Here is a 72,089-nt window from a genome sequence, read left to right as displayed (position 1 = left end):
TGGAAAAGAAGTGTGCTGACTATCAGTGGCGGATCTAAGGGGGGGCTTGAGCCCCGCCCCCCCAAAATTTTTTTTTTTTTTTTTAGTATAGTTATATTTAGCCCAATGTTTTAAAAAAGAAAAAATTAGTAGTAATATTAGTCCCCCTAATTTTAACCCATCCAAACAATCACTAAGCCAAAGCACAGAGAACTCCTAAATTCCTAATATTGCACAAATCAGAGAGCTCACTCCTTCTCTCTCTCTAAAGTCTAACTCTATTTCTTTTAAAATTTTCCAACTCTTTAATCTTTCGATCCCCAATTCCCCCTTGTTTAATATTAGCCCCCCCCCCCCCCCCCCCCCCCCCCCTCCATTAACAATTCCTGGATTCAGCCTTGCTGACTATGATGAAAAATATGAAGCTTTGAATGCAAAAATGGCTATGATTTTGCGTCATATGGAACATTAAAATTCTATTGTACTGGTAAATTTTTTTGCTATTGTACCTTTGTAAGCATTTAACTATATTAATATTATAAGTCCTAGTTTAATTATAATAATTATATTCTATTACAAATGTGCATATTAAAATTTTATTTTATTGTGAAGGTACCTGGTTCCTCGAGTACAGTTGAGGATTAAATTTATTTTTGGTCATGAAACTTCATCCATGGTAAGCACAATAGATTTTTATTTATCACGTTATTTTAACCATACATGTTAATTGTCTCAATTATTTTTCCTTTACTTAATGGCTTTTATTTAAAATGTATGTAGAGCAATTTGAAGCAAGACGAGAGATGAAGTTGAAGCATTAATTCTCAAGACACTCACATAGCCTTACTCCATTTTTTTATTATTATTATGAAATATTGGTGTTTTACTTTGAATGATTTCCTTTTGAAGCTTTATTAGATTTGGTGTTCCTTTTGAAACTTTATTAGCACTTGACATTTTGAAACAAAACTTATATGTTATGGAATGTTATTGAATTTTAATGCAACTTTGTTCTATGTTACATCTCAAATTTAAGTTGTTGGATGTGTTGTGATTGGTAAATTATCTTTGATTTCATTGAACAGGGAACAAAATAAAATATTTGCTAACATGTAAACTAAGGAATTAATATATATATATATATTTTTTTTAAAAATAATAAATTACTGGTGGTTTAAACCATTGCTAAAAGTAAATAAATTCTACATTACTGGAGGTTTAAACTGCCGCTAAAGGTAAAAAATTCTGCATTACCTGCGGTTTAAACTGCCGCTAAAGGTAAAAAAATTCTACATTACTGGCAGTTTGAATTGTCGGAGTATACTGTTAAAAGACAGTTTACTTAGAATACACCGGCGGTTACATTTGCCGCGTAATCATTATTCACCAACGGTTTTATATGTTCGTTGGTAATTAAGTCAAACCCGACATTTACTTAAAAAGCGCCGGTGAAACCTAGCGACGGTGGCTATACCAGCAGTTAGCGCTAAACGCCAATAAAAGAATTACTGGCGTTTTAGGTGCCTTATAGTGATGGTCAGAACCGCCCCTGAAACCATTGTTTGTTATAGTGAAACCCAGTTTGAAGTTCCCATTGGATGACACAAGGACTTTGTTTTTAGCAACGGAGATGGTGGTGTCGCTAGAAGCCCACCAGAGGAAGTTGATGACATAGGTTTTGGGGTAGTGGCTGTGACAATTAATGGTGGTGAAGGAATCAGTGGCGATGGAGGTGGAGGGGTGGGTAGTGTTCATGGTAGTGGTGGAAGAGAAGTAGTAGGTTGAGAAATACTTTATTTCTCTGATTGTTTGATGACATGATATTACCAACTAATTAAATACTGACACGTAATGATTGGACCCACTAAAGTAAATCAATTTTAATTATGTGATAAGATATAATTGGTTGATGGTACGGATAATCGGTGCAGGGAAGTCTTTAACTCTTTATCATATTACAGAGAGAGTAAATTGAGCCATATGAAATATTTAATTATAATTCTTTTTGATGGCATCGACAATGAGGGTATTTGGTCAAAATTGGGGTTCTTACAAAAAAAATTAGTCAAAATTGACAAATAGGGGCAATTTATTCCAAAATTTAAAAATATAGTGTTAATCAGTGCATGCACTTATTAAATAATATGAGTATTTTTGGCACATTTTGTATATAGCAAGAGGTTTTATTGCACTTAACCCTTTTCATATAAATGTGTGTGTATACATACTTATCTTTGTCTTTTAAGTGAATTCAAAAGTCTTTATAAATTATACCATAATTATTATAAGCATTGCAACGCAGAACTTCTTGGAGGCAAAGTTAAAGATATTTATATATATATATATATTTTGGCCTGGCAATAGAAGCCATTCGGCATCTACAAGAAACAGAAGAACAATACACAAACCACAACTAAAGCAAACAACTGAACAGCCCAACAAAACAAAAGAACCACAAGACCATGTACAACCATAACAAAATTATAACTATGCATATCCCACCACAAAAGATAAAAAGTCAAACCCAAATTGTAAACCAGCTGTCCAAGGAGACTGCCAAAGAGCCAACAAAGGCTGAGAACAAGGGCCACGTGAACACAAATGAGCCTTACAAAAAGATCTTGTCTGTCACGTACAAGCACCACTGACCATAGCATAATTGCCTTTGACAATGTCACGAACCTTGCGTCTATATCACGAACCTTGCGTCTATATCACGCACATACAACAATGTCATATCCATGGGGTCCACCATCTGAAACCCAACAGTACAACCCAAGAACCAAGAATGATGTTTGGCCGCAAAGTAATCAAACGGAGAAGAATAAGAGAACGCCGGCAAGCCTCCTTTAGCAAGAAATCCCTCTGCAACATAAAAACAACTGTGATCCCAAGTATCAGCACAAAAGCCACGCACCGAATTTGTACGAGCGTAACAAAACATTCCGACAACACCCTACTATGACCCATAAGCCATGGCTCCAGGAATAAACATAGCTCGGATCGTCACAAACAGAGAATGCATCAACCACGCAACAGAGACCTATTCAACTTGCAAAAGCCCTAAAATTCTCCCCAACTTCCACCCCAACAACTGATACGCTCCCAAACAAAATGAAAGGGGACATGCCAGAAGAAAGCCCGGAACGCAAAATAGATGCACCAAAACACCACAATAGATTGAAGATCTAAACATCAATGGTGTACCGGCTGGAGGACTAAAAGTAACAACACCCAACCAGTCTCCATATTCCATAGCGACAACTGTAGTGCTTAGAAGAGATTGACCTGCCATGGAAGCCTAGAGCAACATAGGGACTATATAGAACCCAAAACAAGACATAGACCTACGTAGAACTACAAGGGAAACCAAGGAAACCGACACAATACTGGGATCAAAGGGGAAGATCTGCGACGATTAGCCAATTTGCCGACTACCGATCAGAGCACTTGATTCCAAAATCCACAGAACACAGGAGACCAACCGAGCGGACCACCAGCAGAAACAATGATCTGGATTTTCTAGGGAAGCTATACCAGCAAAAACATAACAGATCGGAGAAGAAACTCTGATACTCAGAGAACCCATTACAGTGAGTAGAAACTCTGATACACAAAGAACTTTTATTTGAATTTTTGAACTTCCTCTTAATGTCCCCGATGGTGCTAAAGTAAAGAAACTTCGTTTCCAGTAAGAAAAGGTAAAGACCTTCAACCGGAGCTCCGGTGTTGTCAGACAATTCCATCCTTCACCGTCCGGCCGATAATTGGATTATGACCATTGGCAACACCAAATGACCTTAGATTTCAAGCTCGAGGCATGTAAGAACTAAGGTTTGTGCAAATTTCACTTGGGAACCGCTGGACTCAAGCTGCAAGAAACAATTAAGTGAAAAACAAAATATTACATCAAAGCTCAAAAGCCACTAGCTCGAAAAGCATATGGGTGCAACAACGTTAAAGATATTTACACAACAAAATCTTCATAATACGTTTTTTTATATTTGAAAAAAATATATCTTATGATAAATAAATGGGACAAGTACAGAAAACACCCCTAAAGTATATTCCGCATAACAATTTTATCCCCTATTTGAAAAAGTGTGCAAAAAACATCCCTAATCTTTTCACATTGTGCAAAAATACTCCATCTAACATAAATTAATGTTGTAATACCTGTTTTGCCCTTTTACTTTTTTGAAAATGCCTAAAGGGGTATATATGCAACTAATCTCATAGTATATATGTAACTAATTTCATATTATTTTGAAACTTTTTTCTTTATATATATCTGTAAACATTTTAAAAAAAAAAAAAAAAACTTTGAGAATTCGTATAACAAGGATTTGAATTTTTTGAGATTCTAGTTTACTCTTTTCTACTATTTTTTTTCCTCATTTTATTTTTTTCGTAGCAACACTGTGTAACCAAAAAAAAAAATTCAGTATGCATTGGTTTTCGAAATTTGGAAAATTTTTGTTTCATTAGTTTGCACTTTATTTTTGTTTTTTATTTTCTATTTTTATCTTTACTTTTCTTTTATACTTTATTTTTATTTTATATTTTTATCTTTACTTGTCCATTGTCAGCGTTCTCCAATACTGTCATTTTCGGTCATTTTATAAAATTATTTATTTTTATATATTTTATAAAATAGTTCAATAAGGGTGATTTAGTCAATTTAGGGTTTAAATTTGTCAGAGAGACCTATTTGCACCAGATTGAAACTTTAGAGGTGTTTTTTGCACTAGAGGGGCATCCTCTAATAGTGTCATTTTCAATCATTTTATAAAATTATTTATTTTTATATATTTTATAAAATGGTTTAGTAACGGTAATTTAGTCCACTTAGAATTTAAATTTGTCAAAGGGACCTATTTGCACCAAATTGAATCTTTAAAGGTATTTTTTTGCACATGAAGGGTGTGATATACACTGTAATCATACTTTAAGAATATTTTCTCCTCTTGACCCTAAATAAATACTAAGTCATGTAATAGTTAACCATCCTTGTCCCTTTATAAAATAATAAAAGGCATAGTAAGGAGACGATACAAATATATTTCGACCATATATTAAAATTTGGTAAAAAATGGGGGCAATTTTGACCAAATTTTTAAATAGAGGCAATTTGTTTCAAATAAGGAGATGGAGATAGGAGACGATATGGGCTGGAAGGGTTAAAAATAATGAGACGATACAACTATTGCAATTTTGACCCTAATATATATTTTTTTGAAATAATGACTACCATTATCCCAATCAAACTAGTGTATAGTTCTAATTAAATGTAACATATATGGTCTGGCAGTATTATGAAAATATATATGTTACATTTAATTAGAAATGTACGCTAATTTGATTGGGATAATGGTAGTCATGATTTCAAAATATATATATGGTTTTTATTATTTTAAAATTTTGGAACAAATTGCCTCTATTTTTGACCAAATTTTAGTAAAGAGACGATACAAATATATTTTGATCAAATTTTAGTGTATAGTTCTAATTGAATATAACATAGAACTATACACTAATTTGATTGGGAGAATGGTAGTCATGATTTAAAAATATATACTTATATATTATGGTGCGCATCATGATTTTGGATTAAATGTTGTGTTTGTGGATTAAATGGCCCAGCATTTCACACTCCTCTTCAATTATAGGGTTTCCCTTTTATAATTGGTACTTACTTGGCAAGTTTCTCTGGACCAAGAAATTGGATCTCACTTGTTAACCACATTGGCCCATGTGGGTCTATTCCGCAAGTCATTTACATTGGGCCTTTCTGTCCTAGTTGGACCTGTTCAATCTTTGCTGTCACACTAAGGCTTCGTTTGTTTCGACGTTAAATATTTTTTTTGAATTTTTTTTTTTCAAGTAAAATATTCTTTTATTTTTACTTTGTTGGTGTTTGGTAAAGGTTTACGTTGAGGTTGAGGTCGAGTCCATCGGACGAGCCATATAAAATAACTTGTCGAAAATTTATAAATAAATTATTTTGTTAAATTTTAATATTTTTTTTCTTTGTAAATATTTTATGACAACCAAATACCAAAAAATAAAAAAAGTTTTTTAAAAAATATTTTACGTCTAAACAAACAGAGCCTAAGCTTCATATTTTGATTAATATCAACCATGAAGTGTGTAACCTATTAGATCAAAATCTTGGATACGTTTCAGCCTAATGAGGAAAGTAATTGCAAAGAAAAAACATAACCAATAGTGAGTAATTCCTTAGGAGAAAATCATTATTATTGACTGAAAGCAGTGAATTATTATTTGAATTTTTGTCATTACATAATTCACTAATTTAATTTTTTTTTTTTTTAAAGCATGCCACTACTATTCATCAGTTTGTAGATGAAAATATTTATTAGCGGATTGATAATAGATTCTGATAGGGAAAAATAAACCTACCCTACCTTGACCTAACGATAGAGGTAACTAAACGATGACCAGCCGCCAAACCTCATATTTCCATTGGATAAGAATGATTAGATTTCATTATCAAGGATAATGAAATTTGATGTGGTTCAATAGGGTAAGGATAACCCTAGCACAATTGGAGAAAGTCAAAAGAGTTAAATCATATCCCTGACAAATCTGGCAACAAACGGATCTCCTCTGATCTCGCACAAGCGGATCTCCTCTAATCTCGCACAAGCGGATCTCCTCTGATCTCGCAAATGAACTGAAGGAGAGCGACCATAAGAATGAGATCCTACCGGTCAATAAAGGTACGACTAGAAATGATTATTAATCCCTGCCTTTCTTTTAGACCTCCGGTGACTGACTTGATCGTCGGAGAGTTCTTGGTAAGTACCACACCGGTGCCGTCAAGCTCATCGATCTTCTACTATTTTCTTTGCAGGAAAACGGTGCCGTATCGGACAGCGTGGATTTCACCCTCAACAGTTGGCGCCGTCTGTGGGAACGACGATTCTCTTGAATCAATTACTCGGTTGGGTACATGCACTTACGGTCCAGTATGGTAATTGGAACAGAAACATCATTGTAGGGACCCAATCAAAGAGAAGGATCAAGTGAACACCCAGATGTCCCGAATGACCAGGAATGGCTTGCAGTGTTAGAACTACAAGTCCAAACTCTGAATCAGGGTATGGATCAGTTGATCCAACAAAATGCAAAGATCCTGCAACATTTTATCGCAGCGAGACCACCGCCTCAACAAAAATTGTCTGACCCATATCCTCCCAATCTGAATGATGAGGGACAACACGAGGAGGACCGAGAAAACAATCCTCCTCACAAGTGTAATGACTCGGTCATTTTCTTTCCTTTCCTTTTCTCAGATTTTCACTGATATTTTTTTTCCGTTGATCTTTTCCTTTCTGAGTTCGGTTTCTCGTCACTTAGTGTCATCTTGAGTGCTCGGGGATGGTTTCCGAGACTCTTTTTCGTGAATTGACGACTTCCTTTGAGGACCGAGTCATTTTCACATTTTCACTTTTGTGACACTATTCACTTTTTGTCTTTTTCTCAGTAGTCACTTTATTAGCATAACCTTGCTTTTCATGTTCGGATTTGATTCTTGTTTTGTATGCATCCACGATATTTAAATTCCATGCTATGTGTATTTTCACTTTTGTAGAAAAACATGTTAAGTGCTTACTTTTCTTGTAAATGATATAGATGCATAACCCGTTTGTAATATTCTAAACTTGAGGGGTTTTGTGTAATTATGTAAAATAATTATTTTTCGTCTTGGGGACCATTTTGTAATTTAATTTGAAAGATATTTTCAAAAGGATCTTTTTGTAATTTTTGAAAAGTGTGACACTTGTCACACTCTCATTGGTCCACTTGTTGACATTTATGTGGAAACACTTTGATGCATTGGATGATGACATTTGGAGGGTGAGGATTCACTCACTTGTTGGCCTAAGATTGGTGCACTTGTTGGCTTGAATGGTTGATAAGTGTAGGTATGGGATTAAGCCTAGGAAGGAGCCATGGATTGGTGACAAGTGTAGGCTCACAATTTAGTCTTACAAATATCTTTGGGCCACTTTGGGATTATGGTTTTAAAGAAGGGTTTTTGTGCAATTGACCATAGATGTGTATGTTGACCATGGTGTAGGATCACATAGTGAGTGGAAGATTTCTATTTCCTCTACTCACACTTTTTACATTTCATCTCTTTCTTTCTCATCACAAACCCTAGCCTCCATGGATGGAGCTTGATGCTTAAGTCTTGACCTTGATTTTTGAGAGCCTTCCATTGATTTCCAAGCTTGAACTTGGGAATACTTTTTGTTCCTCTCATCTTCCTCTTCATAACCCTAGAAGGGTTTGCCATTTTGTGTTGATTTGCTTTGGATTCTAGAGAAACACTTCTCTAGTGAGGTAGGGGATGTTATAGGGTTATATTTTTGTTTCTTGCATGCTATTGATGCTTATATAAGTTGTATGCATGTCTTTTGTTAATTTGAGAAATTAGAGATTTGTCATAGCTTACATATAACTCATTTTAGACTTGATATATAGCATGGCCATGACTTGATCCTTATTGTATGTTAATTTGGGATGATTTAGATGAGTTTTCAAATCTAGAGATTAAATGGATTTAATTTGATTTAAATTCTAGTAAATTGTATTTTACTTGTATTCCATTTTAGACTTGAGATATGGTATGATCATGATTTGGTGCTTGATATATATTAATTTGGGATCATTTGAATAACTTTTGAAATCTAGAGATTTGATTAATTTAAATTAATTAAATTCTATCTGATGTTATCTTGCTCATTTGACACTTTTGATTTGATATATGTAATGAGCATGCTATGTTGTTTAACATATATTAATTTGAGGTTATTTGAATTTGATTTGAAATCTAGAGAATTTGATTATCTTGTTTAATTAAATTATATCTAATGGCTCCATGGATCTATTGGTATTTTAGAAGTTGTTTCTATATTCAAATCATGGACTTGAACTTGTTATGTACTCACTTTGTTGTGTTTTGAGCATTGGACAACTTTGTTATTATATTTATATTCATGAGAACATGTTTTCTTTATGGAATATATTGATGTCATGTGTAACGAATTGCACACTTTGTAATTGACATTATATATACCATTTTAGAATTGAAACTCTAAGGCATGATTATGTGGTTTTAACCTACTTGTGCATAGAAGTTGGTTTTTGTGCATTATATAAATTACGTATAAGTTGTGAACTTATTTGGATTATTTTGGAGTTGCTTGGGACATTGTTAAGTTGTGATGGCTAGTGGCTCTAGTACGGGGACAAGAGTCCTCTAAGTCAAAAGTTCGCGCGTTGGGTAAGCTGCCTGGGGGTTAGTATCTCCAAATTAGCCCTATAAAGTTCGCGCGTTGGGTAGGCTACCTGGGGGTTAGTAGCCCCAAATTTGCCTTGTCTCGGCGGAAATCCGAGCTTTGATGTCCAAATCTTCCAATATTTGATTTTGCATTCAATTCCAAGTTGACAACCAATGTTTATTTGTGACTTGTGGTTTTGGTTATTGGCGATTTGATGTTGTTAAGTACATCCATACTAAATTGATATATTTAGTTAATTTCACACTTTTAGATTTCTAGTTTATAACCTAGAGATTCTATGTCTTGATGTGTTGTATTAGATATTCTAATTATGCTAAATTGTTATATTTAGTTGATGTTGCATTTTAGACTTCAAATTGATTACCTTGAGAATCTATATGTTGTTGCTTTGTGTAAGCATGCTCCTATGTTGTTGCTTTGTGTAAGCATGCTCCTATATTGTTTCTTTATGTAAACATGACCCTATATTGTTAAAATGGCATGAATGAGGTGATTGAAGCTAGAAATGATCTTAGGTAGCTAGGATGATCCCTAGGTCTCACCTTGACATAGACATTAGGTGGAATGAACAACAATAATTAAATCATGCAAACTTGTAAAACGTAGGTCGATGCATGCTCATCTCCTACGAGTAGCTTTATGTTACTCACCCACGTTGTGGGGACATTTTTCAGGTACAAGAATCAAGGTTGCGATTCTCGTCACGCTTGGATGATTAGTGGACTTGAAGAATTCCATTTCTTGTAAAGGTTGGCTTGAAAAGCCATTTGTAGCCTTATATGACAAAATGTGTATATTTGATTCCATATATGTAATGTGTACATGAGTGCACTCCTTATAATGTATTTGACATGTATGAGATGAGGCCGGAGGCCAATGTCATGTATTTTGTATCCTATGTGACTTATGATTTCATGAAATAATATGAAAAGATTAAAAATTGTTAAGTAATAGTTTTGCCATGGTTGCATCGGGTGTGGGAAATTTGTTGTCATTCTTTCATAGGGTCTCATTATTCATGTTTGAAGTGTGGCCAAGGGCCAAACGGTAATTTAAGGTCATTTGAATTTTGGTTTTCAAAATTTCCATTTCAAATTTATTTTCGCCTTTTTGGCCGTTGGGGGGGGGCGTATTTTGACTCGACCATTTCCGGGAGCCGCGGACCATTCCCGCGCACTCAAAATCACTTATTACGTGTGACGGCCTAAGTTTTGTAAACCCGGTGCGTCAGTGATGACCAAAAGATGACCCGATAATGGATCCAAAATGCGGAAGCGAAAGGTAGAACAATGGTCTCTAGAGATACAATGCGTCTCTAAGACACCAATGTGACCCTCAATGAGGTCACAGAATCCAAAGGAAACAAATGCAGAAGTGTTGTTTCAAAAACGGACAAAAAGAACCTAGAGGCAAAATGGTCATTTTGCAAAAAGTGGATTCAAGTGCTATCGAGCACACCGCTGGAAAGACAATAAAAAATTAATCATAATGGACTCAAGAATTTCATCATTCAGAGTCCGGACGAAGGAGAAAGATCAAAAACAAAAATGATGTCGTGGCGGCTCGACGAGGACAACCCACCACTGCTGCAACTGAGAGTAAAAACGGGCATCTAAACGGACTTTTTTGGAAAAACTCAAAGAAGAAACCCCCACTAAAATCAAGTTTTCTACCTTGCAAGTGGACAGAAACAAAAAAAGTGCATTGTAGAATGCCCAGAATGTCCCTAAGAAAATCTGGTCAAGAGGAAAAAAAATAATCCGAGCTGCTGCCCAAGTTTTGGAAATAGGGCTTCGGGAGGTTTTTAAATTGCCTAAATTGAAAATGCAATCTTAAAATACACCGACAAGACCTCCCGATGTTTCAGATCGGTCGTGACGATTTTCAAAAAAAAGTCAATGAATAGTACCAACTACATTTGTACAAAAAATTTGCAAAACCTGGCAGTAAGGATTTTCTGGAAAAATATGGATTTTTGAGGGCCAAGACGATGTTTTTTGGAAAAAAAACAAAAAAGAAACCCCCCTCAAAATCAAGTTTTCTACATGATTCGTGGGGAAAAAGGAAAAAAAAAACCATTTTGAAATACCCGAAATGCCCCTGTAACAGAATAGGATCAAACAAAAAAATATGCAACTTTAGGTTTTTGTTTCATCAAGGAAGGTATTGTTTGCCAAAGTAAGCATGCAAGTGTATGTAATATGATAAAATAGATGTGATACAATGGCCTATAGCCTCATTACAATACATTTACAACATTTGACATGTCAAACCTCCAAGTTAGAAAAATTACATTTCATAGACAAATCATGAACATGCTAACACTTGCATGTGAACAAGAATGCTTCTAAAGAAGCTCAACTCAGCAAATCACCCAAGCAATTTCAATCTCCAATCTTGTATCTTGTACCTGAAATATGCCCCAGTATCGTAGGGGTGATTAACATAAAGCTACTCGTAGGAAATGAGCATGCATCGACCTACGTTTTACAAGTTTGCATGATTTAATTATTGTGGTTCATTCCACCTAACATCTATGTCAAAGGTGAGACTCAGGGAGCATCCTAGCTACCTAAGATCATTTCTAGCATAAAACACATCCTTTATGTAATTTCAACAACACAAGAGCATGCTACACATAGCAACAAGACATAACATGCTTACACAAAGCAACTAGTTAGAAACATGCTTACACAAAACAACCAGATAGAAACATGCTTACACAAAGCAACTAGATATAGATTCTCAAAAGTTATCAACTTGAAATCTAAATGCTAAATCAACTAAATATAGCAATTTAGTATGGATGTACTTAACAACATCAAATCGCCAATAGCCAAAACCACAGTCACAATATAAACATGATTGATAACTTGGAATTGAATGCGAAAACAAATAGTGGAAGACTTGGACATCACGTCTCGGACTAAACCAAGAACAAATTGGTTATTCCGAGCATTAACCAGTTGGGAAGACCACCCTAGTGCGCACTATCTCAACGACTTAGAGGACTCACGTCCCCGTACTAGAGCCAAACTCTAGCCATCTCAGCTTAATAATGTCCCAAGACTCCAAAATAAATAAGTTAACAATTTATATACATATTAAACAGTACACGAAACTACTTTCATGCATAAGTATGTTGTAACCACACAACACATACTCTAAATCCACAAATACTATAGGATGACAATGTCGAATCTTCAGAGCGCAATTCGTTACGCACTATAATAACATCACATGTCGAATCTTCAATGTGCGATTCGTTACACGCTATAACAATATAATTCAATATTGGAACATAAACTCATAATTCCATTATAAGCCTAAAATCATGCCTTAAACATATTATCAATGTCAATTACATGATTCAATCAACGGCGCAACAAGGTAGAATTTAATTACATCATGATAATTAAATCTCTCAATTCTAAAACAACTCTAAATGGTCTCAAATTAACATATACTAGTACATAAGTCATAGTTATCACAAATATCAAGCTAAACACTCAATTAGGCCAATGGAACCCTTAATTAGATTTTAATTAATCATTTTAATTAAAATCTCTAGATTTTCATACTTGTCCAAATGCTCTCAAATTAAAGTATGTTAAACAACATGCCAAGACATAATTTAAAAGCATATCACAAGTCAATTTTATGCAAGGTACGGCCATGGGATTCAATCTTTCACAATAGATAAATATTAAATAAAAAGTGCAACTCTTATTCAATTAATCCCAATTTAATATATGTTAACAAACATATTAAAACTAAACCTTCTAGCATGCCACAATTCAAATCAAAGTTATATAACATCATGAATCTTAAATTTTATACAAAGAAATAAAAATTACAACTTTCTAGATTTGATACAAGGCATACATATATGTTGTATAATCATGGCAAACACATAATACAACACACAAATAATCCTAAAACATTCCCTACCTCAATTTGAGATGAAAATCTCAAAAGCCATCAAAATGGAACGACTCCGAATCCGACGAAACTACTAGGTTTTGTCGGGACAACGCCGTGAACATAACCCCCATGAAAACCCTATCAAAATCATAACTTGACCTCGAAACCAAACTCAAGAAATGGTCAAAACTGAATTCTAATAAGGGGGAAAGGTAGAGCACGGCGAGGGGAACAACAAACGTTAAGGCCGAAGACTTTCCATCAAGGAAAAGTGAAACAAAAGAGGAGAGAGAATATGGCAGCACCCCTTGGGCTGCCATGGGAGCTCCAGGTCGTGCATGAAGAAGGGAGAAGATGAAAAATGAAATATCTCACCCCCATTTTATAGAAATCTCAAAAAGTGCCCCAAACAGGCCCCGCTGGGTCTGAAAAAGTAAAATTTTAGCAGACGCGCTCAAATGGTAGAACTTTGTGAACAAAAAAGATTCAAAATGATAAAATATGAATAATGGAAGAAACGGCGTCAAAAACTGAGTCCCGAGCAGAAAGTTATACCTAAAACAAGTTTGGCGCAAACTAGGGCCAGAAACCCTGAAACTGGAAAACATCGACCAGGAGGAAATTCTAAGAGTACACAACTCAACAAAATGTGAAAATGAATCCCGTACGAGGATCCAGGCTCAAAACAAGACATTTTGTAATAACTTTCATTAATTGCATAATGGCCCCTCCAAAAAGTGAAAACTGCACTTATGGTCCAGAATAAAAATATCTTCCAAAAATATTTTCTTAAAAACCCCTGAAATAAAATATTTTCAAAAGATATTTACGAAAAACAGGCCAAGAAAAGAAAATAATTTCAAAGAACTTTGCATCCATGCCGCTATGGACACCGGGAGCAATCAGAGTATTTTCTTGCAAAAGTAAAGATACGTATTTCATGGAAACCACTCAAGATGGAGATACATGAAGTCAAAAACCAACTCTGAACACAAGAAGTGTGGTTACACCAACAAAGTGTCAAACGGGGAAAAGACAAAATAGGGAAAAGGACGAAATAGGGAAAATGACGAAAAGTGAATAGTATCGAAAAACAAAAAATGCAGAAACGACTCGGTCCTCAAATGAAGTTGTCAATCCACAGAAAAGAGTCTCGAAAATCACTCCAGAGCACTCGAGACGACATTAAGCGAAGAGGAACTGAACTCAGAAAGGAAAGACAACGGAAAAAAAAATATCCGTGAAAATCCAGGTCATTACATTACGTTTGCGTGCATATTCGTTTCAGCCTAGAAGTTTATTTGGGGTCAAATGTATGTTTGGTGTAAATTCACATTTTTGCCGTTTTGAGCCTAAACTGAGCATAAGGGAATTTTGGGGTTTTCACATGAAAAATAAATGTTGATCTTGACATGGTTGACCCGAAAACATGATTTTGAAGGGGGTTTCTTCTTTGTGTATTTTTTAAAAAGGCCCAAAAAGTCCTCAAAATTGCATTTCAAGTTGGCATTTCAGGTGCAGCCTACAACAGTTCGAGCGCTCCAAGGGGGCTACGAGCGCTCGAAGATGGGGCAGAGAGTTTTGGCCCTTGGGCGTGTGCCATTTGAGCGCTCGAAGACCTTTCACGAGTGCTCGAGGTACTGTTCATGTGTGTGTGTGTTTGTGTCTTGGTTCAGCACTGCACCTCTAACTTCAAACTATCATATCTTCTTCGTTTTAACTCCGAATTGGTCCGTTCTTGAATCTAAATTGACCGCATCGACATAAGCTTTCCAATGGTACTAATTAGAGCTTTAGATTATTCTTTTAACTCAAGATATTCAAGTTTTAGTAAGGTAGTGTTTGTTTTTGGTTCGAACCGGGATAGGGTTGCCCTTCTTTCGACTTCAGAACTTGATATTTTTGTCGTCCGGACTCCGAATCATGAGATTCTTGAGTCTATTCTTGTTGATTTTTCGTTATCTTTCCAATGGTGTGCACGATGGCACCCATTTTGGTGTGAAATGACCATTTTACTCTTGGTTCATTTCTCTTCAGATTTGGTATTCTTGCTTCATTGCTTGGCTCATTTGAGTTCCATAGCTTCATGTGGAGTTATTTTGGTGCCTTAGGGATGACGTACATCTCTAGAGGTCACCTTCCTTCTTTTGCTTCAGCATTTTGGATCCATTTCGGGTCATCACAGGACACACTAGGTTGAAAAATCCAGGGTCGTCACAACAAGTTTGAGGCAGAACAAAACAAAGTTAGAAACTAACACAAAAAACCTCCTACTTCGCCTCTGCGGAATCCCCAGTCTCAGATAGGCACAACCTTCTATGTTAAGGAAAAGACAAAGAAAGTTACCTATTTTCGACCTGCAGATCGAGGATCTTAAGGCGAAAATGGAAGATGTAACGCAGGCTATGAAAGGGAAAGGTCCTGCTGCCATAAATGACCTAGTGCAGAGGACCAACTTGCTGTTCAGCCCCGCCATTATGAAATGCCCCTTACCTAGCAAGTTCATGATGCCCTCGTTCGAAAGCTTCGATGGGACCAAAGATCCCCTCGATCACCTGGAGACCTTTCAAGCTCTCATGCATTTATACGTCGTACCAAATGAAATCATGTGCCGAGCTTTTCCCACTACACTTAAAGGATCGATAAGAGTTTGGTTCAACAAGCTAAAGCCAGGAACCATCAACACCTTCGAAGAACTAAGTAAGCAGCTTGTGAGCCACTTCATTGCAAGTAAGAGGCATAGGAGGCCGGCCACCTACCTACTTATTGTGAAGCAATAGAAGGGAGAGTCAATCCAGGAATATATCACCTGATTCAACACAGAGATGTTGCAGGTAGAAGAGGTGGACGACAAGGTGGCTTTGACCGCTTTCATATGAGGACTCCAAACCTCCAGATTCATGTTCGTATTATCTAAAGAACCTCCCACCAGCATGGCAGAGTTGTTAATCAAAGCGCAGAAACACATGAACGCTGAAGATGCCATGAATGCACGGATGGGAAAGGAAGAAGAGGACAAGAAGAGGTCAGCCCCTCTCACCAGGGATGAAAAGGTTACCAGCTATAAGAGATCATTCTTCAGCCAAAGCGATAAGGAGGACTCAGATGAGTATACCGACTAACAATTGTCTCATAGCTGGAATTAGCCTTCTCAGGTCATTCAAAATAAAGACTAGGGGCATCTCAATTAATCATTTTAAATAGAGGGTAGCTGTGAAGGGAAAAAATTCCTCCCTCCAGTAAAAATCGTCCATGCCATCACACTATCATTTATAATTAGGCACAACAAAAGCCCGATCAGTATCAAGCCCAAATTAGGAGAACCCAATTCGGGATAGGCCCAGGCAAAGTCTTGCTTCCATGTGGATTGATAATCCAGGCTACACAGCCCATTTACCAAGCCCAGATATGTACAATCTCATTCAGGCCCAGTAGAAGCATCAACAGCCCGTGGAGCCAAGGTTAAACTTCAAGCCCATCTACCGAATCATTTGATTAGCCCACACGCAGCACAATCTCAATTAAAGGTAGACCAGTCCTACTAGGTAAAGGATTCAGCAAAAAAAACAAGTTCGGCGCAAGGAAAGTTTTACATGGAAAGAATTGTATAAAGGAAATGATGAGAACAAGCTAGGCGAGTCCTACCATAATTTCATCACCTTGTTTCTTATAAATAGAGGCCTAGACCTCCAATAAGAGGATCGAGCATTATACACTTATTTCTGAGTAATATATTTGTTTATTCTGAGTGAGTTGTATTTTTCTTTTTATTTATTTTAATAGAGAAAAATTTAGCACCTATACTTTGGCACCGTCTGTGGGAATCATATAGAAATATACTCCCACTTTTGTTTCAAATTGTGTTTGTTTCCACGATCTGGAATGTCGAACGGAGAATCAACGGTAGCTGATCAGCAGATGGAGTTGATGCAAAAGATGCGAGAAGAGTTCTTGCACCAATTCGAAGCACTTCGTCAGGTGAATGAAGCCAGCGTAGCCCAGATTGCATTGCTTCAACAGCAAAACGACACCCTTCAAATGGCTATGGCTCAGTTGACACCTCAGCCACCACCAGTTAATGTGGTTGTGCCCCCTCCCAACCGAAACAAGCCTCAGGTCAATGGGGTTCGGCTTAATGAAGTTCAGCCCAGCGAAGTTCATCAAGAGCAGAGGACAAGGTTTGAGGCGGTAGCTTCGGACAATCTTCCTCATCGCACACAAAACGAGCAGGCCGAGTCCAGCCGTAAGCTTACGGTATGGTCTAATGGTGTTCCAGATAGTGCAGGAGTAAAGGAGGCCTTTGATGAGAAGAGACTCTTGAAAGTTCAAACGCCTACCGAGATGGCCAGGGAACATAAGAATTTCCTCGTGAAGACCCCATTCACTGATGATGTGTACTTTGTTGACAGACCTAAGAAATTTACTATGCCTTCCTTTACCCAGTTTGATGGTACGGGAGATCCTTCTCGGCGCCTAGATCACTACGCACAAAAGATGGCTCTAGACGATCATAATGACCCATGGATGTGCAAAGTTTTCCCAACCAGTTTGACAGAGGTTGCACTAGAGTGGTTCAGGAATAGGCTAAACAAATCTATTCCAGACTATAAAACTCTATGCACTATAGTCCTGGTACAGTATTGCGGTAATAAGAAGCAAAAAAAGAGTATTGCTAGCCGTTTCACTATAAGGCAAAAGAAAGACGAAACACTACAGGATTTTTTGTCTAGATTCAACATGGAGGCTTCGGAGATAGCAGATTGTCATCCTGCTACCGCAATAGAAACATTCAAACTTGCAATGATTCAGGGAACCAAGTTCCATACATCCCTAGTTAAATATTCCCCTCCGAATATACAGACTCTTAATGCTAGGGCACAGATCTACATTCGGCTTGAGGAGAATATAGCATACCTAGCGCAACATGCCACCTTTGTCACAGTGGAGAACAAGCCTCAGGAAAGGGTTTCAAGCTCAAAAATCCGAAAAAGCCAGCACGCTTCGACACCAATTATTCAGATACCCGAGAAAAAATAAAGGACAGAGGAAAGATTCACACCTCTTCGCATAACCTTGGCTCGGCTATTCCAAGAGAATACGATGAAGTTTGCAGCGCCTCAGCCAATAAGGCAACCTTTGGAACATAGAGACAAGAACAAGCACTGCGCCTAATATAGAGATTACAGGCATACAACTAATGATTGCAAATCCCTTAGGCGGCAGGTGGAAAATTTGATACTGAGAGGTGAGTTGGCAGATTACCTCACAACAAAGGAGTACGTGAAACCCCGGGAGGTCAATCCTCAGAAAGTCGAGGGTAATCAAGTGAAGGTCATCCATGCAATACATGGAAGATCGGAGGATGACCAAGAGTCAGAGGAAGTATATAGATCCCGATTAAGGACAGCCCATAAGCTGAGGAGGTTATCCTCGGTGAACGCTATAGCTTCAGGAAGCGTCAACATTGGGTTCCATGATGGAGATCTATCCAGAGTTTAATTCCTCCATGAGGATCCATTGGTCATCAGTCTCTTGGTGGTAAATTGCATGATTAAGAGGGTTTTGATAGACCTAGGTAGTAGTGCCAACATCCTCACAAAGGCAGTCTTTGAGTAGCTGGAGATTTTGTCATCATCAATTTGGCCCACCTCCAGCCCCTTGATGGGGTTTGATGGCACAAAGGTGGACCCCTTGGGGTAATTGACCTATCTGTGACCGCGGCAAAAAAGACACTGAAGGAGAACTTTGTTCTAACCGCCCTTTTTATAATCTTATTATAAGAAGAGGTTGGATCCACCGAATGAACGGGGTTCCATCTACCCTTCATCAAGTAATGCGATGCTTGTCTCCAGTCGGTAAAGAGGTTATTGATCTTAGGGGAGACCAAGTCGCTACCAAAGAATGATACATGTTGACGCAGAATGAAGCAAAAAAGGTAACAAAAAAGTCCTAACCAGTAGCACCTCCTGGGAGCATGTCCAATAGCAATTACAGAACCCTCTGCCCAGGTATCTAAAAGCAGAGGAAGAGGTCGAAGTTAAGATCCCTACCGAGGAGTTTCTGGAGGCTGTTGAAGTAATCCTCGGCGATCCTCAGAAAGTCACCAACATAGGCTCTTCCCCCATAGCCGAAGAAAAGAAAGCATTAATTGATGTCATTCGACTGAACGCAGATGCATTTGCTTGGGAGCATTCAGACATGGTGGGAATCAATCCTCAGTCTCATGTCATAGCTTGAAGGTGGATCCGGTGTTCAAACCGGTCAAGCAGAGGCACAGAAGGTTCGCTCCCGAGCTCAATCGAATTATAGCCGAAGAGGTAAGCAAATTGCTTCAGGCGGGCTTCATCCGAGAGGTGCACTACCCACAATGGCTCTCGAACGTGGTGGTGTTCAGAAGAAGAACGAAAAATGGAGGGTGTGCATAGATTTTACCAATCTCAACAAAGCCTATCTAAAAGACAGCTTTCCATTACCTAAAATAGATCAGATGGTTAATGCTACAACTATTTTAAAAGGCTCATATTTCTTGATGCATATTCTGGCTATAACCAAATCCCTATGAATCCAGAGGATGAAGAGAAAACTGTCTTCATAACAGAGAGAAAGACACCTACTGCTATAGAGTCATGCCCTTCGGGCTCAAGAATGCTGGGGCAACTTACCAGCGCCTTGTGAACAAGATCTTCGATAAGATGTTGGGAAAGACGGTCGAGGCCTATATTGACGACATGGTGATCAAAAGTGTGAAGAAGGAGGAACATCCTAAGCACCTCCAAGAGGTCTTTGACACTCTGAGAAGGTATGATATGAAGCTGAACCCTTCGAAGTGTTCCTTTGCGATTTCTTCAGGACAGTTCCTCGGCTATATTGTAAACAAAAGGGGAATTGAGGTGAGTCCGGCTCAGGCTCAGGCCCTCATACAAAATCAAGAGCCAAAAACCTACAGGGAAGTAAAGGTTTTGACTGGCTAAATCATAGCTCCCAGTCGATTTATCTCTCGATTGTCAGATAAGTGCAAACCATTCTTTGATGCAATAAGGTCCAAAAACAAAAACATATGGGGACCTCAACAGCAGGCTACTCTCAATCAACTAAAGTGCTACATAGCCGAACCCCCGATTCTGTCAGTTCCTGTAATACCACTCGGATTCTGAGACACGGGTTGATCAGGCCCAGGCCTAAACCCGAGGGAATGTCAAACAATTAATATTAAAAAACGAACACAGATGACAAAATGAAATAAGAATAAATATTAAAAGCTGAAATGAATACTAATATAGAATCCTCAACTGATAAAACTTAATAAAATCCCAATAATCCAAAACCTCCAATAAATTAAACAACTCGAGAATCCATCTCTAGTGGACCCCTAACAATAATCCAAACTAAAATAAAAACAACTGAAAGAAACATCCAGCAACAAGCTATGGAGAGAGTCCTATGTAGTCGATGGAATGGAAGTTTGTATCTGCTCTGCACGACCAACACGACCAAGCTCTAATCCTGTAACTGGCAAGCACCTGAAAAATAAGAGAGTGGGTCAGGCCCATATGCAAGTCCTAATCTAACTACAATCCATACAGTGACCCAATACGCAAATACACCCTAGATACCTTCAACATATCTATTTAGTCCATAAGTATATATATATCCACACTAAGGACAGTCACTGGACTACAATAGGGGTCTCAACCTGAATAGAAGGCATCATGCGAAAACGCACCCAAATGTGGGTATGAGTACCTTGACCTAACAGGGTACACCTACCTACCATATCCAGTTACGCATCCACTGCATATACGCACCCTAACCAACGACTCTGAGACTCAAGCTCATATCGTGGTACCATAATCAGATATCTAAAATCCGTCCAAACTATGGTATATAATTCAATTATTTATTAAGGAGACATACAAAAACACCGTCCAGATAAGCACTCAACTTATTCAACTGATGTGACTTAACTACAACCAATTAATCCAGGAAGTCATTCAACTTAGTCAGTTGATTTGACTTAAAACACATTGATGGATTCAATATTTTACAATCCATCCTTTCCATCCGGTAGGTTAGGTTTTAGCGTTTTGAGCTAAACCGTCCCCAGTATGCCACCGTCCCATACTGGTGCATACAATCCTCCATATCCATGTAAATTACAATATATAAATCATAACTGAGTATTTTACAGTCCCAACTAGTATCCAAATAATTTCATAAATGGTTTCGTTATTCTAGCAATTGAAATTCAAAAATAATCCATGTAATTGTAGAAAAGGTTTACTATTTCGACAATTAACATCCCAAAGCATGTATAGATCAAAATAAATATATAGAGGACCCTATCATGCATTTAAAATAGGTTTTTATAAACATCCTACATCCCATTACATTGTTAAAATTTAGTTAGGCAATTAATCCATTTTTCATCCGTTAACAGTATAGAAAATTAATAATTTTATACCATTTGTCCCGTTGACTAGAAGTAAGCTTTAATCAATTAAAGGTCTTAATAATACCTAATATTAACTTTTTAATCATACTGTGAAGTCCCAGACTTAGTCCAAATAGTCCCCAACTCCTACAGTCTCAAAATTATCCGTAAAAACAAAGTTCAGGAACTATATGTGAGAGAGAGCCTTTTCCCAATTTTGGAGCAGGCTCTAGAAACACTTGGAGCTGCCTCCTAGAAGGGTAGAGCCGGCTCTACCTCTCCTAGAGCTGGCTCTACAATGGGGGGAGCCGGCTCTTTGCATTCCAGAGCCGGCTCTCTCCTCCTCTGAGAGCCTTCTTCAACATTGTTACTCCTGCGACTTTCTGCAATGTTTCCGGCCATTCTCAACCTATAAATTTGGTTTTAAACTATTCCTAAGAGTCCTAACTATGTCCAGTATAATCCCCAAGATGTGTTTTAGCAGTTAAAACCAGAAACAGAGGCTACAAGTTCTATAGATTTTACATGTTTTAAGAAACACACTGATATCAAATATGCACGAATTGTAATTGTACAAATTTTAACTCATACAAATCATTGATATAGCATCTATTATACATATAGATCCCAGTTAATGTTTAATTAAACCCTAGAGGCTATCTAGGTGCACAGAACACAGGCAAAGGGAAAGAGGAAGAAAAGAACTTGCCTGTTCAGAACTTACTTGTTCCGGCAACACGAACCACTGTCCAGCCACTTCTAGTTCTAGGTAGTCCACCACCACACCTCCTTGGTCCTCCCTATTCTTCCCTTGACAGGCCCTACAATGCTCTGTTCTTACAAAACCCCTCTCTATTTTCACTCTATAACCTTGAGACGTGAACAGAGCTTTTGTATTCTAAAACCCTAAATCAACACACTATTCTATATATATATATAGACGTAAATAAACCCTATTCCTTGTATGTGTAAAGACAGAGCCCTAATCCTAATCTTTGTCGGCCCAAAACACAACCTACGTTTTAAAACAGTGTCGGCTACACTCGTGAATTCCATTACACAGCTAAAACTATAACCTAATTTAGTAAATAAAACATTTAACTTAAGCCAATTAAAATAAACCATGAAATTAAAACAATTAATCAATTAAAAGAAAATAATTAATCAATTAAAATAAAATAATTAATCAATTAAAGCAAAGTAAAATCCAATTTAAATAACCATTAAATAAACACACAATGAATGCAACCAAACACACAAACAAATAACTAATTAAATAAATTAAAAATGCAATTAAACAATTAAATAAATACCAGGACTATCCTTTTAAAATTAGGGGTATTACAGCTCCGAAGCCTGGTGAAACTCTTATCATGTACTTAGCTATCTCCAGCATAGCCACGAGTGCAGTATTGATTAGAGAAGAAGGTAAGAGTCAATATTCAATCTTCTACACCAGTAAGACAATGACAGATGCAGAAACACGATACAGCAAAGCAGAGAAGATCATATTAGCATTATTGTATGCAAAGAGGAAACTTCGACACTACTTTAAGTCGCACAATATCAAGGTTCTTACCAACTACCCCGTGCGAGTCATTGTTTCCAAGCCAGATTTATCCAGAAGAATAACTAAATGGGCAATCGAACTCAGTTCCTTCGATATATCCTATTAACCGAAGGTGTCACACAAAGGACAAGCGCTAGCTGATTTCCTCTTAGAGTATGAGGATAAGTGGTGGTTTGCCGCACACCGACCCATAGCTTATACACCAAAAAATAATGGTGTAGAGCTATGATGAATGTGGCCAAGTTTTACATTTAGAAATTACCACTACTACCTTTCACTAAAAATATAGCTAGGGCAAGTAAAAATCGTCCCAAGGGATTGGTGGGTCGCACTAGGTTGAGGAATTAAGATTAGGGTTAGTAGGTCGAGTGATCAAAAGATTGGTTGGTAGTTGAATTACACTAAGATGCAATTTAAACTAAAGTAGGCAATAAAATGTAAATGAGAGAAAATAAGAGAAAGATCTTGGGGTTTAGAGATCACCACTAAGCATGGCTTTTCTACACCTTTAATGAATGATTAATGAGGGGAAAGACATGTATTACAACAAAGTGTGTGTGTGTGTGTGTGTGTGTGTGGTTGTTTCAACAAGCATGGATGTCAAATTAAGCATATATTGTCTAAGCAACATGGTGGATAGCACAACATATCAAATTAAGCCATTAATCATTTCTTTAAGCTCACAATCCAAACACATCACAAGGTTAGAAATATATGTTACTTACTTTCATAAGTATGGAACATCAAACAACAAGCATGGATTGTCCTCCCATTTAACATCTAAACTACAACTACACTACAATTAAGCTAATGACATGAAATTAAACTAATTAAACTAAGGGAGAGGTACAATTCATCAAGAAATGAATATGAACCATCAAATAAACCACAAGAACATTCCATTAAGTACTATGTCTTGACAATCTCTGGATCTATAACATTAATACACATAGACATGCATCAATAATACAAAAAATAGAGACAAACACATGAACATCTATTCTAGCATACATAGACATATGGATAGAATGAAATGATCAATTGGAAGCATTAAACCATACAAATTATTGAATAAGCAAGATCTATATATATAAAAGTGTCAAAACATGTATCACAATACAAATCCCCTCAAAAATACATAAATCAAGATGTAGAAAGCATGATTAGGGCTAACTCTAGCCCCAAGAGGATGTCTAGCCACTCATGGATGGTGTCCTCCAACCCTCAAGGGCTAACTCCATGGTAGAGATTGCTCCTCTTCTTGGTCGGTGGAAGAACTCCAAGCTTATGTCTCTAGCCTCCTCCTCTCCTTTTCTTCCTTGCTAAGATATGAAAATTGTGCCTCTTAAGTATCAAAAGTCTCTCCTCCAAAAGTATATCTCAAAAAGTGGCTCATATTCCTTATATAGGTAGGTCAAATATCACCCCAAATGAGCTGGCCTCGTACACCAATATTCCTCCAATGATTGGATATGAGACAACTTTTAATGAGCTGGAATTTAAATTTTCTCGGGATTTGGGAAGTTCGATCGATCGAACTTATAGTGAGATCAATCGAACTTGGCTGAGATCTATCGAATTGACGCTGGATTGATCCTCTATGGCGGCGCCTTTTTGGATAAAAACAAATCTGAGATATTTTGAAGATATTTTTAGGAAAAGGACAAAAGTGGTTGGTAGGGTGGTATAGTTGGATAAGATCTAGCATGTGGATAAGGACAAGAAAGTTCGATCGATCAGAGAATCAAGTTGGATTGATCGAACTTTGAGATCTTTGAATAGGGACAAACATGGCTCAGATCCATCTTGAAGTGCTGAGATCGATGAAGGTTGGATCGATCGAACTTTTCTTGAGATCGATCGAAGTTACTGAAATTCCACCATTTGCTTCCTTTTGCTCTACTTTGCTCATTTCTTTGATTCATCCCAGAATTGTTTCATTTCTGCTCTTATTTGGCTGAGTTAGCTTATTTTAGGGATAAGTACCTGAAAATGGAAATAACACAAAATCAATGTAAAGCGGGAAAATAAGATAGATAAAGGTTCTAGAATACCTAAGCTTAAGGGGTTTAAATGCGCACTTTTTAGCGCTCATCAATAAGCCCGAAGAGCCACGCCCTTCTGAGCCATAATGGGAGCTTCGGGTGGATGGTTCCTCGAACCTGATCAGTGCCAAGGCCGGAGTCGTTATCATAACCCCCGAAGGCACCAGGTTGCAGCAATCAATTCGCCTAACTTTTCCTGCCACTAACAATGAGGCAGAATATGAGGCCTTACTCACAGGACTCTGCTAGCAAGCCAGCTTTAGGTAAGGTGTCTAAAAGTTTTTAGTGATTCTCAACTTGTTGTGAATCAGGTAACAGGCCAGTATTAGCCGAAGGAAGATAGAATGAAAGCTTACAGGGAGGCTGTGGAGAGTGCCTCGCAAGGGTTCGATCAAATCGAGTTCCATCAGGTACTTCGTGAGGAGAATTCTGAAGCAGATCAGTTGGCTGCAGCAGTGTCTTCTTCAAATGAAGATTTGGTCCGGATTGTACCAATTGACATCCTGGACGAACCAAGTATAAGCCCTCAACAGGAAATAATGGTGATCCCAGATATTCCACGCGAACCATGCTGGATAGATCCATTGGAAGCTTACCTTAAGGAGGGGACTCTCCCGAACCAGAAGGCCGAGGCGCGGAAACTCAGGCTCACCGTAGACAAATATGCTATCATCAATAATCAATTATATCGGAAGTCATTCTCAGGTCCTTACCTAAAGTGTTTAAGTCCCGCTAAGGCCCTCACGATTCTAAAATAGATTCATGATGGAGATTGTGGCAACCACTCTGGAGGTTGATCCTTGGCACATAAGGTCTTGACTCAAGGTTATTTCTGGCCTTACTTGGCTCAGAATGCTGAAGAGTATGCCAAAAGATGTGATAAGTACCAATGACATGGTCCAATGAAACATCAACCCACCGAAGATTTGCATGTAATGGCGAATCCATGGCCATTCGCTCAATGGTGGATTAATATGGTCGATCCTTTACTCAAAACTGTGGAGAAAAAGGAATACGTGTTGCTGGCCACAGATTACTTCACTAAGTGGGTTGAAACCGAAGCTTATTCAAGCGTGACCCATGAACAAGGGAAAAGTTTTCTATTGAACAACATAATTTATTGGTTTGGGGTGCCGAATGTTATCATGATGGACAATGGCCCGAACCTGGATAACCAAAGCACAAGAAAATTCTTCACCGAGCATGGGATTAGGCAGAAGTTGGCTGCAGTTAACCATCCTCAGGGAAATAGGCAGGCTGAAATAACTAACCGAACCATTTTCAGCTGCTTGAAGAAAAAGTTAGAAAAGCTCAAATCAAAATGGTACGAGAATCTACCTCAGATGCTTTGGGCATATCGAACCACCCCATAAAGGCCAACGGAAGAAAGCCCTTTTGCCATGGTCTATGGGTCTGAGGCTATCATCCTCACGGAATCAGCAGTTCCAACTCTTCAGACCCACTTGGTACTCGAAGGTAATAATGATTAACAGCTTGAACACAGCCTCGATCTCTTGGAAGAAAAGAGGGATGCCGCAACAATTCAGCTCATTTCATACCAGCAACAGTTGCGTAACAGTTACAACAAGCGAGTCAGGTTCAGACGTTTTGTGGAAGGAGATTGGGTGCTGAAACAGGAAATAGCCCATGTAAAAAAGTTACAACCCAATTGAATTGGACCTTACAAAGTCACAGAAGTAGTAGGGAAAGGAGCTTACCGATTGGCAGAAGCTGATGGGCGTCCAATTGCATATCCATAGAACGCAATACATTTGAAAAGGTACTATCATTAGATAATATGGTTTATTTACTTTACATTTACAGATAGCATACGTCTATTTTCTATCCAAGTATGGTTGTTTCTAGGCCATATAATAAAAGTACCTTGAGTTATACAATCTTTACTCCTTTTACTTCAATATGGGATATTACTTGTTGTTAATTTCCTTTTATCGTCATTGGGGGCAATACATGTACCCTACTATTGATATTACGACAAAAGAAACAAATATTACGACAAAAGAAAGATATTACCACAAAACAAACAAAACAAAGTTATGTCATTTTTTTGGCTTTTTGGTGGTACTTACAAGTCCTTTTTCGTGAAACGTACTTTAGAGTGCATGTGCATTACAACGAATGCCCATTGAACATTTAGGATGTACTTAAATTATTAACCCAAAGGTGCTTTACAGTTTTTCTTTTGTTTTTGGACACAAACAGCAAAGATGTGTAGCTCAGAGCACTTATCTACTGTGGTCCCACATCGAAAAAAAACTACTTCTATACGTACCTTTAAATAGGGAAATATTAAAGTATTAGAGTGCATTACAAAGAGGGCCAGTTGGTAACAGTAATAGCCCAGCCCAAGTTGTGTTCAAAGCCCTAGCACCAACGGGCATTCTTTGCAATAATTTTTGTTCTTTCTTTCTAAACAAACCACGTTTTTGGACCATAAGTCTTTGGCCCCTAGTAAAATATATTCCTTGCCCCATATCAGGTAGGAGTATAAGAGGTATATAATATATATAGAGTTAACACACCACATTTGGTTGCCACGAAGAGAGTCTCTGTGAAGGAAAGTCTCCCAAACAAATGAATGAGGGACTTCTCAGTTACAGTTACTCTCTTTCTTGGCCTCATGTCATTTATAAATCTTTAGCCAGCCTTGCATAGTGGATAAGGTTTCTAGATCAGGTTTATAGCCGAAGAACGCATCGCTTTGGACTTCAAGAGTCCGACACAAAACAGTTCCTCTCAGGCCTATAGCCGAGGAATGCATCACTTCGGACCTCAAGAATCCGGCACAATACAATTCCTTTCAGGCCTATAGCCGAGGAACGCATCGCTTCGGACCTCAAGAGTTCCGCACAATATAGTTCCTCTCAGGTCCATAGCCGAGGAACGTATTGCTTCAGACCTCAAGAGTTCGGTACAATACAGTTCCTCTCAGGCCCATAGCCGAGGAATGCATCACTTCGGACCTCAAGAGTCTGGCACAATACAGTTCATCTTAGGCCCATAGCAGAGGAACGCATCGCTTCGGACCTCAAGAGTCCGGCACAATACAGTTCCTCCCAGGCCCATAGCCGCGGAATGCAACGCTTCGGACCTCAAGAGTCCGGCGCAGTACAGATCCTTCCAAGCTCGAGACCGAGGAACATACCACTTCGAGCAACAGGAGTCCAGTGCAATACAATTTCTTTCAAGCTCCTAGCCAAAGAGTATACCACCTCAGATGATTTGAGTCCGAGGCTATGTCAATAAGGAGTAAGACCGATTGGGGGCAAAAGTTCTCTATGGCAACATGCCCATAGATCCTTTTTTAATGAACTAATGGTGTATAACTCATGGAAAGTTCTGTCCCATATCAAAATAATACAAGGAAGACAAGTATTGATATATCTATGCCACACAAATCAGTGGTAAGAAGGGTTCTCTTGATGGTTAGAATACTAGATGGAGAAACCATCCTCAGATATTAATTAAACAGTCAAAGGGATTCCCTTCTTATCACCTTTCCTGTTTTTGCTTCAGACCACAAAAGGTACGGAGTTTTCAGGCAATGAGCCTTCCTCCTTGAGGATAGGATCACATTATTATAGTACAGTCATGTAAAAACCAAAAACATTCACAAGCATGAAAGAGACTTCAGAATAAATGTAGTCATTGCACTTCAAGAGCAACAATATATATTTTATACATTCATTCTTTCAAAACAAGGAAAAAAAAAAAAAGGCTACACAACTCTACTTCCTTTTTGGATCAAAGAGAGCAGAGTTAAAGGCATCCACAACATTCGGACTTGTGGATAAAGAAGCTGGAAGGTCAGAAGAGGGAGGAGATGGCAAGCTTAAAGCTAGATGATCCTCTGGATGTGCCTTCACCATCTCAGCAAAGAGCACCTCAGCCTCTTGGGCCTTTGGACCCTCAGCATAAGGGAAGGACACTTCTATGTTAGTATCAAAGGTTTCTAGATCCTTTGCCTTGTCACCAGAGCCCTGGCTGAAGCCGAACCTAAAAGCCTTTGCACTGGATAAGCCCACAATGGTGGAGTAGCGTCCTTGCATTTGCCTCCCAACAGTAATGCAGGTACCAATGGCGTCATTCAAGCGCTGGACTTCAGCTTCCAGAGTCTCCACCTTCCCTCAAAAGTTGCCAGGCGATTCTTGTAGACATCCCTCGCATCAGAAGCAATCTTCGCACTCATAGCAAAATGCGAAGCCTTCTTCTCAGCATTGCCTAAGTCCCTTTCCAATTTTTTAATGGAAAAAGACTGAGCTTCAGCAGTGGCACACAGTGCCATAGTCTGGTACAAACTCTACATGATCAACAATGAAAATATCAGTAAATATGTGGTGAAAAGAAATCCGAAGAATTAAGCAAATAGAGGAAAAAGAGTAAACCTTCACCGCATCAACTGGGGCAGATGGTAGCAGCTGGTCCAACCCCAGATTCCCAATGATCTCTTCATCCTTGGGTAGCCACATCCCTCGAGCAACTGCCAAAGCAGCAGAGGGGTCAGAGACTATTGAATCCCCAAAATGAAGGATCGACTTGTCAGCCCTTGAGAAGACAGGTCTTTAAGGTTCTCTGGACTCGGCTTGAACGTAAGCCCCGGATTTCCTCCTCCAGATTAGTTTCCCAGCCTTCTTCCCCTTGCTTTTAGGGATGTTCTTGCCTTTGCTGCTGGAAGGAGGGTTTGACCTTGTCTTCTTGAGAGGGGGTTCATCCACTTTCTTCTCATGCTCAGTCAATCTGATAACAAACAAGGGTTGTTCTTCAGCAGCCTTCTTCTTCAGAGCTTCAGCCCTCTGTTTTTACTCCTCAGTTAAGGGGAAGCTGTCAAAAGATAGAAGTGCCAGATCCATAAGTTCTGCAGCTGTGGCACTGGAAGTAATTTCTTGAAGGTTGGATGAAGTGAGTAACTCCTCAACAGAGGGAGGCTCGCTCCAAACTTGTGCTTCGAGAAAAGCAAGACTCTTCTTAGCTGCGGAGAAGGGGAAGGTTGCTGAAAGAAGACCAAAAAATTCATAAGTATGACGAAATAATAAAACTTGACATGGGAAACAACCAGAGCACTTTTCATGGAATGATGGAAGATATTCTATACCTAGCCTCCCAAATTTGCGAGGAATGGGAAGGGTATTCGATTTATCCACAAACCAGTTCCCCTTCAAAATTATTATCCTCTCCTTCCACTTTTTCTCGGAGGAAGGGAGGTCCGTGCATATCCTCTGCTGAAGAGGGGAAGTGAAGTAAAAGCGGCTAGGCTCAGTCCCATGCCTGGCAATGGTATAGGTAATGAGTAAATCAGCAAGAGTCAAATCAAGACTCTCTAGCCTTCGGTGAATTAGAAGTGCCGAGACCACTCGAAAAAAGTTAGGGTTTACCTGGAGAGGGGAAAGTCCTAACTTATTGAAGACTAAATGATAGAAGGGGTGAAGAGGGAACCGAAGAGCGTTAAGGTGCCCAACTGATAGAAGCAATTCATTATCCCCTACGCCTTCGCCGGAACTGAAATCAGCCGCCTCTAGGTACTCGACAATGTCTATCCCATCAGGAATCTCATAATTCTCTATTACAGACTCAATAGAGAACTTGATACGCCAAACGGACAAAATCAACTCTCTCTCCTCTTTAGTAAACACACAATCTGACCCAAAAGTGGATACTTCAGCTTGTGAAGGGGAAGCATCCATTTGAACAACTGAATCATTTGTGAATTTAACAATGTTAGAAACCTTAGGGGGGGATCCTAATGAGATTGGGAGAAGAAGAAGGTGTGGAATCCGAATCTACAAGGTCTATACGGTCGTGAATGGATGAGGAGCTCATAGTGTGAAAGAAATTAGACAAATAAATGAGGAACTAACCTGAGATCACACTGAAGCAATAAGCACAGTGAACGTCATAGAGTCAGGAACAAACTATGAAGAGGCCTTTTAGTCAGAATGGTAATAGACACACTTTGAACCACTTTTTGTAGAATTGGCAACCGTGCAACTTCAATTCCCTTTTAATTAAGAGCCATAGTCTAATTAAAGAGAAAATTGGGGGCAAAATGTAGAGGGAAAAAATTCCCCCCTCCAATAAAAATCGTCCACGTCATCACACTATCAATTTTTAATTAGGCACAGCAAAAGCCCGATCGGTATCAAGCCCAAATTAGGAAAACCCAATTCGGAACAGGCCCAGGCAAAGTCTTGTTTCCATGTGGATTAATGATCCAGGCTACACAGCCCATTTACCAAGCCCAGATATGTACAATCTCATTCAGGCCCAGTAGAAGCATTAACAGCCCATGGAGCCAAGGTTGAACTTCAAGCCCATCTACCGAATCATTTGATCAGCCCACACGCAGCCCAATCTCAATTAAAGGTAGACAAGTCCTGCTAGGTAAAGGATTTAGCAAAGAAAGTAAGTTTTGTGCAAGGAAAGTTTTGCATGGAAAGAATTGTACAAATGAAAGGATTATAATTGTAAAGAATGTCATATATGGAATGGATTGGAGGACAAGCCAGGCGAGTCCTACCATAATTCCATCACCTTGTTTTTTATAAATAGAGGCCTAGACCTTCAATAAGAGGATCGAGCAGTATACACTTATTTCTGAGTAATATATTTACTTATTCTGAGTGAGTTATATTTTTCTTTTTATTTATTTTAATAGAGAGAAAATTTGCACATACAGTAGCTCCCTCATGTGTTATTTTGTTTTCAATAAGCCTTGAGGCAATGATGGTCTTTTATAAAATTCCTTTCAGTTGCATTAACTCTTGGTCAATTATCTTTATACTTGCAATATCCCCGTATTACAAGGGATGATAATGAGTGTCCTGTATTATAAGGACCCGGGCTGAATGAATCCCGTAATCAATATCCCCATACTATAAGGGATAGTAAATAAATATCCTGTACTAAAAGGACCCGGACTGAATAAATCTCGTAATTAATATCCCAGTACTATAAGGGATAGTAAATAAATATCCTGTACTAAAATGATCTGGGTTGAATGAATCCCGTAATCAATATCCCCGTACTATAATGGATAGTAAATAAATATCATGTACTAAAAGACCCGGACTGAATGAATCCCGTAATCAATATCCCCATACTATAAGGGATAGTAAATAAATATCCTGTACTAAAGGGAAGATTACCCACGGTAACATTACCCAAGGAAAGCATACCCAAGGGAAGATTACCCACGAGAACATTACTCAAGGAAAGATTACTCACGGTAACATTACCTAAGAGAAAAGTACCCAAGGGAAGATTACCAACGATAACATTACTCAAGGAAGAGTACCCAAGGGAACATTACCCAAGGAAAGATTACTCACGGTAACATTACCCAAGGGAAGAGTACCCACGGGAAGATTACCCACGGTAACATTACCTCAGGGAAGCGTGTCCGAGGAAAGATTACCCAAAGGAAGATTATCCAAGGGAAGAGTACTCAAGGAAACATTACCAAGAGAAGAGTTCCCAAGGGTAGCAAAAAAAAAACCCCACTATTCCTGAGGGAACAGTACCCGCGGCACTCTTCCCCGAGGGAACAATGCCAAGGGCCAAAAAAAAAAAAAAAAGTTACTGTTCCAGTGAATAGTAACCCGCGGGCACTCGAGGGAACAGTGCCAGGGGCAAAAAAAAAAAAAATTTTACATTCCCAAAGCCAGACAAGCAAGTTTGAGAATGGGGGGTAACTGATAGGGAAATATAAACCTACCCTACCTTGACCTAACGATAGAGGCAACTAAGCGATAACCAGCCGCAAGACCTCATATTTTCATTGGATAAGAATGATTAGATTTCATTATCAAGGATAATGAAATCTGATGTGGTTCAACAGGGTAAGGATAAACCTGGCACAATTGGAGGAAGTCAAAAAGGTAAAATCATATCCCCGACAAATCTGGCAACAAACGGATCTCCTCTGATCTCGCATAAGTGGATCTCCTCTTATCTCGCACAAGCGGATCTCCTTTGATCCCGCAAATGAACTGAGAAAGAGCGATTATAAGAATGAGATCCTACCGGTCAATAAAGGTACGACTAAAAATGATTATTAAATCCCTGTCTTTCTTTTAGACCTCCGGTGATTGACTTGATCGTCGGAGAGCTCTTGGCAAACACCACACCGGTGCCGTCAAACTTCATCGATCTTCTATTCTTTTCTTTGCAAAAAAACGATGCCGTATCGGACCGCATGGATTTCACCCTCAACAGATTCTGTTAACCATAGTTACTCAATTTCAATATGTTACGTGTCGGTAATTAGCTTTCATTTCAAGGATTGCATTCTCTCTCCTAATAGCTGTGATGTTTGGGAGAGTTCTTGTTCAGATTGTAACCAAACCATTTGAATGATAGTTTCTTTTGCGTTTTGTCCACCCTGTGAAATAGCTTCACTCAGATTGAATTAGAATAAATGACAGATACTTATTTATAGAAGTCCTGCACCTACTAGACTGATATGATGTTTTACAATGAAGGGTGAAGATCTACCCTTTAAAATTCTACATATCAACAATTGTACCCAATACACTACATTTTCAGAATATTCTTTAATCTACAAATTTTTACAAGTTCTCTAATGTTTTAAAACATTCCTATTATTTCTCAACACTCCACAATTCTCTACCCAAATCTTAAAAACTCGAACTTTTAACTCCCCTCATGCGATGCTAATTGCAGTGCTCGCATGGAGCTGACTCGATCACACATATTTGAAACACTCATGGAGCATTTATTATTTAAAGGTAAAATTGGAAACTACATTTATTTGAAGGGTAATTTTGGCATTGTAAAAAATTATTCTCAGGAAGTTAACGGTCAACTAACGATCACTTAACCTATTATTTTGTTCAAATCACATTGGAAATTATAGTTATTTTTTTTAATATGAATGTGAAAGTTGCAAACCTCAAGAAGATTTGAGAGTAATTGACCCATATATATGTGTGTGTATGACATAGACAAATATGTGCCTATGTAATTCACATATCATACCTGCATTATCTTATCTTTGAGGAATAATAAACACAATAATGTTTGATGATGGCGAGTACTTACAAAAGTAATAATAATAATAATAATAATTCTTGGCGAGTACTTACAATAATAATAATAATAATAATTGTCTCCAATTTGTTGAGGGTAAATCTTATTTTTATAATTGATTGTGTAATGAAAAATGATAGAAATCCTATTTGGTTGTTAGCTGTGCAAAGAGAGTCTATCTTATTTATTAGACACTATTTAGTATTTTTTGGAGTAGCATATTCTAAAATAATTTTTTGGAGTAGCATATTCTAAAATAATGAGATCCTCTCTTGTTGGAAGATTCTGTAATTTCAAAATTTTGAGGCACAACAAAGTTAATTAAAGGTGATTATATTTCATAAAGACTCGATAAAAAATGGTCAAAAATAGCAAATTCTTTTTTATTCATACCAAAACCTACATCCTTCACATATTAAAATATTAACATAACAATTTAAACAATTAATTATCACAAAATATGCACAAGGAGTATGCTGTATAAGGTCGGACAAGGACTACATGGTCCATGCCTCATTAGTGAAATCTTTTGACTTTATCGGCAAAGTGGCCTCGTTTGGCAATTAACGTCGTTATATTACCCACATTTCAGATTCTCTGACCCATTGGAGTTGAGTGAGAACTAAAAATGCTCTAAGCTTTGTAAGAATATTGGACAATAACAGACTGGTATAAATCAGGAAGGGTCACTTTCTATGCCAAATGGGGTCATTCACTTTTGCTATACGTAGTGATAGAACGTACCAAAATAAACTAAGAATTATCTTAAATTCATAAGGAAAAAAAAATATTCACAGGGAATCTGATAATATATTAATAATTCAAAGATTGATATGCAGTACATGTATTTATAAATAAAAAAATTCTAACAACATAAAGGAAACCCTAAACCCTAAAAAGGTAAGAAAACTTGCTCAAGGACACTACTCAAAAACAAAAACTTGCTCTAAAAATTATGTAAAAATAAGGAAAAAAACCTGATTACTAAAAACTGCTAAATACCAAAAAGGAAAGCAAATCAGATACACTTAGTCTTCAAACGAAAATTCTGAAATATTCAAAATTGGAAAAACGCAAGAACGATTGAATTCGGCCAAAAGGCACCCTACCTCGGCAGCAAAACTTTCGATATTTTCGAGTTAGGCTGACCTTTTAATGATCCAAACGGGTTCCAAAATCTTCAACTATCTGTTTTGCATCCTCATCTCCCTCTATAAATTAACTTCACCCATTGAGCCCCCTCTCTGTCCCTTTTATCACCACCACTACTACTACTACTACTGCCTATTTGTACCCAAACAAGAACAATTCGGTGAGAATATGTCTAAACTTGGCACCCTCTTCATGATGGCGCTTCTGCTCTTCTTCACGCTAACATGCACCGCTCGTTCGAGGCCTCTTGTGACAACCAAGACCGGGGTAGGTCCAATTTATTCATTTCATTAAAAAAATGGCAATAAAATTCATTCTCAATTTTCTGATAGATTGTTTCTAATCACTATTGTGGGTATTGATTTTCTTCTATATATATAAACAGGATGTTGAGACAGAAAACATTGAGATTAATGAAGCAAGTTGTGAAGGATTGGACGAAGAAGAGTGCGTGATGATGAGGACACTTGCAGCCCATGTTGATTATATCCATTCCCGGAAGAACCCCAGGCCATGAATCTTTCTAATCTACACTGTTTCCATGGTTTAAGAAAAACCATAGTTACTACCATATTGCATAATTTGGCTAAATTGTTAGAATAATATATATATATATATACACACACACACACACTTGTTGATATGTGTTTTGTTGTTCTTTATGTGCTACCACAATACCGATTGGATTTTATAGCTCATTCAAACTAAAACCAAACAGTTACTCCCAATTTTAGACAGGCCCGAACAACAACAATATCAACCAAGTCTTTTTTTTCCCCTCAAATACTTGGGGAGTTGGGGTCGGGTACCTAAATCCTATATTTCCGTTCTGCTCAATTTAAACATCATACCTTGACACCCTTGCCTATTTCGGGAGCTGATGCAACGCCAAGAATGCCCTAGTGTTTATTAATAATAGAATTCGTGTTCATATCGGTCATGAACCCTCTTCCTTTATCCGGGCTTGGGACCGACAAAGAAACACAGGCAGTGAAATTGCGACCTCCCTATCCATATGTTTTTACCTGTTAAAGAAAATAGGAATCAACCTAAAAAAAGAGGGGGGAAAAAACAAAGGAATGTCAGTAGACCAATTATCTGACAATTGGCTCACGAAAGTAATCCATTCTGAAATGCTTTATAAGGATTTGATCATCAATCAACATCAAGTATTTCATTACAGATCTGGGTAAGTTACTAAGTTACCATTTCAGATTTTGCTTGACATATACATACACGCAAGCTACAGACAATCAGACCCCTCTTTTTCCAAGCAATAGGTAATGCTTCACATACTCATGATTTGGTGAGAATATTATTGCAAATTCCATGAAACCGAGCAGAAATGTTCGCTCGTGATTTGGTGAGAATATTATCGCAAAATTCTATGAAACAGAGCAGAAATGTTCAACAATGGTGAACAAGGTCCTCCATTATAAGAAAGTGTATTCATCAATGAGGGTGTGCCCGAAGCTCATTGCAAAATCAAATCTTTAGTTTAGTGGAATGAAAAACTAAAGATGCTTCTATCTTGATAGGTGAGACCCTCCACTGAAAGTTTAACATGTAAAAAAAAAAATGGGGAAGAAGTTGAGACGTGTCACCATTAACACTGCGGCATAAATATTTACCATTCGCGCCAACCATGTCACCATCTTGAACCCCCAGGAATTTCTTTTCCTCTTGATCTTTATCTCCATGTTGCACGAAAACAGAAAATCGATTAAGGCTTCGATAAATTGTCATCACATACAGGTAGCTACTGAACAAAGAGTCATAGTCATGACTTAATAAAACCTAATATGTACAATGACAACTGATATTTTATTCAATATGCATGAATAAGAACTATTTATATCGATAATGCAAGTTCCCGTAATAAAGATGTTCTCAATTAACTCATTCAAAATGCATGAACAAGAAGATTCATTCTCTAATGAAGAACAAGCAGTGAAAAGATTCTACCAGCACCTTAAGATAATTTCAAAGTTCGCATCACTGCTATCCTTTCTAGATGTATACGGTCAAACTGGTCCTGAGATGCAACAAACAAATCTTATAAATGAGCTGAGCAATGCAAATTGACCAATAATTTATTTTTAGTTAATGGAATCACCAGATCTAAGAAAGAAAAAAAAAAAAATTGACCAATAATTGTATTCCAATGTTATCAGTATCAACAGAGACAGGGACTAGACCTCAGTGGCACGTACATGCATAAGAAAGATGGGTAATCTTATAGTGAAATGTTGACAGGATAAAGAATATATATTCACATGAACTGATTTTGTTCAACCCATTCAAGACATTTTTACACCTAACCGCAAAATGAAAATCACTTTCATTCTCAAATATTATGATAGATATAGGAGAATTATCATGCATCAAAAGAAATCCATTCCTATCTTCTCTGTAAGTCACACAATGACTGTAAGCAATGCCACTGACTCTGTTCATTCCAACAATAATGCAGATCAAAGCTCTTTACTTTCAGAGAAAAAAAAAAAAAAAAAAAAAAAATTATGTTTTCTTCAAAAGCAGCAGGTGCAGCACCCAATCACATAAAACCAAAAGTCCATTTTAGTTGTGTTAATGGTTTTAAAAGTGATCATTTTCACGCATGCACACACACACATATATATATAATCGGTGACAAACAAAACAATATCGACAGAATTACAACAGGTACTAAAGTCTTAAAAGAAGAGACAGTTCCAGTATGATGATTTCTGTAATCCTTATTATTGCAGCTGCTACTGAGTTTTTTTGTTGGTCTGAAAATTTGTTATGCAGTTAATTTTTACCAACATTAAGACGTCGATTAGTTCTAATCAAAACATTATAAATTTATCTTGATCATATGATATTTGAAAATAGTAGACAAGTTGCCTTTCATCCTCTACTGTATTTCTGTTATTATGGGTAGTAAGAGTCAGATTTCCCATCACTTCCAACTGCTTAGGTTAATACCATTACTCCAACCTGGCTTCCAAATTCTTACTTTCTCGGTGAAATGTTTAGAAAGAGGCTAAAAGTATAACATATTATGATCAATATTGATATTCTAGATAAGCAACCTATAATTATTTCTCCCATCAAATATCTTAAGTTCTGAATAACCAGAACAAACACTAAACCCATTATCCATTCATGTCAGGCAGTGCTCATAATCCCTAATCCAAATCTACCTTTAGAAGCCATGCATCAATTTTACCACTATGTAACAAAGGCTTTAGCAACCCCTCCTCCCTCCCCACTTGAAAAAGAAAAAGAAAGAAAAGAAACAAAGAAATAATCATGATGATTATAGAAGACACCTTTGAGTGATAACATTTCTTTGGAGCATAGTTTTTCACTAGCATCACCAAAAATCCAGGCAATTCAACAAACAATAGAAATTGTTGCTGCTTTTACAACAGGATAATTTGGCCTCGTTTCCCCTTATCTATTTTGAAGGTTCAATAATTTCCTGTCCCGACGAACTACAACATTTAACAGTAAGAGGGTTCATAGGTTGTTAATCTGCTTGTGCCTTCAATAAAATTATAGGTCCAACGGTACTTCCATTGGGCCAACTTGCCAAGGACAGACAAGTATCAGGCAGATCAGGTACAACCATTGCATACCCTACCCTTTGATAGGAGCTAAAATACCACAACCATCATGCCTAACGAAAAAATGAGTTATAAACTCAAGTCCAATTATGAAATCTAATTCATGGCCTAAGCAAGTTCATTCAATATTATGTAATACACATGTAGAGAAATATTGGTTCCAAAATAAAAACATTGTCATGCACTTATAAAACCAAATGAATTAGTGGTGTCAAAATTTTCTAATCAAATCTGAAATATAAAGAATTGTAAAAGAAAAGAAAAATAGAAGTAGCATACCTTGTCAATTTAAATTTGTTGGACTGCTGACAGTATAGGCCACTTTGATCCTCCAAGCTTTCTGGTGTAGAATTTTTATTTATTCAAGTTCTTGAAAAAAATGTTCCCCTGAGGTATGTTTTAGCTTTAAAATAATTACAAGGAAATTTCAGTCCATTTATCATGTGTGAAAATGGGCTAAAGGAGTTCCCTTTTTTTTTTTTCTGAAAAAAGTAACCTCACCCTTTTTAAGAAAAGAACTATCTTATGGACATCCACATGAAACAGTAGAAGCAACAACCTCACGAAAAAGTGAGAGAAAAAGTAAGCTAGTCGCATAATGCAAAATGTGCATGTTAAAAGCTTAAAGCTTTGTGCCCTTCACTAAAATAAGAGCATCAGACAAATTCAAGGCTAATAGATATATTAACCAGATCAGTTAATGAACTAAACAGCTGAAAAATCACAAATGATTGAGTTCCAAGTGCCCCCCAAAAATATTTTAGTTGGCCCAAAAAGGTGCTCCCACTAGATAGCTGAATCAAATATCAATTCCAACAACTCAAATTCTATTTTGCTTTAATATAGTTAGACTGTTACAACAATGAGAAACAACATATCACATTCTTGAGTTACAATGTACGTAGAACATCAACAACAAATTATGCTGCTTGTATTCTTTATTATACAATTTAAAACAAAGAACCCAATCCTCCCCTTAACCCCCAACCCCCAAATTCAAAAAGAAGTCACTGTCTTCCCAATGAGAAAAGAGGGAATCATTTCTGTTTCAACAGTAAGACCACTCACCTAGACGATTTCTGAGTAATCAAGATGCCTGTTCTAGTAGGCCAGTCATCATTTTTCAATTCTCCCCCAAACTGAATATTTTCACTTTTTCTTCAATGAGACCAAAAAATTGGCAATTACCATGACCTCTTTTAAGTCCATACTTGGATGTTCAAATGACTTCTTGAAATGTTTGCAATGATGTTGAAGTCCTCCAAGCATATTGTTCATAAATTTCACGGCAATAAAGGATGTTCTTGTGAAACTCCACAATCCGGCATGAGAGCTAAATATTTCCAAAACCTAAAATCAGCATTCAAGATAGAGCTAATGGTCCCATTTTGCATTTCAATTAAGATTGATGATGATATAAACATAAATCCATCCCAAAAGAAGTAAATTTGATAAGAAACCTATACACCACCGTTACATTCACGACTTCACAAGGGCAGAGGAATTAAGCAGGCAACAAGACCCTAGTACCACCCAGAACATGTAAATACAAGGCAAGGCATATGGTAACAATAACAGAAGACTTGGCACCAACATATCTGACAACCTCTAGTCCCCTGTCTACAATCTCTTCATGAACTACATTAAGACTTCTCTTGAAACCATCTAAAAATCTCCACAAGAAGAATTCCACAAGAGATCTTACTGTTTCAAATGTCACCCTCCCAGTCACATCAAGCACAAACTTTCTATTGCTTGGGACTGCCAATGTCGACGAAACAGTATTCACCCAACTACAATCCTGAATCCCATTAGATGTGTTCCTCTTTATTAATTTTGCGGAAGATGCTCTTTGCTCAGTAAATCCATTCCCTATGTTAGTTACTGATTCCTTCCGATCAACAGTCGAACAAGAACTTGAAATTGAATCAGCATCCAATTTTGAGGCCGTCAACACTTGGTGGGATGTTTTCACAAGTGTTTCCACTGCTCCATTACAAACAGAAACCAGAATGTCCATCACTTTGACCTGGTGCTTAGGGTTGGTCAGACCAGAAAACATATCATCATAAAAGTTGATATCCATGGTTTTGTCAAGATAAACAGCAACTGCTGTGCTCACAAATGTTCGAATGCAATCAGCTATGAGTGCTTTAGAATCGTCCCTGCACACCAAATTCACCCATTTGGGCAAAGTTGAAGAATTTGACCTAATATGGGATGCACCAACTTGGTTGTCACCATTCAGCCCGTCAAGTGATTGGCCATTTGAGTAAAAACCCAAAACCAAGTTCCTAGCAAAGCTACCAACAACCACCGAAACAAAACCAGTACCAGCCGTAGACATAAGCCTATCCATAATCCTATCAGAAAAACTAGAATTCACCCCTTCTTCAACTTCGTTGGTTGTGCGAAATCTGTAACCCCGCAAAATCCCTACGGTGAGAGCCTCGGTAACCCTAATCACCGAATCCGAGAACTCATCCGACCTAGCAATTTTCGATAATTGCTTCAAACTATTAGGAATTTGGTCAGAATCAGACTGCAGAAACTCCTTCAAGTCCCTGGAGACAACACCAATCGTCTCTGCGGAATCAGAAACAGTTTCAGCTATCGAAATTAGGGCTCCCACGAGCTTCACAAACCTCTTCCTCCTCCTGACCACAGAGGGCAAGTGATACACCTTATACGCACCATAACTTGAGAAACCAAACGCAGCAAGTAAAATTAGCCATTTCTTCTTTCTAGGAGAGAAATCCAAACCCTTCTTCAACGATTGTAGATCCATGTGGAGGGATAGAGAAATAGAAACACAGAACAAACCCTAGAGCTCAAAATATTCGAAAAAACCCAATCTTTAATTAAGGGTTTCAATCAATGATTGAAAATAGATTGTAGAAACAGAGACAGTACAGGGGTTGTGAAGATCGAGGGACCTAGGGTTTCGTTTCTTGTCACAGACAGGATTGAGAAAATTTATGGCAAATGGCACGAACGGATAAGTTGCTCAAGCTACGATAAAATGGGGTGTCTGTGTATATGTATAAATTTATGTATATCTATATATAGAGAAAGAAATAGAGAAATTGAATGCGCTTAAAGGACGAACCTGTGTGAATGAGTTGACGATGAATCCCCCGTTTTTCACACACACAGAGTCGTCTTCTCGAGTTTTAAAAGTGTTTGTTCGCCCAGAAAAAATAAAAAGAAATGCAGAAAGTTTGGAACTACAATCCAATCACAGAGAAGGGCACACGATTTTTAGACTACGTTACAGGGCAATTCGTGTCAGCTCGCACGTGTCAGGTGTAACACTAAGCTGATTTATGATATCAATTTGAACACCACAAGAGTTGAGTTTTTTTGACCATTTGAGTTTTAATAATACCAATCAAAATCTTGTTTATTATCTGTGCGTTTAAATTTTAAATAAAATAAAATTAATAGTCCACATATTGGGTGAGGAACGGATATTATAACTATATAGATAGAATGACGTTGTTCTTTTATTTTTATGCAACAATTATATATCTCTCTCCTTTTTAATATATTTACTTAGTCATATTACTTTTAATTTTTAAGCAAGATTAAAATATATATTAAGCAAAGACAAATCTACTAAACTTCTTTATTTGGTTTTTTTGCGAGGTCACAAAAAGTGTTTTAATGAATAAATATAGAATGTTTGAATGAAAATACCTTAATTAAAAAAATTTATTCCAAAAAAAATAATAATAATACCTCAATCAAGGTATTACTACAGTCGCCAAAATGTGGACCTAAATATTGGGTTGCCAAATTCGGCAACTCGGACATGAATTGCAAGCTTGCTAACATTTAAAAAATGAAAAATAATAAAAATAAATAAAAATTCATAGGCCCAAAGCACTGTTGCAAATTGCAACGAAACTAAGGACCTGTTTGACTCATAAAATTGCCAGAAATTAGTTTTTTCGCCCTTTTTCTTCCTTGAACAATATTGAAATAAGAGCCATTAAGTAATTATTTGGTTAACACAAATAGCGCATAAAACGGCTTTTTATCCTAAAAAAAAAAAAAAAAAGAAGTTTAGTTTCACTTTTTTTTTTTTTTTCCTTTTTTGCACCACATTGAACATAGAACCTCTAGGCACTATTTGGCTGACACAAACACGGCCTTTACTGCTCTATTGCCTAAAAAAAATTATTTTTTCCTTTAAAAATGATTTTTTTTAAAAAAGATTTTTTTAAAAAAAGTCCTTTGTTTCCACTTTTATAATAAATAAATTAACCCAATGGATATTGTATTATTTAATTTTTAAAATAATTAATTTACTAAATTAAAAATTTATAAGTTAAAAAACATTACTAAAAAAATATTTAAAATATTATTATTTTTTAGAACCAAAACGTACTATTGAAGCACACAGTGACAACTAATATTTAGAGAATGCGTAGGCGTGACTCTTGAAAAACGTATTTCTTGAAAAATGCTAACGTGTCAAATATGGATGAACAAATTTTAAAGATGTCAATGGAGTTTCCCTTAAGAGATTTAACTTATTATTTATTTGATATAAATAAGGACAATTAAAGTAGTAATCTATAATGTTTTCTTGTATTTTTATATATTCAAACCAATAAATAGAATCTTATATTTCTTTCCTACTAAATTTTCAATCTAACATAATACATGTTTAAAAGCTTGCTTTATTTTATTTTACATCATTTTCAATTTTTTTATTTTTTTAAAAAGAAAAAAAAATAAATAAATAAAAAATAGCTCCGATTTAAACTATAAGAAAATAATTTTGCTCTTCCAAATGCATTTATTCACGATCCATTGAATTTGAACTCAATCACAAATCTGAATATCTGTAATAGGATTAAAACTTTGGATCTGGCGGAATGCAGGTTGAGTACTGTGGGAATCCAACCTGATGTCATGGTTCAAGCCCAAAGATATAAGGATAAGAAATACACTAGCTTCTCCAAATCTATCTTGAGCATTTGCTTCGGGCTCTGGGAAGCCCTTTTCTCCGAGCCAAATGGCCCAAATCCCCAGTGGTCTGGCATTAATTGGGTGGACCCACATGGGCCAGAATACCACAAACCTGAGACCAATTGGGTTTTTTTTTTTTTTTTGTTTTTTCCTTTGCCAAAACAATGTCGTTTTGGGCAAAGCGTTTTTTTTTATAAAAAAAAAAAAGTTCAGGCTGCAATGGTCAGGAACAGTACCATAAGGCACTGTTTGGTGGCATAATTTTCTTTGGAAAAAAAAAAAAAACCCAAAAAAGAGATTATTTTGAGCTCATTTTTTTAAAAATAAATAAAGTAAAATAAAATTCATTAAATAAATTTTACCTAAAGGGGTGTTTCATAGTCAAACAGGCGGTGAATTTGAGTTAAAAAGTTATTAGCGTTAAGCATAACATCAATCTTACCTTTTAATCCATATAATGGATGATGTATTGTTTAAAGTTATTTTAATTCATATAATGTATAATGTATTGTTTAAAGTTATAATATTAGTCCTATTTTTTTTTTAATCCGATAAGAAGGTCTCATAATTTTTCATTTATTTATATATTATAACTTTCTTAAAATAATTATGTTAATTATTAAATATCAACAAATAGAGGGATTTGACAGTGACCTAAAAGATTTATATTGTTTATCACTCTTTTTATTTTATTTTTTGAGGGCTCCAAAATTTTTTCCTTATATATTATAAGTTACCTAAAATTTTTATTTTCTTTTATTATTAAACCTGAGAAATTTAATAGTAGGCCCAAAATATTTCTATATTATTTTTTTTCTCTCTCTCTCATCCTTTATTACATGAGGGTATACACACATCTACATATATATTACTCCTCCTTATCATTACACCAACCATCAATATTATCCATTGTGGTGAGACTTATGACTTTCTATATTTTTTTAAGAAACCTATTAACTTTTATTTTTTCTTTTTTCCTTATTCCTCACATATTTTTTCTCCTCTCATTATAATTTTTTTATTATTTTCATCTTCTTAACTCTTACAATTTACAACCTCACTTTGTCATCACAAGACTTTGAATGAACTTTTATTCTATTAAATAATTTTTTGGAGTAACTTTTATTCTATTAAAGAATTTTTTGGAGTATTGAACCAAATTCTTCGAAATCAGTTTCTATTATTCTATAACTTTAATTAGTTTATAGTTTTATTAAATTTTGTTATCATAAAATTATATATTTTGTTTGTGAGTTGTCATCATTTTTATTTATATTGTTGAATATTTCTTCTAGAAAGTATACAGTCAATTAGTTAACGATAGATTTAGAGATTGAAAAAAAATTAGTACTAAAGCTTAAAAATCACAAAACAAATAATGAGTATATTACTAGCATGAACATATGGTAGACTTTATTAAAAGGCCATTTTATTTTTTTTCGCCTAAGGCTTCAAACTATATTGAGCCGCCCCTGTCCATATAGTCGGTAGTGTAATGTTTAAACTTATAATATTAATCCTATATTTTTTAATCCATATAATAGATAATGTATCGTTTAAAGTTATTATCTCGATTCTACCTTTTTAATAATTTGCAAGATATTATTTGCCATTGGAAGATATTCTACTACAACGGAAAGATATGAATGTAGTGATGATTTTTATATGAGAGAATGAGTGTTTATTGTATAAGATGAAAAATATAGTGGTTAGGAAAAAGTAAAAAAAAATAATAATAATTTAAATTTAAATTTTTTTTTTTTTGAGTGGGAAAATTCGGATAGCTTAATAGAGTACCTGTTTCTAGAGAGCGAAAGCTGTTAACATGGCTCTTGGAATTGCTGACGTGCCTTTTAAAAAAACTGAAGTGACATTTATAGAGAGCCAAAATCTAGAAAGGCTGGTATGAATGCTCTTAGAGCATCTCCAATGGAGTCTCTAAAATTAAGCTCTCCAAATTTGCCACATTGGCATTTTCCAAGAGTCATGTCAACATTTCCCATAACCAAGTCAGCGTTTTGGAGTCACCAAATTTTAGCTATCGTATGTACTCCAATGGTACGTTTTCACTCTCTAAATATTTTAATATTTTTCAAATTTTTAATATTTTTTCTTTTAACTATTTCCTAACGGTTATATCATACAAAAAAATTAAACAATACAACATTTATTATGAATTATAAAAATTAAAACAATACAATACGATATGAATTTATTTATAAAAATATGTTTTTGTACCAATATAGCTGTTGTGCCTAAAATGGCTATAATGTAAGTAGTGTGATTTAAAAAAAAAAAAAAAACCACTTTTCTCCATTTTTTAAAACTTTTTTTTTGCTCAAAAAAGCCTTTAAAACACTGTTTGTGTTAGCTAAATTGTGCCTTAATGGCTCTTTGGTTTAGTTATGTTGGGGGAAAAAAAAAAAAAAAAAAAAAAAAAAAAAAGCAATTTTTTTCCAAGCCAAACGTGCCCTTAAAATTAAGTCTGGGTTATAGTGGAGCTGGGCTATAATACTTTGGGCCACTAAAGTTAAAATAAAAATAAAAAAGCAAGTGGCCTGCGCAAGGCAGGCCCGCGATCACCAACAAGGTCGCTGTTTTGAACAACCCATTCTGCGACCCAAAATCTCAAGCCCACTTTTTAAAGAGTCCATTGGACTACTAGTATGGCCAATTTAGGCCCAAAGTTTCTAAAATTACTACCATTGGACTTACTCTTGGAAGACACATTGAATTGTCTTAGAAGACACTTGAATTGTCTTTTGCTCTCTCACATTCACAACGAAAACAAACGTCTTTCAAATATTACAATTATAAGTCACAAAGTTTGATCCGAATAACTTGTCTGCTCTAATATTTTATTAATTTGAGAAAGTTTGGTGAAATCAACCCTTTAATATATATATATATATATATATATATATATATATATATATCACTATCAATTTCCAATTCAGTACTCTTTTAGACTTTTTAGAAAAACTCGATGCTCTTGCCAATAGAGATTGTTTGAACCACATAAATCAATGTGCTAACCTGCATATTTGAAGAACCACATGCAAGTTCTAGAAGGGTTTAATCCAAAATCTTGGTATGTTGTTCTATTATAACAGACTTGCTAACATAAAAAAAAATTGTGGATCTCACTACGTACATCATCAATATTTTTCCGTCTCAATGATTAGGGCTGGTCCTGGGCATTAGCGGCCTAGGTGATTGCCTAGGGCCTCCAATTTGGGTCAGTTTGGAAGGGCCTTGCATTCTAAAATTGGCCTAGAATCTTTCAAAATTTTAGAAAATTTCAAGGCCGGCACAAATTATGTCGTCGTGTATATCTCACTCTTCTCAGATCCCGCCTTGTGCACTGTACCATCCCTTTATTTTATGTATTGTGGAAAAATAATTGGAGTTTTAAAGTAACCAAAAATGTTGCCCAAGTCAAAGCGTTCAATGACATTGACAAAAGTTGAGCATCATGTTTATTGAGCTTTCAATGCAGAAGGAAAAAATAGGCAAGCATTACTCATGTGGGCTGGACAGAGTTCAACTCTGAAAGCAGCGGAATGTAAAGAAATTGTGATTTGATTTTGCTTTTTCAGTCTTTTGTACTCCATACTGGGCCATGGAAGGGATTCCATTGCATACATTGTTTGGTTTCTTGGTGATCTATTTACTAAATTAACCCACTGCTCGGCCAACATTATACTAGTTGTGTTTGTGTTTAGCGTCAGTCAATATCCTTCTTTCGTATCTAACAAATAAATAACATACAATACTTGGGTACGTAAGAATATATTATATCCTTAATATTAATGTGGACCAATAATAAATAAATATATTTTTTAATTATAAAATTAAAAAAAATATTAGTAAATATATACTCCATCATTTCTGATTTGGTAATTAAAAATATATCTACCATTTCTAATTTGATAATTAAACCCGACATGTCTATTTATTATTAGTTTACATTCGTGGTGAGATTAGAGTACGACTCCTTCCCAATGAGGACCTAAATATTGTCCTTAAACTAAACTTGACAAAATTTTTATTTCGGACAATACTTAGATCCTCACCAGTGAGGATGTACACTGTCATCGCCACTGATGTGGACCAATAATAAATGAACATGTTTTCTTTCATTATCGAATATACCATCATCTTTGATTTGGTAAGTGAGTATATACCCCATCTCTGATTTGATAATTAAAGAAGATGTATTCGTTTAAAACAATGTTTGCCTTAGGCCGCATAGGTAGGAATGTCCTTGTGATGCTGACACGGACCAATAAAAATATAACATGCCAAAAACTTTTTAAAATAATTAATAAAAATTGTTTGGATCTTTTTGCGGATCATCCAAGAGGAAAGATATATATATAAATTTTTTTATGCATTTGAGATTTTCTATTGCAAACCCTTCATATTGCAATTGGTTACTAACCATAGACTCCAATTATCAATAAAGTTTAAGGAAATCAATTTGGCTTCAGATTGCAACAGGTGGTGATAAATCTCAAAATTTTGGATGCCACTAGAGTTATGCATATTTTTTAATTGGTCGGCCTCTTGAGTCATTTTGGAGATCAGGTTGAAACAGGGATGGCAGACAACGAATGTGGCGACTTGAATCATCTTTAAAGATTAGATATAAAAGATTAAGGTTTGGAAATGGAAGAGGTGGCAAGCAGTAGAAGTGGTGGAGGTCGGTTGGTGAAAAAGAGGATTAATGTTAGGGTCAGAATTGGGGAGATAGTAGGCATCAATGGAGATTTGGTGTGAAGAGAGAAGAATCGTGAGTTAAAGAGAAGGAGAGACTGCTACCAGGTCTTACACACGCATTAGAGAAAATCCTCTTCTTTTTTAGATAACCCGTGAAAAGATCTAAATGATTTAGGTTTAATTTTTTTCAACACATGTCATGTTATTATTGGATCAACATAAGAAGGAGAACCCTACTTATACGACCTGCGACCTAAGATAAACTTTTTCCATCCGTTTATTATTAATCCACACTAGGAATGAAAATAATGTATATCCTCACTTGTTAGGAGTGAGCACCTAAGAATTGTTATTTTCATATAGGTCATTGTTTGATACACTCTATGTACCTAGTTTGTCATTCTCATCATTTTAGATAATGACTTTCTACTTCAAAATTTTTTATCATTCACTTGACGTCAAATGGGAATTCCTGTTTCTATTCATACTCTTACTTTCTTTTTCTTTTTTTCTTTTTTCTTTTTTTATGAAATGCAAGGATTAATTTGGTCACAAAGATCTCATGAGTAGTGATACTGAACATCCTGACTCATTAGTATATACTTTTTTAAAAATAAATAAATAAATAAATCATAGAGCTATTTATATGTTTCATGGTTTTTCTTGGTTGACTATGTAAGTAAGAAAAGAACCAGAGATCATTAATAAACACCCGAGACAATGTTGTTCATATTCTGACTACACGTGAAACTAAAGTACATTTAAGTCTTTATCAGATCTCACTCGTTTTCAAAATAAACAAAAATTCAGCTTGAACATAATGGACATTGACATTTAATTATATATATATTAACAATGGATTAGATGGTATATTATGGTTAAGTAAATATAAAATGTGGTTTGTTCCATTATGCTACCTTCAACAACTCTTTTTGGAGGTTGTGTTCTTAATCACTGTCATTATAATATGGTTGATGAGCTTGGAATATTATTCAAATCTCATTTGGACTGTTCAGTTTACTACTACCATTGATGTTTAAGAGCAACTCTCCCACTTGACTCAGATGAACATATTTTATTGGCATTTAGGCCCTCCTACTTCAATGGGTGTTATTGGTCCCTAGCCAAACACCATTTGACACTTGAATAAAAAAATTGAATAAAGATTACACATTTTTGACACACTTACTTATACGTCAAAAATGGTGATTGGCTGATTTAATTCGATGTCAAAGTGAATCAACAGGCGAGTGACCTAGCGATACTCGTTCCCTACTTTTCAAAAAGAGGTCCAAGGTTCGAGCCTCAATACAGCGAACCCTCATCTTCATGGTAAGCCTCAGGTGCCAAAATTTGCTTCCTAAAGGGAATATGCTCTCTTTTGTCAGAAGAAAGAAAATTGAGTGAGAGGGAGAGAAGAAGGGATCAATGATATTCTTAAAAAAGGAATATTATCCCTTTTTTTTCTTTATTTATTTATTTATTTTTTTTTTTTTTTGTTTTTCTTCGTTTGGTTGGATGGAAGAGAATATAAGAAAAGCAGGTGACAACTTTCTTTCGCATCAATCCTCTTTTCCCTTCCCTTCCCTTCCCTTCCCTCTTGTTTTCTCTTTACCAAACAGAGAAAATTAATTTCTTCCATCTCATCTTCTCTCCAACCCTCTTCCTTCTATCTACCAAATGGACCATTAATTAATATACTTAACGAGTGAATATTAATACACATGCTATATTACATGTTCTATTCTTGATGGTGCTATTGAAGAGAAAATCATATCACTTGCTATGAAAAAAAAAGGAGTATAAATACATCAAAGTAAAATCACATGAAGTGCCTTGATTAGCAAATTAATCAAATTTAGTAGGAGCCAAGAGGACTCAGATGATAAATATCTTATCAATGTGTATGCTTTCACTTTTATTTTTATTTAATGAATTTTGACATCAAAATTTAACCACTAGATCATCAAAGAATCTCCTAAAGGTTGTTTGAACATGATCGGACATAAAGAAAGAGAGAATCTTAATCCCTGCATGAAGTATTCATAATTATAGCTTTTTTCACAGAAGAATTCAAAAAGAAAATATGTTCTAATTAGACCTATCCTCGTATTCGATAAAGTTAGATTGAATTGTATTTTAATTCATATTCAATTTGTTATTCATCCAATAATAAAAAAATTAACAGGCCATTAAGAAAAGTAAATTAATAATTACGATATTATGCCAACACTCAACCAATATATTATTGTTAGAATCACTCTAACCATTAAATAAAAAAGATTTGAATGACTCTCATCTCCAAGCTAGTAAGCTTTTTCTCTGTAGATTCATGACTTTGTGTCTCAGTCAAAGATACCAAAATTGCCAAGGCCAACATAAACTTGTTTCCTACTCTCCTTTTAAGGTAAGGCAGTGTTTGGTGCTCTTTACAACCTCTTTTTTCCTTTTATTTTTTGCCTGGTCCAAGGGAGTGCACGTGGGCTCAGTGTTGTGCCAAGAAAATTTGTTCCCTTTCAACAGTAAACGCCAGTACCCAGTTCCAAGAAACACACAAACTATCCATTCATTCAAAACCCTAACTCCAAAACCTAATCTATGAACCATTTTTATAACAAAGTGCATGTGATTACCCACTAACCACATGTGCTGTATCTTGATTAGGCCATTGGGAAATCAACCTCATTATAAGTGGTTATTGGTTTTTGTTATCCACTATCTAAGAGTCTTTATTGAACATTATCTACCACACCACCACAGTCATGCAAATAAAATCGATCTACCAGGTCGCAAGTAAAATCGAAAAGTTTTTACGGAACACTATCTACCAGGGTCACGCAGGTAAAATCCCTATCTACCAGGGTTGCAAGTAAAATCGAAAAGTCTTTATTGAACACCATCTCAATGGAGCAGGTAAAATCGATGGATTTCATGTCTAAAAAACTATCCTCAAGTTGAGATTGAAGTGCTTGACTTGACCCTATTAACTCTCCACCTAAAATTTAGTATCCCGCACTACATGTCAAGACTAGTATAGTCTAATGTCTCCATCTGAAAGAGAATTTAAGCACTCTCTCTATATATACATATACTAGCATATATATAACGTTTCTGGTCAGAAGTCACTCTCGAATAGATAGACAAATGAATAAATACATAAATAATAGACCTCCGATTTGAATTGAATTGAATGACTAATCAAAATCAAGACCAAAGATTTAGGAGTGAATTATAAGCTGGGTTGGGGGTTATATATCAATTATAGTGGGTCATATAGTCAACATTCAACAATAGCAAGAAGACAGCGAGCTCAGTGGTTTGTAGCATACAAACACAGAAATTTAGAAATCAAAATACATGGAATTGCACATCAAATCAACTTTACATCTTGATTCTTATATTGAAAGGCTAAAAACTACGGGCTCAACAATGGTATTTTTAAGCTCTAAATAAAATAATCTCAACGTATTTTAATAATACCGATCCAATCCTTCATCATTTTCCTTTCCAAAATGTTATTTTGAGAGTCAATTTGAGATTCAAGGTATTGACTTGACCATAGTTTTACTTATTAGGCCTTGAACTCCACCTAAAATTTTGTATCCCATACTACATGCTAAGGACTCATATAGTCTTGTATGATTGTATCTCCATATGGAAGACTGGAACGCAGTTTAAGCACTCTCTCTATATATACAAATACTAGCATATATATATATATATATATATAATGTTTCTGCTCATAAGTCACTCTCTGATAGGAGTATAGATAGACAATTGAATAAATACATAAAATAATAGACCTCAAATTTGAATTGAAATGAATGAAATGACTAATGAAAAACAAGACACCATGTTTAGGAGGGGATTATAAGGTGGGCTGGCAGCTTTATATCAATTATAGTGGGTCATACTGTCAGCAATAGCAAGAACATAGCAAGCTCAGTGTCTTGTGGCATACAAAAACAGAAATTTTAGAAATCAAAATAGACAAGAAGAAGAAGAAGAGAAATTGGACATCAAATATACATCTTGATTCTTATATTGAAAGGCCAAATACTACAAGCTCTACAATGGTGGACTCAAAGTGAAACAACCCTTTGAACAATGAGCAAATTGATCTACAAAGACCCCCACATGAGGGGTAAAATTTGGGATCAATGGCAGGAAAACCCTAATACAATTAACAACTGCAGAGACAGGCCCCTGCTGGAATTGTTTCCCCCAATTCCAATGAGTGTTCACATCCCAATCCAAACTCCATTTTCAGAGACATGATTTACAGCTCCTTCTTGCAGATTGAAACAACTTATGCAATTGGTCACCAGTAGCCAGTACCATTGTGAACGAACAGATGTGAATCAATTTGGATCACAGACTTGAAGGGACTTATTGAGCAAAATCAGTCTATGAATCCACATTATGATGCTCTTGTTTTTCAAGTAATATCAATTGACAGAATTGAAGTTCTTTAATATACAGGGGAGGAGAAAAGAAGTACCGCCACGAACCCTATTTCACTTTGTTTCGGATTCATTCATTCTCCTTGATACAAACGAATCTTCAGAGCTCCATGGTCCTTCCGGTGGAAGGAAAAATGAGTGGGTGCATATGAACAATTTGACAATTCCCTTCACTGTATTGTTCTTGTAAGCTTACACTTGGAAATGAAAATGGTAGCAGTATAGTTTAGACTACACAATTTCAATAGCTCTGCTGACCTTTGCTTTAACACCGGATTGCAACCACTCTGAATCACAAGGAGGAGCTTCGCTGCCAGACCGGCATCAACAGCAAGCGAAGCACATTCTTCTGGGGCAAGCTTGCAAACAGCCCACAATACCGACAACGCAGATTGAGTACAACTCTCTGAGACCTTCATCAATAACTTTACAGCATTCGGGATAGTGTTGGGGCAATCTTTTAAAGCCAACCTACCCTCTGGAAGGATTGAAAGAATTTCGAGGATATAAAGTGCTAACTCTAAGCAGTCAGCATTCAAATTGGGTAAGAGCTCAACCAATTGAGGAACAGCCCCAATGCTCACAAGCGAATGTCTAATGGGTTCATGTGAACAAATGGTCTTGAGCAAAGCAAGTCCAGACAATATCCCATTTGGGTATCTCTTATCCTTCACTAATCTCAACAATCCTACCAAAAGACTCAAACTTGACACAATTTCAGAACTAAACTCTTTCCCCTCTATTAACAACTCAAACAATTTGGTACAATTGATCTTTGTCTCAATTGAACCCTCATTCAACATGTCCACCATCAATGACATTTTAGCAGGCTGCATCAAATTCGACTTCGAATCCGAATCGAGATCCAAGTTCACAAGAATCCCCAGTGCTTCTGATCCAACCGCATGAGTGGTGAAAGGACCAAGTAGAGAAGAAATCAAACTAACCCCACCATTGTCCGCCACCGTTTGCTTTGCTGAATCATGGGTTGCAACCACCTGCCGAAGCTCCTTGAGAGCTTGAACCCTAGCTTGACCCTTGGCCTTCTTCAGAGTCTCCAAAAGCTCCAAAGCCCTTCCTTGCACATCCTCTGACCTCTTCTTCATCGCCAAGTACTTCTGCGAAAACCAACTGTAGATTAGATGGTGAAGGGTCTTGTTTGGCGTGATTGAATCATCCCAAAGCTCTTGCATTGTGGTGGGGCAAGTGAAGTGCCCTAGAGAAAACCATTTGAGAATGTTGGACTTCTCGTACGTCTGCCCAGTGCAAAGGGTTACTGGATCTTGCATTGGCTCCAACGAAATGGGGCAAATGAACACCGTCGGGACTTCAATCGACTCCAGCTCTTCGATCATCTTCTTCAGATCCAATTTCTCCACGGTGGCTCCGCCGCAAACAACCCCACCTCCGCCGCCCAAAATCCCATCTTTCACGGCGGTTTCCAGATCCAACACATGCCCACCACCACCCACATCATACTTCACATCCCCGTCTCTCCTCCGACTAGAGGGCGCATTCATCGGCATTTTTACAAACACTTTCTGTGGATAAAGAAAGAAGAGATCGAACTGAATAAAAGAAGAAGAAAACGCAAAACAGAGCAACACTTTAAGAAGTCTCTCTGCGAGTGAAACAATGCAAAACAAGGCTAATCTTCTTCAAGGCACATCACATCCACGGGACAGAAATGAAGCGTGTGGAGGAAAAAAGAGAAAAAGAGAAAGGAAGAGTCTTACACTCTTTTATTTTTTTATTTTTCTCTCTCTAGATATATATTTCTCTGTCATTGACAATTACCATCAACAAAACACATCAAAGGGGACATCTTTTCTTCATGGCCTCTTTTTTGCTTTATCTGATCTCTTTCTTTCTCTGGTCAAAAGAGACACTGTTCATTTCTCATCATCATCATCTTGATCAAACACATCATGAACATGAAATCTTCTTCTCTAATACCAAAGCTCACTTCATGTTGAAGCTCAAAAAGAGTGAAATCATTCAAGCCAGATCGGAAGAGATAATAATAATAATATACAATTATCAAAAAAACAAGAGGTAATCAGAAGTGAGAGAAGGTAACAATCCAGCACTCAATGATGAATAGTGCCCACCAAACTGAACACAAAATTCAACGAATTGTGATACCCACAACGAGATTATTTCAGATCATTAAAGAATCGGAAGGCTCAGAGCCATACCGAGTGGAGAGAAGGAAGTGAGAGAGAGAAAAGCTAATCTCAATGTGGGACTCCTCCTCTGCTCCTCTTTTGGGGCAGGTGCTGAAAACCCTACAAATTATTAATAGATAAAAATAAAAAAAGGAAAATGAGAGAGTTTTTAGAGATTACCGGGAGCTAAGGGTTATATGCCGTTACGGTAACTTGCAGTCAAACTATGTGATACATTTTTCTATGAATTTTTATTTTTAATTATTATTATTATTATTATTATTTACAATTTTCTATAGATTCATTACAAGGCAAATACTCGCATCCTATGTAGCACATAAAGGATTAAAAAATTAGAATATGTATACGGCGTGAACACAACTATATATATTATAAAATTTTAATTGTGTATGAAATTAATTATAAAATTAAATTATGTCATTATTGTAATGATTTTTATATCATATATATATATATATATATATATATATATATATATATCATTATCTCACTACTTTATCATGATAATATTCTTAATTTGAGTTAAAAAAGTCCAAGAAGTGTCGGCAAAGTATCCGCCAAATATCTCAAATAATAAAATTAATTATTATTTATGGACACGAATATAAAGTGTCGGACACGTATTCGAATAGTATTAGAGAAGTGTCGGTATCTGACACGGGTACGACTTCTTCGTAATAGTGTCCGTGTTTCACTAACGGGCCAGTGGTCTAGCGGTATCAGCCTCTTAGTACCAACTATGAAAATAAAAAAAATATTTGTGCTTCATAGCTTGTATCATGTTCATTTGGGCTACAAACTTTTGAAAAATGAAAATAAAATTTTATAATAGTAACAATACAAATATACATGTAGGAATATTTACAGATCATTCAATTAATATGATTGGTCGAGACCACGTTATCTAATATTTTCTCTTTAGTTGAGTCAATTGAATTTAGTTCCATTTTTGCATCAAATTTTTAACTTGGAGTTGGAATTTAGTTTTAAGAAGAAAAAAATTTAAATTTTGGAATCAGCACATACAAGTATGACAGTGTTATTCGGGTGGTAAATGATCTAATCTTAAGTGTCACCTTAACACCACTATCTCCTAACTCTCTAACAAAAAAACCAAAAGTATTGAAGAACCAAATTCATTATAAATTGTCATCCTCATTTAATCTTACACGTGAAAAGAATATTAATATAAAAATATGACAATTCATGATATTTTATTTGTTTGTAAAACGATAAAATTAATAAGGGTTAAAAGCAAAAAAAATTCCTGGCTATACACAAAAAAAAAAAAAAAGAAAAAAAAATTACACATAATTCTTTGTATTATTCATTTTTTTGAGCAAATTGTTCCCTTGTCATCTATTTTAACCATTTTTTTTTTAAAAAAAAATCCCAAAATGCCCTCTATGCTAATGTAAACAATAATTTTATTTTTATTTATTATCATTATCCTTTCTCTCTCTTCAAATCATCTTTGTAAATTGACTCTGTCTACTCTCTTTCTCTCTCTAACATATCATCGTAATCTTCCCTTCCATCCGGTCAGGAATTTTAGTCAAAGCCATGATCATTGTGGGAGCTAAGCATTCTATCAACTAAGTTATTGAGTAATGTCCAAAATGTGAACTAGAACTTACCCACTATTTATTCCGAATTTTCAGCTGGCTCGGCTCATTCATTAGCTTGGCACAGGATTGTGGCAAGCTTGAAAAGCTAAGTTTGGTAACAACTCAGCTTGATTAATACAAAATTTGTTCGAACTCGATTTGAGCTCGTGTTTAAGATCATTTAGATTGTTCATTAACATAAATGAGTCCACATAAGTTTATGTTTCACGAGATCATATTCATAAACCTATACAAGTTTATATTTGTGAACGAGTTCACGCGCCCTATACAAGACTATATTCACGAACATATATGAGTTGAGCTCAATACGGTTCAGAATCGACTTATTAACTAAACAAATTAAAAAATCAAATTAGGGCTTAGCTCATTTGCTTAACGAAGGGTCGAACTCGAGTTATTCTCAATTCATTTGCGCCATAGGGTAAACATATTACTATTACATTGTACTTATAAGTATAGATAAAATAAAAATAATAATAATAAATAGTATTAATGAAGCGTTTTTGAAAATAATGGTCAGAGAAAAAAAAGGATAGATGCTTTGGTCTTTGGTAGAGTGAGAGATGGAAAAGGAGGAGGACAAAACTTTCGATGAAACGCCTTCAAAATTATGGTCATCATCAATTTCATGACAAATTTGTTGATGAAACCGTCTTTGAACATAAATGGTCATCATCAATTTCTTGGCTCCTACTCAACCAAACAAAAGAATTAAAAACTTCTTTTCCTTACGGTTACATATTCTCTCTCTTCCATTTATTTTTGTATTCATCTGACCAAACGGGGAGTAATAGTGCAGAGACTAATAATTAAATATCGATAGTGATTAGCATTTTGTTTGAAAAAGTAATGTGAAAAACCTATCTATGCAATTCTTTTGGACACAAGTTTTTTTGTTTTAAATAATAATAAAACAATTACTAAAAATGGATTCCAAATGACATTTTTCCCATATAATTTAGCGGTTTAGTTTGGTTGAAAAGAAATTGAAAGGATATGATTTTTTGTGTTTGGTACAAAATTTTGAATGAAAAAAAAATCTGAAAAATATCAAATTTCTAAAATCAATATCTTTTGATTCAATTTTCTTAATAATTTTGAGAATAAATGAATTTTCAAAGTATTTATAACTTTTTTTTTTTCCTGACAAGTATTTATAACTTAATTTTACAATATATATATATATATATATATATTTTAATCCTCCCCGACTACTCACCGACATACAAGTAACATTTTAAGTCAAAAATTTTAAAAATTAAAGCAGAATCAAACCCATATACAAGTGTTTTACAATATCCTTGTAAATGTATTTCTCTCTAAATGTGATGCATGTCATGGTTAGGAATTGAAGAAAGTGTAAAGTTATTCTAGTAGGAGAGAGAAATAGTGAGTCGAGTGGACCCATCTCACGGACAGTCCTGTTCACTTCTGAAATTCCAATGTTGAATTATATATAGTAGTATACTATTTTCATTTATTTTTTCATCACACAAAAAAAATAATTTTTGGGTATTCTTAAATTATAAATTATATATATATATATATATAATCCCAAAAAAAAAAAAAAAAAAAAAAAAACATAGAGGAAGCTGGAAGCTCGTGGGGGGGGGGGGGGGGGGGGACCCACAGAGAGCGTGCCTTTCTTAGAGTGCCAGCTCAGAAATTTGACTAACCTCGGGGATGGCCCTTTTTGGGGTCTAGGGTTTTGACTGACTACTTTATGGGCGAGGAGTTCCACTTCCCTCGTGGAGTGCTCTGCTGCTTTAAGCGATCGGGCCACCGACACGTGTCGGTTTGATTCGTGTGGTCAAGTCTACCTCTCTCTCTCTCTCTCTGTGCCTCAAAACACACTCATCATCTTTCTTTCTTAAATTATTCTCTCCCTGTGGTCACATTAATTAAGTAATTGTTTAGTGTACGATTGATTTAATTAAGTAGTTGGTTAGACGTTTCGTACATGAAAATAGTCTCTTCGTCTAATTAAATAAAGGCAAAGGTGGGAAGTAGACATTTGACTAATATTCTTTGCAGCGGACAGTACAGGTGGCGTGTGTGATTTAATAAAGACTGTACTAGTAATTAGGGTTGTTTCAATATACTCAAATTTATTATTCACTTGTCCAAATTTAAGTGTCGTTTTTTAAGTATAATATTACTTACGTTCCAAATTAAATATTTTGTTTGAAAAATTGTAACTTATATGATTTATAATTTTTTAAATAGAACATTTTTTTTTTGAGACAGAGAGTAATTTTTAAGAAAACTTATGGAATATGCATTATTTTTTGAAAAGACACTAAATTACCCTTTTAAGTTTTGAATATTTAAGTTTAAAATTTAAAATTCAAAAAATATATTTGGAAATATGTGAAATATATTGTTTGAAAAAGAAAAATAGACAATTATTTTGGAACAGATAAAAGAAAAACATGACACTTATTTTGAGATAGGGGGAGTATTTATAGACTAGGAAGCACCGACAATTTTCTGCATGTGCCATGACTGTATTTGATACTCCGCCATATTTTGAATATGTGGATATGGCTCGAACACATATCATATACAATTAGAACTATTTTATATAATATATATTTTATTTTTTGATCGGATACGACTAGAACACGATAAAGATACGTTTTGAATACTTTCATAATACGACGAGGTAATTTTACAAGTAATTATTATTTTTTAAAAGAATAGAATTCAATGCAATTTTAATATATTATGGGATAATTAAAAAATAATATAAAATTTTAGAAAACAAAAATAACAAATATCTAACTCAAAATTTCAAATTATTAATTTATTTATGATTATATTAATAAAATGACAAAAATCGTGTCTTGTTTTTTAAAATTTATCGTATCGTCATATTCGTATTGTATCATATCTTGTCCCTGCATCTAATCATTCATTGAAAGATATATTAGTATCTTGACATGTTGATTGACACTAGAGTGATTAATTGAAAACGAAACATAACATCTGTGATATATTAATGGGTTAAGCGTTAAAAAAACTCCTTAAGTATTGCCTTTCTACAAATAACTCTCCTGAACTAAAAACTGTCCCCTGAATTATTGATTTGTAGCAATTAAGGACAAATCCATTACAAAAGACTATTTTACCTTTTCTCATTAAAATTTTCATTTCATAGTAAATTATTTTTATTATCTTTTCTCTTATGTAAATATTAATTATACCATTTACCTTAATTTTATTATTAGTATAATTTATCATAAAAATTAAAAAAAAATAGATAAATAGATTTGTAACTAACATTTTCTAAATTGATTAACTTATTATTAAAACTTTATTATTTATAATAAAACGTATTATAACCAATTTAAACATTTTTACTGTAAAAAAAAATACTCTATACCATCTTTTTTTTTTTATTTTTTTTTTATACAATATATTGATGAAAAATTAATAAAATACTTTTGAAAAAAATACCTTCTTTTCATGTAATATATTCATTAAAAATTAAAAAATTAATTATTTTTTTTAAAAAATTCTACTAAATTTATTTATTTAAATAAATAATTAAAAAAATTAAAGGTAAATTTATACAAATTTAATGAAAAATATCTCATCAAATTAGTATGAATTTTTTCATAATTTATTTAGATAAGAAAAATATATTAAATGTAATTCAATAAGAAGGGGCAATATGGTCATTTAATAAAATATAATATAGTCCTTGAAGTATGTTGCAACAAAATGAGATAATTTGGGGGATTTTATGCACAAAATATAGTTCAAAGGAGTTGTTTGTAAATTCAAATATAGTTTAGGATAGTTTTTTTTGCACTTTATCCTATATTGAATTAAGAGTGTGGATTTACTCTCAACTCTAAGGTTGTGACTCAGTGTGAAATTGTTCAACTTTTTTAGTTATATAATTTTAAAATTTTGTAATCAAAGTGTGAGACAAGATTAGGAACTCCACTATTAAAAACAACACTGCTCAAAACTAACATGAAATAAAATAAAGTAAAAGGAAATATAATGTAAAATGATTCTTGAAATTTTAAGTTGTTAGGTCAAATGGTTCCCCCATAATTTGTTGGTCAAGTGGAACCAATGAAGTTTCATTAATAATATACATACAATACACGGAGTACTAGTTACTTTAGTTAGAAACTGTCAAAGCCAAGATTGTATTAAAAGTAATGATACTTCGATTTTTTTTTTTTTTTGAATGGTTACTTAGATTCAGATGAGGTATTCTTATATTTTTTTGGATAAGACTAATCTACTTACGAACACACATAACACTACACAAGTCCAGTCCTGTGTACCGAACAAAATCGAATAAGTTCAGGGCTCAATCTAATTATAACTTGAACCGTGTGAATAGCCCACCAAAATTGTTTATCCAGTAACACATAAGTTAGACAATAAGCCTTATTAAATTAACACAAGAAATTTATTAATTTCTTTATTGCATTATTTACAGAAAACATTTTGCAAAGAAAATGAATACACCTTATAAGCTTGCATATGTCAATCATGTACGAATCCTACATTACCATCTATCTCTCTCATTTCACACAGTGGGGGGAAAGACAGTGAGGCAAGTTTTGTTGATTCAGAGCAGTGATCACACCGATCATGACCCATGTGCCAAGCAACTCTCTTCCCCAATCTCTCGTGAAGTGCACACGCAATGCAATTCAACTTTTCACTGTAATTGAAGATGCAAGAAATTCCTTCTCCTCTTTCTCTCTCTAGAATTCTTACACCTCACCCCAAAAAAGATCCCCTTCCATTTCATTCCATCTCCTATTTATAGATCTTTTCCAGATATTTACAAGATATTTACAAAATATTTACTGATTGCTGGATCTGGGCCTATTCCTCCGTAAGCCTTGGTCACCTTTGATGGGCTTATTCTCGTTCGGCCCATGTGGCAGTGTCCTTCTATGGGCTGGCCCAGCTGTACGGACTGAATGTTGTGTTTGCGAATCGGATCTGGCCCATGTCATCCGGGGCCTCCTCAGTAATCTTCAAAATCTGATTGTATTATCTCACCTTTTTTTTGGTTTTTTTTCATCATTTGTGTTTTATATGCTTGTAATGATTTCGGTAATGCCATTAAAGTGTCTGATGAAACGAACAAATTTTTACCCTTAGGTTTTTGATGAAACGATTGGGAGAAATTAGGGGAGAGATGGATTTAATTTTTGTTCTAAGATGTCTCACAACGTCATAAAAAAATGTCACCGAACTTATCTAGGGTAATTCTTGTACAATGTCATTGAAGAACAAGAAGGTTAGGAGTGAGTTGGGAGGAGATTATTTGCGGAAAAAAAAGGTTCCTCTTAGTAGAGGTGGGCATTTGACCCGCCAATCTACGAATCTGATCCAATTTGTACCGATCGAATCGGATTGTTAGACTCACGAATGGTAGATTCAATAATATAGAATCTGTAGTTCACGGATAGGATTAGGGATTGGATTGTTAAAATTTTGATTTGATCCATAATTCGATCCGATTGATCTATAATCCGATCCAATTGTGATATATATATATATTATAAGAATGTGTTAATTAATGGTTTTATAAATTATAATTAGTTAATGATTATTTAATGGCCTTTAAGAATTAGTATTGATAATTTGAAAGTTTATCTATTGAGCCATGGTTAAAAAATAATAATATTGAGCTATTTGGGAAAATCTCAATTCGTGGATCCGATCCGATTCCATCTGTAATTTCACGGATTGGTGCCTAATTCAGATTTTTAAATTTCATTGGGGCCATATTGAATTAGGAATCCCAATCTGATTCGATCCGCGGTCACCCCTGCCTCTTCATATTTAAATTATTGCATATGTTGAGATTAAGAAAATAAGAACATAGGGTGGGAGAGAGAGAGAAGGATTTTATTCATATTGTTGACTTTAGGGATAGCAACATGGTGAAATTGGGACGAGTTTGGCTAAACCCTACTTTGCACCGTTAGAAAATTCATCATACCAACTCCGCCCTTACCTCAGGACGGATTTGTAATTGGTATACTATCCTCGCCTCTACTCCGACAAATAAAGTACCAACTTCGTCCTGAGTACTCCGTTTAATTGCGGGACGAGGGGCAGATTATTCCACTTTTATTATCTAGTAAAACAAAACTAGGCTAGTGTGCTTAAATTAGGCTGATAAATAAGTTGACCCAACTTTTAAATTGCTAAGTAATGAATATTAAAATATTAACGGACATTTTCATTAAAGTAACAATATTTAACATTTTTAAGACCCTTGTTACTTTAATGAAAATGTATATATATAATTTTTAATGGTACATATATAATCTGGGAGGTGGCGAGGGCGGTGGCGGAGGTAGGCGAGTTCATCACTAAATCTATCCTTGTCTCAAACTCGCTTCAACTTTTCAATTATTTTATCGTACCTATCCCAAACTCATTTAAGGGGCTACTAAATCTGCCCCCATTAAGGGCAAGAAGGAAATTGCAATCCCTAGTTAAATTACGAGAATTGCAAGTGTAATTGCGAATATATAGTATTTACGTTTTAGCCAAATGCTAAAAAGACGCAAGTATGACCAGGATGATTCCTTTTACTTTTAATAAAAAAATAATTTTTTAATTAGAAAAATGGTATAAAATTTTAGAAACAAAAACAACAAACATCCAATTCTAAGTTCCAAATTTGTGATTTTATTCATAATATAAAATAAATTAAAGATATTATCTTTATATACAATAATATATTTATATTTATAATTTTTTACATATTTTTGTCGCATCCATGAAACATGTTTTCTTTTAAATTCTTTTTGTCATATTATCGTGTATGTGTGGTATAATACATGTATCTCGTGTTTGTATTTATACTTTTTAAATTTAAATTTTAAATTTATTTTCCTTATATTCTCATTGTAGCTATATAATAAATTATTGAGTGGTCGTGAATATGAAAATTAACTCACTCTTGGCATTTTGTTTCTAGTTTTTTTTGGTCCACATGCATGAATTTCTGTTCAGACTCACCAACTTAATAAAATAATAATAGCGCAAGGTTGAATGGCTCTTACCTAAGAAATCCGTCAAAGCAAAAGGAGTTCTTAAATGATTGGATGATGACAATAATAGGACACAAAAGAGAAAAATTATTTTATTTTTTTCTGCAACGAAACTTGTTCATTTTTTGAAAAGCAAATTGTGCCCACATTGAGTTCAATTAGCCCTCCTAGTCCACACCTCCTTTAATAATTGATGGAAGATATTTTGCAGATTCATTATAACACTGTGACTCAATATTGGTATGCCATCAAATTTTGCTATAAAAAAGTGAATGCAAGAGGAATCACTTTTTTGGGCAATTGTTTTTATTTTGTGTTGCGATTGGTGTATTGTAGTGAAATAAAATATTAAAACGTATTTAGATTTTTTTTTGTTGCGATTTAAATATTATCATGTTTGTTGTGGAGAAGAGGCACAAATCAAAACATCAAATTGATATCTTTTAATATTTTTGCACGGTATTAAAAATTTTAGATGGCCTTTTTATGTAGTCATTTTGTTTCTCAATCATGCAACACTTTTTTATCCAGCATGTTCTCAGTCTTTGGTTCCAAAAATATTACAACAAATTTTAGGTTTCCAAATATACTTTCAATCACCATTTAACAAACTCCACAACATAAAAGTTGTATGTAATCCGAATGAAAGAAGAATGCAAAACAATTACTTAGGTTTCATCCGTGATCAAATTATTTATTCGATTTTAGTTATTAATATTTTGGAGGGTGGGGATTAACCTAAATGGATCATCATATTTTTTCAATCAAACTTGCATTTATTTATTTATTTATTTTTGTTATTTGTTTGTGAATAAGTATATCCCTTTCGAGATTGTGACACACAATTGATTAGTAAGAGGGCTGTGCATGTCATAATTTCGAGAGGTATAGTAATTTTTATTTTTTGCCCTTTTGCTAGTTGATGTTATACATAAGATTTTGAGTGACAATATTTGACACGACATGTTAAGACAACTCAAACGCGACACATGATAAATGAGTTTGGGCTTTACTTAATCGTGTTTGTGTCAACCTGAATTGACACGATAATTAAATGTACCGTATTCGTGTTTGACCATCCAACCCATTTATAATCCGATTAAATAAATGTATTTTATTCGTGTTAAAAATGACTCATTTAATTAAACGTGTTAAATAACATATCATGTTCATGTCAGAAATAACTTAAAACATATTTTGTCGTATCGTGTCAAGTCTTGACCTATTTATAAAACGGGTTACACGCGTCATGTTGTGTACTCATGTAATAATCGTGTCATGTTCGTGTCATATTTTCTTGACACGAATAATAATAATGTCATATTTATGTCAACTCATATAATAGAATATTCATGCTCTAACATGACATGAAGACACAACATGGTAAGATGAATTGCCATCATTACTATTCATGGTTCGCTATATCGGCCAATACGAGCTCTTAAAGGGTCCGATACCATTACACACATTCATAAACCAGTCGATTCAATCGATTTACACTGATATTCACCCGAATCTATTATACCACGATTGTTATTAATACTGCAACTACATACCATGCTACTATTTATAAACTCATGTAATAATCGTGTCATGTTCGTGTCATATTTTCTTGACACGAACAATAATAATGTCGTATTTATGTCAACTCATATAATAGAATATTCATACTTTAACATGACCTGAAGACACAACACGGTAAGACGAATTGCCATAATTACTATTCATAGTTCGCCATATCGGCCAATACGAGCTCTTTAAGGGCCCGATACCATTACACACATTCATAAACCAGTCGATTCAATCTATTTACACCGATATTTAGCCGAATCCATTATACTAGGATTGTTATCAATAGTGCAACTACATACCATGCTACTATTTATAATAAAACCCGATGTCAATATCTTTTTTAATGGCTTACATTATAGGTTTTTGAGTCCCTAGACCCTACCGAATAAAACTAGCATTAATGATGCATTGCTGGACACATAGATTTTTGGTCAAAGACCCTTTTAATGCCCACATTCATCATGGAAGAAGATGGAGGTTTACAACTTCTACTTCCATCATGACCGAACCAAAGCTTAGCAATTAGGTCTCATTGATTACATGCAGGTAGAGTGAACCCGTGCAAAATTGAGTTGCTTGCAAATTACTATTCTATCCAAAAAAAAAGCTACTCAAATCATCTAAACACACACACTATGTGAATAGTTGAAGCTATAATTAATCAAAATGTGAGATTTATAAGGTTGGACCCCTTGTATGATTGAGGGAAACTGCGACATCATATGCAAAATATGTCACATTTGGATAATTACAAGAGCTATCTTACCATTTACTATCAAACACTTTAGGAGAAGACAAACCACACAAATTAATTGCTTTAGTCAAGAACTTTTATTATTATTATTATTACTTTTTCTTTTTTTTTTTTCACAAAAAATACAAGCATAGTATAATCACTCTTAAATCATATATGTCATTTGTATCATTTAAACTCAAGTATTTTTGGTATTTGTAAGAGTCTATCCTAGAATGTTCAAGTTTACATTCTTCTTGAGAGACCCCTTAACTATAGGACTGTCAACCAATTGTGGTAGCTACTACACTTTTTTTAAGCTTAAAACTGATTTTAGATTGTGTAGCACGAGCACAACGAGTGTTTTGGATTATTTTCTATTTATTTATTATTAATATTATTATTATTTACATTCACAAAAAACACATTCAACCACACCTATTTGTCCACACTCGGACTTAAACCCCTTCCTCTCCTCTTGGAGGATGAGAAGGTTATACCGTTGTGCTAAATGTCTTTTGGTCTTTTGGATATATTTTTTAATGAAGTTAATAAAAAGAAAAAATATACTACATTATATTTTTCTCTCCTTGTACAAAGAGAGTAAAATAACAAAAAAAAAATGAAAAAATCAAAAGAACAAAAACAGAAACGAAAATCTCTACAATGTGTCCCTACATTATCTTGAGACACAAATTATGTGAGTACTAAATAATGATTTTAAAATTTGGTTTTCGATCAGCTTTTCACTTTGAAGGTTAGTGGATACAAAAACATAAAATTTAATGTGCAAAAATATAAAATTAGTTAAAATATTTACAATTATTTTAAAATATCATGGAATTGTTACTTACTGGAATCTAGGATATGCTTCTAGGCCTGAGTCAGTTGGGAAAATTTTGAATTGAACTTGGCCCATTTTAAGAATTTGAGCTTGACAGTCATGTACCATGGGGGGTTTTGAGTTAGGGCTCAAAATTAAGCAGATCTAGAATGGGTCCATGTAAATTCATATTTGAATTCATATTTTAAGGACAAGAGGCCCAAGATTGATGCGTATCCAAATTCTATGGGCAAGGGGCAGTGGTCTAGTTGGTAGAGCTTCCATCGAATCCTCCTACCCTTAATTTGTCGAGATAGATAAAATAAAATCAAAACAAAAGTATTAGAAAAATGTAACACTCTAAGTCCCAAAAAAAAAAAAAAAAAAATTCTTGTTAAGAGGATGATTTTTAATATATATTTTTTATTATATTGATAGTGAATAAATTATCAAAACTATTCATATTGGGTCTACGTAGATGTGATGATTTACTTTTTATAAATTTAATTTAAGAATGTTAAATTGATAATATTACAAAAAATAGTATTTTGACTTTTAAATTGGGATATTTATTTTGAAACAACCTAAAATGAAAAAATGAATATTTTTGTTGATGCGAAAATTCTCGCGACTCGGAATGGCGGCGTTTACCTGTAAAACAAAGGGACGTCACCTCGAATGGCACCAGTGGGGTACCGACCAAGAACTCTCTAACGATCAAATTAGTACTTGTAATCGTATCACAGAATAATTATGTATTCAATGTTCAGGGTTTTTTTTCTCATACCTGATTTAATGGCTCGATCCCCTATTTATGGCTGCCCATTGGAATCAAGATCGTTCTGCACATGTCAATGGTTGAGATCTCCCTTATAATCAGTAATGGGATCTGTTAAGGTGATGAAATTGGTTGCAATATTAGGATTCACCTTATCCTCTTTGTCAGTTGAATAACAATATTTCTATATCCTTAAGTTGGAGAGGAATGGCGGCGGGTCAACCTTTGGGTTACTTTTTTCCCCATTAATTGGCCCTTATTTCCTGGTTCGGAACGGATTAGGAAATATATATATATATTTTCACTTTGGGTCACTATTACCGAGGTGAAGGTATTGTTCCCAAGGTAGTTTTTTTTCACCCCGGTTACTATTCCCGGGGTGAACAGTACCTTCGGGTACTATTCCCGAGACGGATTTTTTTTATTTTTTTATTTTTTCATCCGTTATCCCACGGATCAATGCCTAATTAAGATTTTCCCATTTCGTTGGGGCGAGATTGAATTAGGAATCCTAATCCGATTCGATCCACGGTCACCCCTACCTCTTCATATTTAAATTATTACATATGTTGAGATTAAGAAAATAAGAACATGGGGAGGGGGAAAGAGAGAAGGATTTTATTCATATTGTTGAATTTATGGATGGCAACAGGGCGGACTTGGGGCGAGTTTGGTTAAATCCTACTTTGCCCTATTAGAAAATTCGTTATACCAACTCTGCCCTTACTCCAGGACGGGTTTGTAATTGGTATACCATCCCCACCTCTACTCGGGCAAACAAAGTATCAACTTCGGCTTGCGGACTCCGTTTAATTACGGGGCGGGGGGCGGATTATTCAACTTTTACTATTTAGTAAAACAAAACTAGCCCAGTGTGCTTAAATTGAGCTAATAAATAAGCTGACCCAACTTTTAAATTACCAAGTAGTGAATATTAATATATTAATGGACACTTTCAACAAAGTAACAAGGGTCTTAAAAATATTAAATATTACATATATATATGTATTTTAATGGTACATATATAATCTGGGCGGGGGACGGGCGAGTTTATCACTAAATTTTGCCCCCCCCCCCCAAACTCGCTTCGGTTTTTCAATTATTTTACTAATACCCATCCCAAACTCATTTAGGGGGCTACAAAATCCGCCCCATTAGGGACAGGGCAGGAGGAAATTACCATCCCGAGTTAAATTATAAGAATTGCAAGTGTAATTGCGAATATCTAGAGTTTACGTTTTAGCCAAATGCTAAAAACACGTAAATATGACCGGAATGATTCATTTTTCTTTTAATAATTTTTTTTTTTAATTGGAATAATGGTATAAAATTTTAGAAAACAAAAACAACAAACATCCAATTCTAAGCTCCAAATTTGTGATTTTATTCATAATATAAAATAAATTAAAGATATTATCTTTATAATACAATAATATATTTATTTTTATAATTTTTTACATATTTCTGTCGCATCCAAGAAATATGTTTTCTTTTAAATTCTTTTTATAATATTATCATGTATGTGTGGTATCATATATGTATCTCGTGTCCGTATTCATTCTTCTTAAATTTAAATTTAAGTTTATTTTCCTTATATTCTCAATGTAGCTATATAATAAATTATTGAGTAGTCGTGAATATGCTGTTTAACTAACTCTTGGCATTTTGTTTCTAGTTTTTTTGGTCCACATGCATGAATTTCTGTTCAGACTCACCAACTTAATAAAATAATAATGGCGCAAAGTTGAATGGCTCTTACCTAAGAAATCCGTCAAAGCAAAAGGAGTTCTTAAATGATTGGATGGTGACAATAATAGGACGCAAAAGAGAAAAATTATTTTATTTTTTCTGCAACCAAGCTTGTTCATTTTTTGAAAAGCAAATTGTTCCCACATTGAGTTCAATTCGCCCTCCTAGTCCTCACCTCCTTTAATAATTGATGGAAGATATTTTGCAGATTCATTATAACACTGTGACTCAATATTGGTATGCCCTCAAGATCTGCTACAAAAAAGTGAATGCAAGAAGAGGAATCACTTTTTTTGCAATTGTTTTTATTTCTTGTTTTGTGTTTGGGACTATTGTAGTGAAATAAAATACTGAAATGTATTTAGTTATTTTTTGTTGCGATTTAAATATTATCATGTTTGTTGCGGAGAAGAGACCAAAATCAAAACATCAAATTTTTGTACTGTAATAAAAATTTTAGATGACCTTTTTATCTAGTCATTTTGTTTCACAATCATGCAACACTTTTTTTTCTAGCATGTTCTCAGTTTTTGGTTCCAAAAATATTGCAACAAATTTTGCATTTTCAAACATACTTTCAATCACCATTTAACAAATTCTTTAACAAAAAGATTGTTTATGTTTCGGATAAAAGATGAACCCAAAACAAAATAGATTTCATCCGTGATCAAATTAGTTATTCGATTTTAGTTATTAATATTTTGGAGGGTGGGGATTATCCTAAATGGATCATCATATTTTTTCAATCAAACTAGCATTTATTATTTATTTTTGTTATTTGTTAGTGAATGGGTATATTACTTTCGAGATTGGGACACACAACTGATTAGTAAGAAGGGGGTGCGTGTCATAATTTTTGAGAGGTATAATAATTTTTATTTTATTTTTTTGCCTTTTGCTAGTTGATGTTATACATAAAATTTTGAGTCACAATATTTGATACCACATGTCAATACAACTCAAACACCACACATGATAAGGGGATTTAGGTTTTGCTTAATCGTGTTTGTGTTGACTTGAATTGACACGATAATTAAACGTGTCGTGTTCGTGTTTGACTAGCCAACCCATTTATAACCTGGTTAACTAAACGTGTAATGTTCATATTAAAAGTGACTCATTTAGCTAAACGTGTTGAATAAACATACCATGTTCGTGTCAGAAATAACTTAAACATGTCTTGTCGTGTCATGTCAAGTCTTGACCCATTTATAAAACGGATTATATACGTCGTGTTGTGTTACTTATATAATAATCGTGTTATGTCCATGTTATAGTTTCTTAATACGAATAATAATTCCGTGTTTATGTCGACTAATATAATAGAATACTCATACTCTAACATGACATGAAGACACAACATGTTAAGACGAATTGCTATCATTACTGTTCATGGTTTGCCGTATCGATAGATACGAGTTCATAAAGGGTCCGATACCATTACACATATTCATAAACTGATCAATTTAATTAATTTATACCGATATTAGCCGAATGAGTTACACCACCATTGTTGCCAATACTGTAACTGCCAAGATGTCATTATCCTTTTCATGGCTTACGTTATAGGTTTTTGAGTCCCTAGACCCTACCGAATAAAACTAGCATTAATCATGCATAGCTGGGTACATATATTTTTGGTCAAAGGCGTACCCTTTTAATGCCCACATTCATCATGGAAGAAGATGGAGGTTTACAACTTCAATTTCCATCATGACCAAACCAAAGCTTAGCAATTAGGTCTCATTGATTAAATGCTGGTAGTGTGAACCCGTGCAAAATTGAGTTGCTTGCAAATTACTATTCTATCCAAAAATGCTACTTAAATCATCTAAAAACACACACACACTATGTGAATAGTTGAAGCTTTAATTGATCAAAGTGTGAGATTTATAAGGTTGGTCCCCTTGTATGATTGATGGAAATTGCGACATCATATGCTAAATATGTCACATTTGGATAATTAGAGGTGTCTTACCATTTACTATCAAACACTTCAGGAGAAGACAAACCACACAAATTAATTGCTTTAGTCGAAAACTTTTATTATTATAATAAAAATTATTATTATTATTTAAAAAAAAAAAAACAAGCATAGTATAATTACTCTTAAATCATATATGTCATTTGTATCATTTAAACTCAAGTATTTTTAGTTTATGGAAGAGTCTAACTCAGAACGTTCAAGTTTACGAGAAACCCCTTAACTATATGACTGTCAACCAATTGTGGCAAATACTATTTTCTAACTTTTTTAGCTTAAAATTTATTTTAGATTGTGTAG

At 35.2% G+C, this 72,089-nt stretch overlaps 2 protein-coding genes and 1 long non-coding RNA gene across 3 annotated transcripts; all 3 read right to left on the bottom strand.

The window, feature by feature from the left end:
* Window positions 1-37,069: 37,069 nt before the first annotated feature.
* On the bottom strand, window positions 37,070-42,439 carry LOC132277411 (uncharacterized). The gene is made up of 3 exons (XR_009471017.1): window positions 42,226-42,439; window positions 39,396-39,503; window positions 37,070-37,537 (listed from the first exon to the last, which is right to left on the bottom strand). It is a non-coding gene; the product is annotated as an uncharacterized LOC132277411 (long non-coding RNA).
* On the bottom strand, window positions 39,927-42,230 carry LOC132277410 (protein PHLOEM PROTEIN 2-LIKE A10-like). The gene has a single exon (XM_059779272.1). It carries the CDS (start codon window positions 41,902-41,904, stop codon window positions 40,621-40,623), a length of 1,284 nt encoding a protein of 427 aa, XP_059635255.1. The 5' UTR covers window positions 41,905-42,230; the 3' UTR covers window positions 39,927-40,620.
* A 10,147-nt stretch (window positions 42,440-52,586) lies between the features above and the next one.
* On the bottom strand, window positions 52,587-55,570 carry LOC132278645 (U-box domain-containing protein 30-like). Its single transcript, XM_059780484.1, has one exon. It carries the CDS (start codon window positions 54,805-54,807, stop codon window positions 53,452-53,454), a length of 1,356 nt encoding a protein of 451 aa, XP_059636467.1. The 5' UTR covers window positions 54,808-55,570; the 3' UTR covers window positions 52,587-53,451.
* Between the last annotated feature and the right edge of the window lie 16,519 nt (window positions 55,571-72,089).

This window comes from Cornus florida, unplaced genomic scaffold, assembly GCF_030987335.1.
Source record: "Cornus florida cultivar Cherokee Brave unplaced genomic scaffold, ASM3098733v1 CherokeeBrave_3.0.0_Hap2_Chr10, whole genome shotgun sequence".
NCBI classification, from domain to species: domain Eukaryota; kingdom Viridiplantae; phylum Streptophyta; class Magnoliopsida; order Cornales; family Cornaceae; genus Cornus; species Cornus florida.
This window is presented reverse-complemented; position numbering and strand designations above follow the sequence as displayed.

Coding starts and splice junctions, on each gene's coding strand:
- LOC132277410 (XM_059779272.1), bottom strand. CDS start 41,904: ATGGATCTACAATCGTTGAAGAAGGGTTTGGATTTCTCTCCTAGAAAG.
- LOC132278645 (XM_059780484.1), bottom strand. CDS start 54,807: ATGCCGATGAATGCGCCCTCTAGTCGGAGGAGAGACGGGGATGTGAAG.